The sequence below is a fragment of the Silene latifolia genome, chromosome 9, assembly GCF_048544455.1.
Source record: "Silene latifolia isolate original U9 population chromosome 9, ASM4854445v1, whole genome shotgun sequence".
In the NCBI taxonomy this organism is placed as follows: Eukaryota; Viridiplantae; Streptophyta; class Magnoliopsida; order Caryophyllales; family Caryophyllaceae; genus Silene; species Silene latifolia.
Window position 1 is genome coordinate 59,238,545 of NC_133534.1, and position 58,410 is coordinate 59,296,954.

General features: G+C 37.3%; 3 protein-coding genes and 1 long non-coding RNA gene across 6 annotated transcripts; 1 reads left to right on the plus strand and 3 right to left on the minus strand.

The window, feature by feature from the left end:
• Window positions 1-2,379: 2,379 nt before the first annotated feature.
• LOC141602709 (uncharacterized) lies at window positions 2,380-9,508 on the minus strand. Its single transcript, XM_074422844.1, has 10 exons — window positions 8,904-9,508; window positions 7,827-8,802; window positions 6,048-6,563; window positions 5,768-5,946; window positions 5,547-5,675; window positions 4,978-5,124; window positions 4,202-4,880; window positions 3,515-3,692; window positions 3,002-3,262; window positions 2,380-2,910 (listed from the first exon to the last, which is right to left on the minus strand). Exons 1-2 carry the CDS (start codon window positions 9,078-9,080, stop codon window positions 7,882-7,884), a joined length of 1,098 nt encoding a protein of 365 aa, XP_074278945.1. The 5' UTR covers window positions 9,081-9,508; the 3' UTR covers window positions 2,380-2,910; window positions 3,002-3,262; window positions 3,515-3,692; window positions 4,202-4,880; window positions 4,978-5,124; window positions 5,547-5,675; window positions 5,768-5,946; window positions 6,048-6,563; window positions 7,827-7,881.
• Window positions 9,509-9,858: 350 nt separating this feature from the next.
• LOC141602710 (uncharacterized) lies at window positions 9,859-11,793 on the minus strand. 3 transcript variants are annotated; one of them, XR_012524628.1, is made up of 4 exons: window positions 11,697-11,793; window positions 11,556-11,597; window positions 10,245-10,286; window positions 9,859-9,935 (listed from the first exon to the last, which is right to left on the minus strand). It is a non-coding gene; the product is annotated as an uncharacterized LOC141602710 (long non-coding RNA). The 3 variants fall into 3 exon arrangements; XR_012524627.1 differs by lacking the exon at window positions 9,859-9,935 and having other exon boundaries at window positions 10,089-10,286; XR_012524629.1 differs by lacking the exon at window positions 9,859-9,935 and having other exon boundaries at window positions 10,089-10,292.
• Window positions 11,794-13,800: 2,007 nt separating this feature from the next.
• LOC141601092 (uncharacterized) lies at window positions 13,801-16,326 on the plus strand. The gene is made up of 4 exons (XM_074421357.1): window positions 13,801-13,849; window positions 15,153-15,672; window positions 15,774-15,957; window positions 16,049-16,326. Exons 1-4 carry the CDS (start codon window positions 13,801-13,803, stop codon window positions 16,235-16,237), a joined length of 942 nt encoding a protein of 313 aa, XP_074277458.1. The 3' UTR covers window positions 16,238-16,326.
• Window positions 16,327-51,900: 35,574 nt separating this feature from the next.
• On the minus strand, window positions 51,901-52,329 carry LOC141601093 (protein FAR-RED IMPAIRED RESPONSE 1-like). Its single transcript, XM_074421358.1, has one exon. It carries the CDS (start codon window positions 52,327-52,329, stop codon window positions 51,901-51,903), a length of 429 nt encoding a protein of 142 aa, XP_074277459.1.
• Between the last annotated feature and the right edge of the window lie 6,081 nt (window positions 52,330-58,410).

Below are 58,410 nucleotides of genomic sequence, written 5' to 3' on the forward strand. Positions count from 1 at the left end.
GGAGGATTATAAGGAGTTCATTCAGAAATTGAACAACATTGTATGGGACGACAACATCGAAGCAGACGACTTTGACGCTAGGTGGGCAGAAATAATGGAAGCGCATGGTCTTGTGAACGAAGGCGGTTTCTGAAGCGTACGATAAAAGGAGCCAATGGGTGATGGCACATTGCAGGGACTTGAACATGGGTGGTGTAATGAGGACAACCCGGAGATCGAGAGCACTAATAGTTTTTTTAAGAAGTTCGAAGAAGTCAGGTACGTTAGTGGAGTTTTGGATGCGTTTTGAAAGCGCTATGGACCATCAACGGCATACGCAGAAGAGACTTGACCATGAAAACCGACACTCAACACCGGCAATGGGGACGCATATACCCATAGAGGAATATGCGTCGGATGTTTATACCCGTGAGGTTTTCAAGGATTTCCAACTAGAGGTCATTTGCTCAACCGATACATGTAAGAGTGTCGGCTATCTTTGAAGTCGATGGAGTTGAAGTGGTGTCGTAAAGGATTCAATCGAAGGAAAAGTTTCAACGTAGAGTACAACCAGGTAACAACATTTTGGCATCAACTTTATGTAGTAGTTGGCTGAAGTTGCTAGAAATAGTACCAAAGTTACATTGTACGAACATAGAAGTTATACAATTGTTCGATGAACTGATTATCAATTTGTATAAAATCTGACATGTTGAATAACTTAAGTTTTCTGAATGTATAACTTTTCTTATTATATGCATAACTCTACTTGCAGAATGTATAACTCTTGTTGCCATATGTATAACTCTACCTTCAGAATAACATTAGAAATTCAATTTTTCAATGAACTGTTGTCATTTGTCGTATAACTCTGATTACATTTTGAATAACTTTAGCTTTCAGAATGTATAACTCTTGTTGCCATATGTATAAATCTACTTTCAGAATAACATTAGAACTTATTCAATTTTTCACTGAACTCTGACTATTTGTAGTATAACTCGAATTTAGTTTGAATAATTTGTAGCTTTCAGAACGTATAACTCTTGTTGCCATATGTATAACTCTGCGTGATAATGTTTAACTCTTATTGTTATATGTATAAGACTACTAACTGCATAATTTAATTGGATTACAGGGACACAGGCTACACAGTGCAGCTGTATGATGTTTGAAAGGATGGGATTTTGCCGACATATAGTCCGGATTTTGTCGGCTAACGGCATGAAGACAATTCCAATTGATTACGTTTCTACAAGATGGAAAAAGGATGCATTGCACTTCAGATTATCAGAATGTGATGGTGTACAAATGGAAACAAATAGTAGCGCTGATGCAAAAGAAGTTGCGATGGTGAAGTTGTGGTCGAAGTTCATTCAACCATTGGTTTACTTCGTGGCGCGAGTGAGACTGAAGTTGTGAACTTAAGCTCGTTAATTAGAGAGTTCAAGGAGAAACTTTTACCGTACAAGAAGGATTTAACAAAGCAACAGGAATTTGAGCAAATCCTTGGTTGCCCCCTTGATGACGAGGTAACAATACTTCCACCAAAACAATCGAAAAACAAAGGCGTGGTAAAAGAATGGTGTCGGCTAAGGCTAAAGCCATTGCCTTGGCTTCTAAGCCAAAGCGCATGTGTAATAATTGTAAACAAATGGCACACCACGATAAACGGAACTGCCCTAACCCATTCTCTCAGCATCCACCGTCTTCACCAAAGATCGAAGGAGTAGAAGAAGAAGAAGAAGAAGAGAAGAGAAGAAGAAGAAGAAGAAGAAGAAGAAGAAGAAGACGAAGACGACGAAGAAGAAGGATAGAGAAACTTAACATGTTGTAGTAGTAGGTAGTAGAAAAATACCCCCGTCTCAACAAATTATTTACAATCTTTTTTTCTTTAAAAGGTAAAAAATCTGGTGAGACGGAACGGGTATTTAATAGCTACCTTTTGTCTATTTTGATGGTGATTGCACCTTCCAGATTGTATAACTTCAGTAATATGGTGTGTGAAATTTGAAGCTAATGTTGTACAACTCTATGACATTATTTTGATGACTTCTGTTCATGGCAACATATTCAATATTTAAAAGTGGCTTTAAGAAGGAATTATAATTTCAGTGGCTTTAAGTACAACTCTTACCCATACATGGATAAATGTACTTCACAGAGTGTATAACTCTTGTTCAAAATTTGTATAACTCTTGTTATTTTTTGCAAAACTCATAATTGGCTAATAAAATTTGCCTTTAAATAACTGCAGTCATATGTTGTATAACTCTTGTACACAGTTTGTATAACTCTTGATGTTTTTTGTATAACTCTTGGCTGTCTAATAAATGTTGTATAACTCCTGCACATAATTTGAATAACTTTACTCCACAGAGTGTATAACTCTAACACTTATCTGTAAAACTTGGATTTTATTTATGACTAACCAAGATGATGTAGTAACAATCTATTCCAACAAGTTGTCTAAGTTGTTAAGGAGTTTCTTGACAACATTCTAGAGTTCCAAAAAAAGAGAATACAGAATCAAAGGGATCCATTCTATTTTTTCGCAAGTTTTTTATCTCCTCTCCGCGCTGCTTTCCGTCTGTTTTCTACTACCTTCAGAATCTGTAATTTATCGCCAATGAAACCATTGACCTTGGTCAGAACTCCTTCCCTGATGATGTTCATGTCAGCTAGGAGAAGCGTCGCTGCCAACTGGATCACCAAATATCGACGATTCACCTTCCTCTCGAGATCAACGTGAACAAAACTTTCACCCTCGTACATTAACATGTGCATCATGCAGAACAACCCAGACTCGGTGTCGTTTATCGTTTGCGGATGCCAGGCAAACTGGATCTGTCGGAACTGGAACGACGGTATGTCTTTCGCTCTGCTCTTCGCGTCGTCCCTAGCCTCCAAGTAGTCGCTCATGAAGCTCGCCTGGCAGAGACAAGAACGTCAAAAAGTGAGATTTGTGAAAGCCCCTATAACGCTTTTTAGTTGAACATAATTACAATTTAATTCCACTTACAATGACGTGACATGCTTTGCATATCTCCGATTGCCGCGGACTTGAATAGTACTTTATCGTCCGGAGATCAATCGTCCTAGAATTAAAGTTGATACACACACATGCATAATGCGCTTCAATCTTAATGGGTACAAAGATTAAATCCGCCTTCAAGCTGAAATCTTTGCCACAGTCGGTTCGGAAGACGTCCCACGTATGGTACAACATCTCGGTGTCCGGTGTTTGTTGGACAGGGTTTCGAACAAGGCTCAAGATTATATCCTGTTCAAGTAGCAGTATATGAATGAGGATACCGGTGGAGTTATAGGGGTTGTGCATTGGAGTTTCACAGTAACTCTTACAGCAAAATGAAGAATGCCTAAGTATATATCTTGGTTGTTAATAACTTCTCAAAACAAAATGTTTAACTCCAGGGAGGGTATGTATAACTTTATACTTACTCACCACTGTGAAAGTTTTTAAGAGGGTATGTCCAACTCTTATAACATAGTAAAGGATTGATTAGGACCATACCATATGACGGATACCGAAGAAAGACGAACGAAACATCGCGCAATCCTCTGCCTCCAATCGATTAAGCAACAAGGACCAACACTCAATAACTTTTTCATCCATTGGTGTCTCAGGGAGCATAGACAACATTTCCAACCTATTAATTGTTCCGTGCCGGCCGTAACTCACAAGTGGTTCACTGTAGTGCAGACAGAAGGTGTTAATCCAGGCTATGACGTATACTAAATGGGAAAGTAATCGCTATTAAAATCGCTGCATAAGTTCACCGATGAAACGTATGACTCCAAATTATAAATTGTACAACTCTGAGCATATTATGTATAATAATGTACGCACAAAAATGTATAACTCTAGCAATAGAAAGTATAACTCTGGCCATGTAATGTATAACTCTAGTCATAGAATGTATAACTCTGGCCATAAAATGTATAACTGTAAGCATAGAATGTATAATGAATTACTCCAGGTATAAATTGTATAACTGTGGGCATATATTGTATAACTCTATGTATGGAAACTAATTAGAAGTATAGTTATACGTATAACAATTAGAGTTTGACATCTAGGAACCAGAGTTATACATCTAGGAACCAGAGTTATACAAAAAAAGGTAGAATTCCAGTATGGAAATGTGTCTATATTGATATAGCTTAATATGATAAAACATTAGGATTTTAGACAGCTTACTCATTTGGATATTTGTAGTCATCAAGGAAAACGTAATCAGCCACTTGTTTGCGATACACCGGGATATCCCTAGTTAATGCCTTGTTCATCTTCAGCATTTTGGCGACCACGGCAAGGTTTGCGTCTGGTACCCCGCAATATTTGGTGCAACCAAGGCCATCGCCCTTACCCCGGGAGCGGCTATTAACGGTGAGAGGGCCCGCGGACGGCGTCCGGCCCAGGGCTACTTTGGAAGGTGGAGTCGGAAGGTTGAACCGACCTTAGAGCAAGGTCGTTTCGCAATCCCCATTCTCTCGGCGTTTCCAACACCTCTCTTCCTTCCACTTGTGTTGCCGGCTGTCCTCTGTTTATCACGCATCTCCTCCAATTCACGGTCTTTAAGCTCCTTAAAAGCTGTTACCCTGGATAACACATCTTCCCTGTCCTCGTTAATGTCACTGAGGACAAGGGTTGCAGCAATTTCCGCTCGCATAAGATCATTGCTTTCCTCAGTCCCTAGGGTACAATCGAATGGCTCTCCACGGTACAGCAACATATGAACCATGACGTACAGACCACAGTCATTGGCAGTATGTCCTGCTCCCTGCCAGTTGAATTTGATGTTGACAAAAGGGAACCCTTCAACTTTCTTGCCTTTGTCGAGCCCTTTGTAGGCCATATACTTTCCCATTGCATCAGCCTGGCGGAAGTTAGGCAAGGCGTTTAAAAGGGGAAGACGTATTAACAAATCAAATGGAGCTGATAATTAATCTAGTCACCAGTTTTATAAGTCTTACAGTAATACGCGCAATCCCTCCGTATGGTAATTTCAGAAGATCGTCCTCATAAGAACGGTTATCAAGATACTCGATCTGCTGAGAGCGGAAATTTATGCAAATGCAAGAGTAATGATCTTCATCGCCAGTGCTTACCGGGACGAAAACCTACAAACATGCACCAAAAATCTAAGAGTTTTAAAACATAATTAGCAGATTAGAGGCATACATATTGTGCGTAGTTGGAGTTATACAGTCTGTGCCCAGAGTTGTACATTATATGTGTAGAGTTGTACATTCAATTTCCAGAGTTAAACAGTATATTCTTGCAGTTGTACATTATGTATAATTCTGAAAGCTAAAGTTATATACTGTATAACTCTTGTCATAGGATGTATAACTCTAGCCCTAAAATCTATAACTGTAAGCATATACAGTGTAGTGTATAACTCCAGGTATTACTCTAGGTAAAACTCCATGCCTAACTCTAAAGCATATATTGTACAACTCTAAGCATATACTGTTAAACTCTACGAAAATAAAGCTCCCTTCCAGTATGTAAATGTCTCTATATTGATATCTGAGCTCACCATATCGGAGTCCAGTTGGAATGGACTAGTACACGACTCTTGCCACGTGTCCCACGAGTAACAAAAGCCTTCAGAATGATCAACAACCAAGTTTTTCTTCCTGCCTTGCCAAATTTCAATTGCTAGGGCCTATAAAAATGATAGACGGGGGTTGGCGGCTTGTATCATAAGTTACGTACGAGTTTGTCACAAAATAACTTGCGAAGTTCGAGCACACTTACAGCGTGAGATAGGCCAAAGAAAAACAGCGAAGTGGAAACAATTTGCGGTGTTCGCGTGCGTAAGCTGATTGAGTAGTCTGGACCAGTGATCGATGACATTTTTAATCTTTCCGGGCATCAACGACTGGAGATCAATACGCGTTATGCAGTTTGGACAGGGATATGTGACCAATTGTTCCCTACAAAGGATTAGCAAAATTGAGACACGCAGCAAGGGGATGCATTCATGGCCTGTTTGACTGTCGTATTGAAATATAGGTAAAACTTATATTTTACTTACGATTTTTTGTGGTCGTGGAATTCATCAAAGACATAATCCATTACATCCTTCCTCACCCTGAACACCGTCCTGAAACGTTCCTTGTTAAATCGCAACCACTGTGAGCATACGTCTTTGGTCGGGATCGGGTGCCCGCAATCCCGAGAACAACCTAGGTTCTCGGGTACAATGTCCATACACGGAAGGGGGCGGTTGAATGCGTAAGAACGGATGGTGGATCATGTCACATCGCGGCACATAAATAGGGGGTGGGAGTGGCGCAACAGGCTCAACCCTAGCATCTCTAATTTCAACTACCAAACCTTCTTTGGCAGCACCAATCGTTCGCTCCTCAACCCCGGCAAATGCCTCATTCAAATCTGCCGTGCTCATGAAAGTCAGAGGGATTTCATTTCCAGTACATTCCGTTGAAGGATCCCCCGGGGTGATCTCCGCACGGCCGACAACATCTACATTCCCACCCCCATTGTTAGAATGTTGTTCAACATTCTCAATTACATCCTTTTTAACAGTGGCCTGAATGAAAAATAACAAAATTAAACACCAAACGTATAACTCTGGCCATAAAATGTATAACTGTAAGCATAGAATGTATAACTCTGGCCATAAAATGTATAACTGTATACACTATATTGTATAACTATACTGTATAACTCTAGATATACCTCCAGCTATCTAATGTATAACTCCAAAGCATATATTGTATAACTCTAGTCATATACTGTATAACTGTAGTCATATACCAAAGCATAAATTGTATAACTCTAGTCATATACTGTATAACTGTAGGCATGAATGTATAATAACAAAATGTATAACATACACTATATTGTATAACTATCTTTGTATAACTCTAGATATAATCTAATGTATAACTCCAAAGCATATATTGTATAACTCTAGTCTTTGTATAATCGTATAACTCGCCACCAAACGTATAACGGCCATAAAATGTAAGCATAGAATGTATAACTCGGCCATAAAATGTATAATGTATACACTATATTGTATAACTATCTTGTATAACTCTAGATATACCTCCAGCTATCTAATGTATAACTCCAAAGCATATATTGTATAACTCTAGTCATATACTGTATAACTGTAGTCATATACCAAAGCATAAATTGTATAACTCTAGTCATATACTGTATAACTGTAGGCATGAATGAAAAATAACAAAATTAAACACCAAACGTATAACTCTGGCCATAAAATGTATAACTGTAAGCATAGAATGTATAACTCTGACCATAAAATGTATAACTGTATACACTATAATGTATAACTCTAGTCATATACTGTATATATTGTATAACTCCAAAGCATATATTGTATAACTCCAAAGCATATATTGTATAACTCTAGTCATATACTGTATAACTGTAGGCATGAATGAAAAATAACAAAATTAATCACCAAACGTATAACTCTGGCCATAAAATGTATAACTGTAAGCATAGAATGTATAACTCTGACCATAAAATGTATAACTGTATACACTATAATGTATAAATATACTGTATAACTCTAGATATACCTCCAGCTATCTAATGTATAACTCCAAAGCATATATTGTATAACTCTAGTCATTGTATAATCGTAGTCATATCTTGGTTAAGAGTTGTACCAACCGCCGTTGCAGTGGCACTACATTTACAAGGCTTCAACATAAGTTTCAACAAGGTTATACTTGATCAACATAGAGTTATACACGACCAATAAACAAAAAAAAAAACGATTGTATAAAAAGTATTTGTCGCAAATTAACAAACTTACCTCGCCACCAGAACCACTCCCGTACGCTGGATTTCCACGTGCAGCTTCCTTCATTTCAGCAGTAGAAAACAGACACTCCATCAATTCTTGTGTGTCCAAACCCAATTCTGGGACCGTAGATTTTTCCATCACCATATCGACGGTTGATTGTCGACAATCGTTCAACAATTTTCGGCAATCCCTCCCCATGAACTTGCTCATGCACCGCATCACCTACCACGGGCCGAGATTCAGCATTCTCTGACCGTCCGTCAGCTTGGCCTACAATGTCTGCTGCTCTTTCATGGTCAGTGTCTGCCAATCTTCCAACATTTTCAGCATTTTCATTCAATCCGTCCTCATGAACGTGCTCATGCCCCTCATCACCTGTCCAGAGGCGAGCCTCATCGTCCTTTGACGGTCCGATACATTCGTCAATTTCTTCCTCGGTGTAACTCGACTCCAACAACAGTTGCCTGACACTTGGGACGGGGCTGCACACAACTTGATCCTCTAACCCTGGGCTAGCAGGTGACGACGGCTTAGAAACGGCTGTATCACCTCCCACTTCCTCCATAATCTTTGACCACGAAACTGCAATTGATTTCGTTGGCGTGTCGGCTTTGACGGACTCTCGACGCGGCTCAACACGGGGGTTACCACCCCATCCACCCCCATCATTGCCGAGACTCTCAAGAACTTCACTGATTTGACGCGTAGATGCATCGATTCCGACAGTTTTTTTGGGAGGCTCAGTAACTACCTCTCCAAATTCAGGGGCGTTACCCACAGAAACCTTCAGCCTTTCTGCAATCTGTTCAGCTTCAGCGACGTACTTTTGAATCTTTTCACCCTCAAAGAATTCTTGAGAGGCCTGACTAGCATTTAGGCCCGTCGGATCACTAGTTACAGCTTTGATCCGTGCGGTTGCATCTGCATACCATGAATAGAACACAATAGCGTTCCTTTGCATTTGCAGATAAAGCTCGTGAGTACCCTGCATCCAAGAAGTACAGTAAGTTAGTTATATTATAATATATGGGTACGTTCAGCTGAAACAGAATCCATCTGCAGAAATATATAATAGTTTGCACTTACATCGACAGCCCTAGCTTTCAATTCCTGGTCATCCTCAACCCCTGCTGGTAGTTCTATCTGAATGAACTTCTTCTCAGAAGTTGGGCAGGGTTGAGGGGGTGTGGGGGCTGTTAGCAATGAGTATTTTGGGTTCACGCGGGCGCCGAGGCTGCTACATCGTCCACACTCTCCTTCCATAAGAGGGGTCTTGAAGGCACCTCGGATACCTGGTCTTAGACAAGGTTAAAGTACCCAATCCCCCTTGACCCACCTCAAATTTTACCCTCTCTACAAGCGAAGCTTCATCCCAATGTTTAATCAAAGGAAGATCACTATTACAAGGCTTACCCTTGTAATCATATCGCTGAAAGTAGCTTATCATGAGGAAGGGGATACACCCATTCAACATTGTTACCCCCTTTTACTGATCGACCCCGCTTTCACCGTCATGTCCAAAATATAAGAGCACCAGTCAAAATGCGGGATGGCTTTAGGATCTTCTACGACCCTTAATGACTTCCAATCTATCCCATTGTTTGGGGTGGGTGCGAGGAATGAAGACATACAGAACAACACAAATAGCCAAGCAAAATTGATCGTCCGCCTCCTCGTACTCCACAAGTTGCTTGTGAACTTTCCCTAAGGGTATAGCACTATTCCCTTTGGCCACCCCGTACGCTTCCCGCCATTTGTCCTTCAGCTCCTTATTCTCGGGGTCGGTGGACCCCTTCTGCGTGCTCACAGGCACCAAAGGGAGAGGGTTGGGTCCTAAAGGTAACAAGAAACAGTCATGCACGTCATGCTTACTGATCATAAACTCCTTCTTCCGCGAAGCCCTGAACACATATGAGTTGTCAGAGAAGGATTCCAAGAAACAGCGAACGTGTGCAAGTGGGAAGCTCCTAATCTTGAGCTCCAAAAGGCCACCAAACCCAATTTTCTTAACGGACACCGATCCTCATTAAGCTTTTCAATGAGAGAAACAAGTCTTTGAGGTCGACACGAAACCGTTATTTCATGCACCCTCTTTACCCTTGGCTTGGCCTCAACCATCTGGGGAAAAGCAAAGACAACACACAAAATTATACACACTGTACTTGCAATTATAGATATTTGGAACAAAGAAATAGACATACTGTGAATTAAAGTAATACAATAAATAGTCAGAGTTATACAAAATATAAGTAAAGTTATACATTCTGATAATAGAGTTATACAAAATATAAGTGAAGTTATACATTCTGATAATAGAGTTAATCAGAAAATATCAAGAGTTATACATTCTGACAGCAAAAGTTATTCAAAATGTAATCAGAGTTATACAACAAATGACAACAGTTATAAAAAGCTCAAACTTTGAACCTGGGAATCAGCTCCCTTCTCAGTACTTGGTGCATCATCCATCTGTAGCTGACAAATAAAAAGGGATTCAGATTATATAATGTGTAAAATTATATGTGTAACTTGAGCCATTAATGTATAACTCTATTAATAAAATGTATAACTCTAGTCATAGAATGTATAACTCTAGCCATGTAATAGAATGTATAACTCTAGCAATAGAATGTATAACTCTAGGCATAGAATGTATAACTCTGGCCATAAAATGTATAACTGTAAGCATAGAATGTATAACTCTATTATTAAAATGTATAACTCTAGTATTAAAATGTATAACTCTATTATTAAAATGTATAACTCTAGTCATAGAATGTATAACTCTATTATTAAAATGTATAACTCTAGTCATAGAATGTCTAACTGTAAGCAATAGAATGTATAACTCTAGGCATAGAATGTATAACTCTAGCCATAAAATGTATAACTGTAAGCATAGAATGTATAACTCTATTATTAAAATGTATAACTCTAGTATTAAAATGTATAACTCTATTATTAAAATGTATAACTCTAGTCATAGAATGTATAACTCTATTATTAAAATGTATAACTCTAGTCATAGAATGTCTAACTGTAAGCAATAGAATGTATAACTCTAGGCATAGAATGTATAACTCTGGCCATAAAATGTATAACTGTAAGCATAGAATGTATAACTCTATTATTAAAATGTATAACTCTAGTATTAAAATGTATAACTCTATTATTAAAATGTATAACTCTAGTCATAGAATGTCTAACTCTGGCCATACATTGTATAACTCCAGTTATACATTATGACAGCAGAAGTTATTCAACATGTAATCAGAGTTATACAACAAATGATTGCGATAAAATGTATAACTCTAGCAATAGAAAGTATAACTCTGGCCATGTAATAGAATGTATAACTCTGGCCATAAAATGTATAACTCTAGTCATAGAATGTATAACTCTGGCCATGTAATAGAATGTATAACTCTAGCAATAGAATGTATAACTCTAGTCATAGAATGTATAACTACGGTCATAAAATGTATAATCTGTAAGCATAGAATGTATAATGAATAACTCCAGGTATAAATTGTATAACTGTAGGCATATATTGTATAACTCTATGTATGGAAACTAATTAGAAGTATAGTCATACATATAACAATTAGAGTTTGACATCTAGGAACCAGAGTTATACATCTAGGAACCAGAGTTATACATATTGAGTACTAAAGTTATACATCTAGTAAGCAGAGTTAGACATCTAGTAACGTATAAATCAAAATCAAAACTTTTAACCTGGATATCAACTCCCGTGTCAATACTTTCTACAACATCCATCTGTAGATGACCAACAATTGGGATTAGAGTTATACAGATATTTAATTGAAGTTACAAATCATTCTGTAAGAGTTATACCAACAAGACGAGATTTTTTACCTTCGATTCAGATTTCTTGGAAGATTTCTTGGCATTTTTCTTGGCAAAAACCATTGTTAATTATAAAATGACCTCGAATTTGTTCTGCACAACCATAATTAACAATTGAACAAATAAACATCACCAAACCCATAATTGCAGATTGAAAAATCAAATGAACTCTTTTTATGATAGTTTAACAAAGGCAATAATTAACAAAAAACAAACTACAAATCACTAAATAGGGAATGGAGAAAATACCTTATAAAAATGGAGACAAAGTAGTTTGCACGCGACTTGGTATTAATTTGTATTAATTTGTTCTGATGAAAATGGCGTTTGTTGGGATGGACTTAATTGGTAATGATGAAAATGGAGTTATCAGAATTGTGAAGAAAGAAAAGGAAGACGAAATGACAGGAAATAGAGGGAAAACACAAATACCCGCAAGTTGTTTTGAATTGTCTAGAAAATGAGGAGGAAATGATCATTGGTGATGGATAAACAGTGTTGCATGCATGGGTTAGTGGGTAAGAGGAGAGAGGTAAATCAAAAATATTAGTTTAATGGGGTTTAGTGGGGTTTGACTGCCAAATCGTGGCCATTGCTTTGCTTGATCCAACCGTCCACATTAGGACTTATGGACTTAATATATGTAAGGACCTTAGTTGATCTCTTCTCTATATATATATATATATATATATATATATATATATATATAAAATTGGGTTGAAACGATGTGGATGCGCCACGTGTCAACCGAGCCTTAAATACACGTATTAATTACAGCTGAACATTAAATATAAACATAATAAATGCGGTATAAATCTCAGCAAAATATTAATTGTAGTTTAATAAATTATATTATAACATTATATTAAATAATTACGGTGATTTGATTCTAAATTTACAAAAAAGTTATTTTGATAAAAATTATAAAATGTAAATAATTACGTTCATTGTGAAAAATGCTTTCAATTGAGTATAATTTTCATTATATTTTTTGAAATATTTATTTTGATATGTAGAGATGATTAAAGTGAGTGTCTCACAATGTTTTACATTTACGTAAAAAAACATTTTGAAAAAGTTATAAAACTTAGACTATTATATCCATTAAGAAAAATATATTTGGAAGAGTCATCTATAAAATATAATTAAAAGGCTAATGTGACATGGCAAATTAATTGTGACGTGGCAAATGTGACATGGCAAATTAATTGTGACGTGGCAAATGTGACATGGCAAATTAAATTTGACATGGCAAATTAAATTGTGACGTGGCATGTGACATGGCAAATTAATGTAACATTATTATTATTCTTAAATTATATATGTTTATTAAATACTCCATATGACATTAATATTATTATTATTGTTATTATTGTTGTTATTATTATTATTATTATTATTATTATTATTATTATTATTATTATTATTATTATTATTATTATTATTATTATTATTATTATTATTATTATTATTATTATTATTATTATTATTATTATTATTATTATTATTATTATTATTTTGCAGGAAAAGTATCTCCATTTTATTCTTCCATAGAGGAAATATAAAAAGGAGTAATCTTACAAGATCTATCCCTAATGTGACCTTCAAGAAGGCTAAAACAACTCAACTATTCATGTTCTCTAGTACATCATTTGAGTCTATGCCTTTGCTTTGAGCAATGAGATGGATGCCTACAATATACTTGATGTGCCGAATTAAGAGATCAGCTTGCCTTTCCTGCCCCTTAAAAATTCAAAGATTTCTCTCCTGCCAGATGTGATTAATAGCAACTGTCAGACTGGATAGGAACCATGCATGCTTCCAATGCCTACGATGCTTTCGACTTTGCCCCCATCTTAACTCCCGTATCAAATTCATACTTGGACGATGAATCTTCATCCAACTAAGTAAGCTCTCCCAAATTCAGAGAATGCTGAATCTCGGCCCGTGGTAGGTGATGCGGTGCATGAGCAAGTTCATGGGGAGGGATTGCCAGAAATTGTTGAACGATTGTCAGACAATCAACCGTCAGATATGGTGATGGAAAAATCTACGGTCCCGAGGTGGGTTTGGACACACAAGAATTGATGGAGTGTCTGTTTTCTCTTTTGAAATGAAGGAAGCCGCACGTGGAAATCCAACGGGAGTGGTTCGGTGGCGAGGTAAGTTTGTTAATTTGCGACAAATACTTTTTATACAATCGTTTTTTTTTTTGTTTATTGGTCGTGTATAACTCTATGTTGATCAAGTATAACCTTGTTGAAACTTATGTTGAAGCCTTGTAAATGTAGTGCCACTGCAACGGCCGGTTGGTACAACTCTTAACCAGTATATGACTACAGTTATACAGTGTATGACTAGAGTTATACAATATATGCTTTGGAGTTATACATTAGATAGCTGGAGGTATATCTAGAGTTATACAAAGATATTTATACATTATAGTGTATACAGATTATACATTTTATGGTCGAGTTATACATTCTATGCTTACGAGTTATACATTTTATGGCGAGTTATACGTTTGGTGATTAATTTTGTTATTTTTCATTCATGCCTACAGTTATACAGTATATGACTAGAGTTATACAATATATGCTTTGGAGTTATACAATATATGCTTTGGAGTTATACAATATATACAGTATATGACTAGAGTTATACATTATAGTGTATACAGTTATACATTTTATGGTCAGAGTTATACATTCTATGCTTACAGTTATACATTTTATGGCCAGAGTTATACGTTTGGTGTTTAATTTTGTTATTTTTCATTCATGCCTACAGTTATACAGTATATGACTAGAGTTATACAATTTATGCTTTGGTATATGACTACAGTTATACAGTATATGACTAGAGTTATACAATATATGCTTTGGAGTTATACATTAGATAGCTGGAGGTATATCTAGAGTTATACAGTATAGTTATACAATATAGTGTATACAGTTATACATTTTATGGCCAGAGTTATACATTCTATGCTTACAGTTATACATTTTATGGCCAGAGTTATACGTTTGGTGGCCAGAGTTATACAGTTATACAGTATATGACTAGAGTTATACAATATATGCTTTGGAGTTATACATTAGATAGCTGGAGGTATATCTAGAGTTATACAGTATAGTTATACAATATAGTGTATACAGTTATACATTTTATGGCCAGAGTTATACATTCATGCCTACAGTTATACAGTATATGACTAGAGTTATACAATTTATGCTTTGGTATATGACTACAGTTATACAGTATATGACTAGAGTTATACAATATATGCTTTGGAGTTATACATTAGATAGCTGGAGGTATATCTAGAGTTATACAAAGATATAGTTATACAATATAGTGTATACGATTATACATTTTATGGCCGATATACATTCTATGCTTACAGTTATACATTTTATGGCCGAGTTATACGTTTGGTGTTTAATTTTGTTATTTTTCATTCAGCCACCTTTGTTAAAAAGGATGTAATTGAGAATGTTGAACAACATTCTAACAATGGGGGTGGGAATGTAGATGTTGTCGGCCGTGCGGAGATCACCCCGGGGGATCCTTCAACGGAATGTACTGGAAATGAAATCCCTCTGACTTTCATGAGCACGGCAGATTTGAATGAGGCATTTGCCGGGGTTGAGGAGCGAACGATTGGTGCTGCCAAAGAAGGTTTGGTAGTTGAAATTAGAGATGCTAGGGTTGAGCCTGTTGCGCCACTCCCACCCCCTATTTATGTGCCGCGATGTGACATGATCCACCATCCGTTCTTACTGCATTCAACTGCCCCCCTTCCGTGTATGGACATTGTACCTGAGAACCTAGGTTGTTCTCAGGATTGCGGGGCACCCGATCCTGACCAGCACGTATGCTCACAGTGGTTGCGATTTAACAAGGAACGTTTCAGGACGGTGTTCAGGGTGAGGAAGGATGTAATGGATTATGTCTTTGATGAATTCCACGACCACAAAAAATCGTAAGTAAAATATAAGTTTTACCTATATTTCAATACGACAGTCAAACAGGCCATGAATGCATCCCCTTGCTGCGTGTCTCAATTTTGCTAATCCTTTGTAGGGAACAATTGGTCACATATCCCTGTCCAAACTGCATAACGCGTATTGATCTCCAGTCGTTGATGCCCGGGAAACAGATTCTGGGAAATGTCATCGACTGCTGGTCTGTACTACTCAATCAGCTTACGCACGCGAACACCGCAGCTGTTTCCACTTCGCGCTGTTTCTTTGGCCTATCTCACGCTGTAAGTGTGCTCGAACTTCGCAAGTTATTTTGTGACAAACTGTACGTAACTTATGATACAAGCTGCCAACCCCCGTCTATCATTTTTATAGGCCCTAGCAATTGAAATTTGGCAAGGCAGGAAGAAAAACTTGGTTGTTGATCATTCTGAAGGCTTTTGTTACTCGTGGGACACGTGGCAAGAGTCGTGTACTAGTCCATTCCAACTGGACTCCGATATGGTGAGCTCAGATATCAATATAGAGACATTTACATACTGGAAGGGAGCTTTATTTTCGTAGAGTTTAACAGTATATGCTTAGAGTTGTACAATATATGCTTTAGAGTTAGGCATGGAGTTTTACCTAGAGTAATACTCGGAGTTATACACTACACATGTATATGCTTACAGTTATAGATTTTAGGGCTAGAGTTATACATCCTATGACAAGAGTTATACAGTATATAACTTTAGCTTTCAGAATTATACATAATGTACAACTGCAAGAATATACTGTTTAACTCTGGAAATTGAATGTACAACTCTACACATATAATGTACAACTCTGGGCACAGACTGTATAACTCCAACTACGCACAATATGTATGCCTCTAATCTGCTAATTATGTTTTAAAACTCTTAGATTTTTGGTGCATGTTTGTAGGTTTTCGTCCCGGTAAGCACTGGCGATGAAGATCATTACTCTTGCATTTGCATAAATTTCCGCTCTCGTGCAGATCGAGTATCTTGATAACCGTTCTTATGAGGACGATCTTCTGAAATTACCATACGGAGGGATTGCGCGTATTCATCGTAAGACTTATAAAACTGGTGACTAGATTAATTATCGCTCCATTTGATTTGTTAATACGTCTTCCCCTTTTAAACGCCTTGCCTAACTTCCGCCGGTGATGCAATGGGAAAGTATATGGCCTACAAAGGGCTCGACAAAGGCAAGAAAGTTGAAGGGTTCCCTTTTGTCAACATCAAATTCAAGGCAGGGAGCGGGACATACCGCCAATGATCGTGGTCCGTACGTCATGGTTCATATGTTCTGTACATCGTGGAGAGCCATTCGATTGTACCATAGGGACCGAGGAAAGCAATGATCTTATGCGGCGGAAATTGCTGCAACCCTTGTCCTCGTGACATTAACGAGGACAGGGAAGATGTGTTATCCAGGGTAACAGCTTTTAAGGAGCTTAAAGACCGTGAATTGGAGGAGATGCGTGATAAACAGAGAGGATGTGCAAGCAACACAAGTGGAAGGAAGAGAGGTGTTGGAAACGCCGGAGAGAACGATTCTGCGAAACGACCTTGCTCTAAGGTCGTTCAACCTTCCAGACTCCACCTTCCAAAGTAGCCCGGGGCCGGACGCCGTCCGTCGGGCCCTCTCTTTTGTTAATAGCCGCTCCGGGGTAAGGGCGATGGCCTTGGTTGCACCAAATATTGCGGGGTACAGGACGCAAACCTTGCCGTGGTCGCCAAAATGTGAAGATGAACAAGGCATTAACTAGGGATATCCCGGTGTATCGCAAACAAGTGGCTGATTACGTTTTCCTTGATGACTACAAATATCCAAATGAGTAAGCTGTCTAAAATCCTAATGTTTTATCATATTAAGCTATATCAATATAGACACATTTCCATACTGGAATTCTACCTTTTTTTGTATAACTCTGGTTCCTAGATGTATAACTCTGGTTCCTAGATGTCAAACTCTAATTGTTATACGTATAACTATACTTCTAATTAGTTTCCATACATAGAGTTATACAATATATGCCCACAGTTATACAATTTATACCTGGAGTAATTCATTATACATTCTATGCTTACAGTTATACATTTTATGGCCAGAGTTATACATTCTATGACTAGAGTTATACATTACATGGCCAGAGTTATACTTTCTATTGCTAGAGTTATACATTTTTGTGCGTACAGTTATACATAATATGCTCAGAGTTGTACAATTTATAATTTGGAGTCATACGTTTCATCAGTGAACTTATGCAGCGATTTTAATAGCAGTTACTTTCCCATTTAGTATACGTCATAGCCTGATTAACACCTTCTGTCTGCACTACAGTGAACCACTTGTGAGTTACGGCCGGCACGGAACAATTAATAGGTTGGAAATGTTGTCTATGCTCCCTGAGACACCAATGGATGAAAAAGTTATTGAGTGTTGGTCCTTGTTGCTTAATCGATTGGAGGCAGAGGATTGCGCGATGTTTCGTTCGTCTTTCTTCGGTATCCGTCATATGGTATGGTCCTAATCAATCCTTTACTATGTTATAAGAGTTGGACATACCCTCTTAAAAACTTTCACAGTGGTGAGTAAGTATAAAGTTATACATACCCTTCCTGGAGTTAAACATTTTGTTTTGAGAAGTTATTAACAACCAGTATATACTTAGGCATTCTTCATTTTGCTGTAAGAGTTACTGTGAAACTCCAATGCACAACCCCTATAACTCCACCGGTATCCTCATTCATATACTGCTACTTGAACAGGATATAATCTTGAGCCTTGTTCGAAACCCTGTCCAACAAACACCGGACACCGAGATGTTGTACCATACGTGGGACGTCTTCCGAACCGACTGTGGCAAAGATTTCAGCTTGAAGGCGGATTTAATCTTTGTACCCATTAAGATTGAAGCGCATTATGCATGTGTGTGTATCAACTTTAATTCTAGGACGATTGATCTCCTGGACAGTAAGTACTATTCAAGTCCGCGGCAATCGGAGATATGCAAAGCATGTCACGTCATTGTAAGTGGAATTAAATTGTAATTATGTTCAACTAAAAAGCGTTATAGGGGCTTTCACAAATCTCACTTTTTGACGTTCTTGTCTCGCCAAAGCGAGCTTCATGAGCGACTACTTGGAGGCTAGGGACGACGCGAAGAGAGCGAGAGCGAAAGACATACCGTCGTTCAGTTCCGACAGATCCAGTTTGCCTGGCATCCGCAAACGATAAACGACACCGAGTCCGGGTTGTTCCGCATGATGCACATGTTAATGTACGAGGGTGAAAGTTTTGTTCACGTTGATCTCGAGAGGAAGGTGAATCGTCGATATTTGGTGATCCGGTTAGCGGCGACGCTTCTCCTAGCGACATGAACATCATCGGGAAGGAGTTTCGACCAAGGTCAATGGTTTCATTGGCGATAAATTACTGATTCTCGAAGGTAGTAGAAAAAGACGGAAAGCGGCGCGGAGAGGAGATAAAAAACTTGCGAAAAATAGAATGGATCCCTTTGATTCTCGTATTCTCTTTTTTGGAACTCTAGAATGTTGTCAAGAAACTCCTTAACAACTTAGACAACTTGTTGGAATAGATTGTTACTACATCATCTTGGTTAGTCATAAATAAAATCCAAGTTTTACAGATAAGTGTTAGAGTTATACACTCTGTGGAGTAAAGTTATTCAAATTATGTGCAGGAGTTATACAACATTTATTAGACAGCCAAGAGTTATACAAAAAACATCAAGAGTTATACAAACTGTGTACAAGAGTTATACAACATATGACTGCAGTTATTTAAAGGCAAATTTTATTAGCCAATTATGAGTTTTGCAAAAAATAACAAGAGTTATACAAATTTTGAACAAGAGTTATACACTCTGTGAAGTACATTTATCCATGTATGGGTAAGAGTTGTACTTAAAGCCACTGAAATTATAATTCCTTCTTAAAGCCACTTTTAAATATTGAATATGTTGCCATGAACAGAAGTCATCAAAATAATGTCATAGAGTTGTACAACATTAGCTTCAAATTTCACACACCATATTCGAAGTTATACAACTGGAAGGTGCAATCACCATCAAAATAGACAAAAGGTAGCTATTAAATACCCGTTCCGTCTCACTCACAGATTTTTACCTTTTAAAGAAAAAAAGATTGTAAATAATTTGTTGAGACGGGGGTATTTTTCTACTACCTACTACTACAACATGTTAAGTTTCTCTATCCTTCTTCTTCGTCGTCTTCGTCTTCTTCTTCTTCTTCTTCTTCTTCTTCTTCCTCTTCCTCTTCTTCTTCTTCTACTCCTTCAGATGCTGGTGAAGACGGTGGATGCTCAGAGAATGGGTTAGGACAGTTCCGTTTATCGTGGTGTGCCATTTGTTTACAGTTATTACACATGCGCTTTGGCTTAGAAGCCAAGGCAATGGCTTTAGCCTTAGCTGACACCATTCTTTTACCACTGCCTTTGTTTTTCGATTGTTTTGGTGGAAGTATTGTTACCTCGTCACTGGCGGGGCAACCAAGGATTTGCTCAAATTCCTGTTGCTTTGTTAAATCCTTCTTGTACGGTAAAAGTTTCTCCTTGAACTCTCTAATTAACGAGCTTAAGTTCACAACTTCAGTCTCACTCGCGCCACGAAGTAAACCAATGGTTGAATGAACTTCTGACCACAACTTCACCATCGCAACTTCTTTTGCATCAGCGCTACTATTTGTTTCCATTTGTACACCATCACATTCTGATAATCTGAAGTGCAATGCATCCTTTTTCCATCTTGTAGAAACGTAATCAACTGGAATTGTCTTCATGCCGTTAGCCGACAAAATCCCGGACTATATGTAAACACGTAAATCCCATCCTTTCAAACATCATACAGCTGCACTGTGTAGCCTGTGTCCCTGTAATCCAATTAAATTATGCAGTTAGTAGTCTTATACATATAACAATAAGAGTTAAACATTATCACGCAGAGTTATACATATGGCAACAAGAGTTATACGTTAAAGCTACGATTATTCAAACTAAATTCGAGTTATACTACAAATAGTGCATAGATTCGGTGAAAAATTGAATAAGTTCTAATGTTATTCGAAAGTAGATTTATACATATGGCAACAAGAGTTATACATTCTGAAAGCTAAAGTTATTCAAAATGTAATCAGAGTTATACGACAAATGACAACAGTTCATTGAAAAATTGAATTTCTAATGTTATTCTGAAGGTAGAGTTATACATATGGCAACAAGAGTTATACATTCTGCAAGTAGAGTTATGCATATAATAAGAAAAGTTATACATTCAGAAAACTTAAGTTATTCAACATGTCGATTTTTATACGGTGATAATCTGCAGTTCATCGAACAATTGTATAACTTCTATGTTCAGACAATGTAACTTTGGTACTATTTCTAGCAACTTCAGCCAACTACTACATAAAGTTGATGCCAAAATGTTGTTACCTGGGTTGTACTCTACGTTGAAACTTTTCCTTCTGATTGAATCCTTTACGACAGTCACTTCAACTCCATCGACTTCAGCATAGCCGACACTCTTACATGTATCGGTTGAGCAAATGACCTCTAGTTGGAAATCCTTGAAAACCTCACGGGTATAAACATCCGACGCATATTCCTCTATGGGTATATGCGTCCCCATTGCCGGTGTTGAGTGTCGGTTTTCATGGTCAAGTCTCTTCTGCGTATGCCGTTGATGGTCCATAGCGCTTTCAAAACGCATCCAAAACTCCACTAACGTACCTGACTTCTGTTCGAACTTCTTAAAAAAACTATTAGTGCTCTCTGATCTCTGGGTTGTCCTCATTACACCACCTATGTTCAAGTCCCTGCAATGTGCCATCACCCATTGGCTCCTTTTATCGTACGCTTCAGAAACCGGTCTTCGTTCACAAGACCATGCGCTTCCATTATTTCTCGCCCACCTAGCGTCAAAGTCGTGCGCTTCGATGTTGTCGTCCCATACAATGTTGTTCAATTTCTGAATGAACTCCTTATAATCCTCCCTTGTCACCCCGACCTTTGATGGCACCTTGTTCATTATATGCCACATGCAAAATCGGTGGCGTGCGATCTTGAAAGCAAGGGGTACGGCCTTAATAATGCCCGGACAACGATCCGTGATAATGTACTTGGGTTCCTTTCCTCCCATGGCATTCGAAACCCGTTGAAAACCCACTGGAAGGATTCATGGTCTTCATGGGCAATCAATGCCCCACAGAATGTCACTGACCGCTTATGGTGATCTATGCCAGTGAATGGCGTGAAAATCATATCGTACTTGTTTGTTGAGTACGTTGGGTCGTACGACACTGCATCTCCAAAAACGGAGTAGTTTCTTCTAGCGGTTCTGTCAGCCCATATTGCGCTTCAAGGTCGTTATCCTTATCAACTTCATAATCAAAATAAAACCCCCGCCTATTTTGTGCCATATTCTTGAACCGGTCAATGAACAATTGACCGTCCCGTTTATGGATGAAGCACTTCACATCTCGGTGGAAGTTCTTAAAATCAGTTAAGGATGCACCAATGTTCTCGAACCCGTTTACGAACTCCTTACACATGTTGTACGTCCTTGTTGCTCCTATCCTCAACTGCAGTGGACAACAAATCCTTATCGGTCTTTGATTAATAACCAAGAATTCCTCAACTATAACCCTTTCAGCTATTCTTATAACTTCTTATTATTTATAACTTTTAGGTTTACATAACTTTATCATCTCCGTGAATAACTTCAGAAGTTTGCCATTTAATTAGTGGATGTTTGTTTAATAGTAAACTAACCCTGGAGTTGTACATTATCAAGTACTTGTGAAAATCTTCTATGTTCCGCGACATCTTTCAAATCGACGATCCTCACTCGATACAAGCTCGTGATTATGCCCCATGTGGAATCGGTCAATTACTAGTAATCCATTCTTCATAAATAGCCTCACATGTGCTTTACACCCTACCCTCTTGATGTATATTTCCTGCGGTTCGCAGTTCTTTTTCCCATTGCATTCCTTCTTCCGTAATCCCGATCTCATTTTTTTTAATTACTGCCTCTCCTTTTGGGACATATGTGAATCCCTCTCTGCTGCAAACCAGCAACTTTGACCTGATTTCACCGTCACGCCATTTTTTCGTCGAGTACTTCCGAACATCAAACCCGGTTGCCAATGCATAAACTTTATAGAATGTCACTGCCTCGTCGATTTCAAAAATTGTCGCCCTACACACGGTGTAAACTCCGCCGCCAAATGCTTACAATACTCGTTTCATTTGCCTTGCGACCATCGACCAGAATCAATAAACCATGAAATGATTAAGAAATACATAATTCAACGCATATCTTTGTATAACTCTATGCACATACGGTATAACTCGGCCAGCATCGTATAACTATGGGTGTATAATGTATAACTTTAGTCATACAATTTATAACTCGGGCACGTAACGTATAACTGTAGTCAGATAACGTATAACTCTAGTCATACAATGTATAACTCTAGTCATACAATGTATAACTCTAGTCATACAATGTATAACTCTAGTCATACAATGTATAACTCTAGTCATACAATGTATAACTCTAGTCATACAATGTATAACTCTAGTCATACAATGTATAACTCTAGTCACAGTTTGTATAACTCTAGTCATACAATGTATAACTCTAGTCACAGTTTGTATAACTCTAGTCATACAATGTATAACTCTAGTCACAGTTTGTATAACTCTAGTCATTTAATGTATAACCCTAGTCACTGTGTATAACTCTGGTCACAGAATGTAAAACTCTAGTCAAATAATGTATAACTCTAGTCACAGTATTTATAATTCTAGTCATTCAATGTATAACTGTACTCACAATGTATAACTCTAGTTATACGATGTATAACTCTAGCTACAAAATGTATAACTCTAGGCAGAGACAATGTATAACTCATTCCACACAATGTATAACTCTAGTCATACAATGTATAACTCTAGGTATATAATGCATAACTCTAGGCATAACTCTACATTCTAAGAGTTATACATTTAATGAAACAGCACAGTATATGGAATGCGAAGGGTTATAAGATTTCAAGGAGGGATATGGCACAACTTCCTAAACAAAATTCGTATGAATTTAAGCATCAAACCCCAAACATATTAATTACAAAACAACTCAAAGGACACATTACTAATTATAAATTCATTCTACTATCTAAAAAACCAGTTCATTATATCCCTACCTCCACCCTAAACTCAAAACCCTAAATCGTTAAAACCCATCAAATTCCTTCAACAACAATGAATGATGCCATTCGTAATACATGCATTATGACCGAGTACAACAAGAGTTTCATACGCCGGTTGCTTGACATTGAGAGGAGGTACAAGACCTACCTTGAGGACGCTCAGATCGCACTCAAGGACGCCAAAGAAAATGGCTTGTCAGAGCAGCAGATAATGCAGCTATTAGAAGATATTGGAAATGCGGAACGAAACCTCCAAATAGCAAAGGAGGAGAGGATGAATATCATAGAAGAGAATTCATCCCTATATGAACACCTAAGAACTGTATTTTTAGCAATGCATTAAGTTTATGCATCTATATCTATTAATTAAGATGTGGGTTTGTTTTACTCTCCTCTCCATCATCTTCTTTGTTTTATTTTATTTATTTTGTTTCACTAACAAACACAGAAAAACCAAGCGAATAATTAATAAATAAGGATTTGTTGTATAACTCATGCAAATAACATGCAGAAAAAACAATGACGGAGAAAAACACATGCAAATAACATGTATAACTCTGGGCACAGAATGTATAACTGCAGGCATTTAATGTATAACTCTGATCATAAAATGTATAACTCTAGACACAGCTCGTATAACTACAGGCATTTAATGTATAACTCTGATCATAAAATGTATAACTCTAGACACAGCTCGTATAACTATGCATTTACTGTATGACTCTATGAACAGTTTGTATAACTCTAGTCATGCGATGTATAACTCTAGCTAAGAGTTATACAATGTGTATCTAGAGTTATACAATGTTTATCTAGAGTTATACATCGCATGACTAGAGTTATACATTATCTATATCTATTAATTTAAGTCACAATGACTGTTCATTGAGTTATACATTGTGTATAACTCTAGGTTTTTAATGCATAACTCTAGGCATACTTTACTAATTATATTAATTAAAAAATAAATATATTAATTAAAAACATGTATAACTCTGGGCAAAGCCTGTATAACTTTTAGCATATAATGTATAACTCTACTCATTCAATGTGTAACTGTAGGTAGATAATGTATAACCCTAGTCATACATTGTATAACTCCAGTCATACAATGTATAACTCTACTCATACATTGTATAACTCCAGACATACATTGTATAACTCTAGTCATACATTGTATAACTCTCTCCTCATAAATCAAAGGACACATTACTAAACAAATATATTAATTAAAAAATAAATCAAAGGACACATACATTGTATAACTCTAGACATACATTGTATAACTCTAGTCATACAATGTATAACTCTAGTCATACATTGTATAACTCCAGACATACATTGTATAACTCTAGACATACAATGTATAACTCTAGTCATACATTGTATAACTCTAGTCATACTGTGTATAACTCTAGTTATACGATGTATAACTCTTCTCATAAAATGTATAACTGTAGGCATATAATGTATAACTCTATGGATATAATGTATAACTCCAAACACAGTCTGTATATGCTAAGAGTTATACATTATATGCCTAGAGTTATACATTGTAGAGTGTATTACTGTAGTTCCAGAATGTATAACTCTAGTCATACAATGTATAATTCTTACCTATATATGGATAACTGTACTTCACAGAATGTATAACTCTAGGCATATAATGTATAACTCTATACACTGTCTGTATAACTCTAATCATACAATGTATAACTCTTGACACAGCCTGTATAACTCTAGGCATATAATGTACAACTGTCCACATCCTATAACTTCACTTAATGAATGTATAAACTTCAGCTATAACATGAATAACTATATCAAAATTGCTTGTTTAGTAAAAGTTTTTACGCACAATTTAGGGTTTGAGTTACTCTGTTACTTGAATCTGCAGGAAATTGTCAAAGAGTTTTACAAAAACCCACGATGAATATAGAACTGCATGTTGACACTGTATTACTGAAGTTATACATATTTGGGTCAGAGTTATACTAAAACCCACTGAAGTTATAATTCGTACTTTATCAAGCTTTTAAATTTCCATCATTTTTTGCCATCAACAACAAGCTACCAAAATAAAAATAAGAACCTGTCATTTTTTGCCATTAACATCAAGCTACACTAATAACCTAGACACAAATAAGAAAGTAAACAACTCACCATTGACGGCAACTTCAATCTGCATATGATCCATTTCACAAACACTGACTGTCATTTCCTGCTTGTTTCTCTGATGAACACTGAGAATTTAATTTCTCTTCAACAAAGTTATTTGATGATGATCACTGATGTAGTTTTACATGTGCGCTGAAATTTCTCTTATTTTTTTGATGATTGATATTGTATTTTACAGTATTTAGGATCGTTTTTTTGAGGATTTTTTAGGGTTTTCGCTTGTTCAGATGTTTTGAATGGTGAAAAGAGGAGGGAAGCATGCAAAATGATATAGGAGGCTTTGTTTATTGCTATTATCCGCGGGATTTCATATGCAAGCAGTACATAAACAGTGAAAGTGGTCCCTCTCTCACACAATCACCATTTCCCTTTTTTTTTTTGCTCCAAAAACCACGCCCTCTCTCCTCATCTCATCCCTTCAATCCCTTCATCCAAGGGCTCTTATAAAGACTTAGGGCCTTATAAGGTATGAAGGCCTTATAAGAACCCTTCTCTCTCTCTCTATATATATATATATATATATATATATAGAGAGAGAGAGAGAGAGAGAGAAAGAGAGAAGAGATCAACTAAGTCCCCTATATCATATTAAGTCCACAAGTTTTAATATGGGCTGTTGGATCAAGCAAATCAATGGCCAAGATTGCACAGAAAAGGCGCAGTAAAACCCCACTCAACTTATATTTTAGATTTACCTCTCTCCTCTTAGCCACTAACATATGCATGCTACTGTTATGTCCATCAGTCTGTCATCATTTCCCTCCTCATTTTCCACATAATTCAAAACAACTTGCGGTTTTTTTCCCTCTATTTCCTGTCATTTCGTCTTCCTTTTTCTTTCTTCACATTGCTGATAACTCCATTTTCATCACTACCAATTAATTCCAACTCAACAGACGTCATTTTCATCACTACCAGTTAATTCCAACTCGCCTGCAAACTCGCTTGTCTCCATTTTTTTATAAGGTATTTTTTCCATTCCTTATTTATTGATTTGTACTTTGTTTTTTGTTAATTATTGCCTTTGTTAAACTATCATAAAAAGAGTTCATTTGATTTTTCAATTTTCAATTATGGGTTTGCTGATGTTGATTTGTTCAATTGTTAATTATGGTTATGCAGATCAAATACGAGTTCATTTGATAATTAACAATGGTTTTTGCCAAGAAAAATGCCAAGAAAACTTCCAAGAAATCTGAATCAAAGGTAAAAAATCTCGTCTTGTTGGTATAACTCTTATAGAATAATGTATAACTTCAATTAAATATATGCATAATTTTAATCCCAATTGTTTGTCATCTACAGATGGATGTTGTAGAAAGTATTGACAAGGGACTTGATATCCAGGTTAAAAGTTTTGACTTTTATTTATCTGCAGTCAGTCGTTGTATAACTCTTTCTACGTTTTGAATAACTTTAGTACTCAATATGTATAACTCTGGTTACTAGATGTATAACTCTGGTTACTAGATGTATAGCTCTTCTGATTCTGTGACCAACTCTTCTTTCATAATGTAAAACTCTAATTGTTATATGTATAACTCTACTTCTATTTAGTTTCTATGCCTAGAGTTATACAATATATGCCTAGAGTTATACATTTTATACCCGGAATTATACAATATATGCCTAGAGTTATACAGTATATGTCTAGAGTTATACAATATATACTTTGGAGTTATACATTAGATGCCTGGAGTTATACCTAGAGTTATACCTAGAGTTATACCTAGAGTTATTCCTAGAGTTATACATTATACTGTATATGCTTACAGTTATACATTTTAAGGCTAGAGTTATACATTCTATGGCTAGAGTTATTCATTATATAACTTTAGTTTTCAGAATGTCTAACTTTTGTTATTATATGTATAACTATACTGTTATTCTGTATAGCTAACTTTCCTGATTATCTCTTCTTTTGAATGGTGAAAAGAATTTTGGTTTTTACAGAATTTTGGTTGAAAAGAAAAGATGACAAACCATTCAAAATTCTTTTTTATATAACTCTTATAGAATTATGTATAACTTCAACTAAATATATGCATAATCTGAATCCCTATTGTTTGTCACCTACAGATGGATGGTGTACCAAGTACTGACAAGGGAGCTGATTTCAAGGTTAAAAGTTTGACTTTTGTTATAACTGCAGTCATTTGTTGTATAACTCTGATTACATGTTGAATAACTTCTACTTTCATAATGTATTAACTCTTGTTGTTATATGTATAACTTTACTTCTATTTAGTTTCTATGCCTAGTGTTCTACAATATATGCCTAGAGTTGTACATTTTATACCTGGAGTTATACAATATATGCCTAGAGTTATACAGTATATGACTAGAGTTATACAATATATATACTTGGAGTTATACATTTTATTAATAGAGTTATACATTCTATGGCTAGAGTTACACATTATATAACTTTAGTTTCAGATTGTCTAACTTTTGTTATTATATGTATAACTCTACTGTTATTCTGTATAACTCTCCTGATTATCTCTTCTTTTGAATGGTGAAAAGAATTTTGGATTTTACAGAAATTTGATTTTACAGAATTTTGGTTCTACATAATCTGAATCTCTATTGTTTGTCGCCTACAGATGGATGATGTACTAAGTACTGAGAAGGAACCTGATTCCAAGGTTCAAAGTTTGACTTTTTTTATAACTGCAGTCATTTGTTGTATAACTCTGATTACATTTTGAATAACTTCTGTTGTCAGAATGTATAACTCTTGATATTCTCTGACTAACTCTACTATCAGAATGTATAATTTTACTTATATTTTGTATAACTCTAACTATTTATTGTATAACGTTAATTCACAGTATGTCTATTTTTTTCTTGCAAATATCTCTAATTGCAACTACAGTATGTCTAATTTTGTGTGTTGTCCTTGTTTTTCCCCAGATGGTTGAGGCCAAGCCAAGGGTAAAGAAGGTGCATGAAATCATGGTTTCGTGTCGACCTCAAAGGCTTGTCTCTCTCATTGAAAAGCTTAATGAGGATCAGGTGTCCGCTGTTAAGAAATTTGGGTTTGGTGGCCTTTTGGAGCTTAAGATTAGCAGCTTCTCACTTGCACACGTTCGCCTATTCTTGGAGTCCTTCTCTGATGGGTCATATGTGTCCAAGGCTTCTCGGAAGAAGGAGTTTATGATCAGTAAGCATGACGTGCATGACTGTTTTTTGATACCTTTTGGACCCAACCGTCTCCCGTTGGTACCTACTGGTTCGCGGAAGGGGCCCAACGATCCTGAAAATAAGGAGCTGAAGGACAAATGGCGGCAAGCTTACGGGGTGGAGAAAGCAAATAGTTCAATAAGTTTAGGGAAAGTTCACAAGGAACTTATGGAGTACGAGGAGGCGGACGATCATTTTTGCCGGCTATTTGTTTTGTTCTCTATGTCTTCATTCCTCGCACCTACCCCAAACAACGGGATAGATTTGAAGCTTTTAAGGGCTGTAGAAGACCCTAAAGCCATTCCGCATTTTGACTGGTGCTCTTATATTTTGGAAATGATCGTGAAAGCGGGGACAGACTGTAAAAAGGGGTTAACGATGTTGGGTGGCTGTATCCCCTTCCTCATGATAAGCTACTTTCAGCGATATGATTACAAGGGTAGGTCGTGCCTCCACGATCTACCTTTGATTAAGCATTGGGATGAAACTTCGCTTGTAGAAAGGGTAAAATTTGAGGTGGCTCAAGGGGATTGGGTACTTTAACTTTGTCTAAGACCAGGTATCCGAGGTGCCTTCAAGATCCCTCTTATATTAAGAGTTTGGACAGTATCAGCCTCAGCGACCCTCGTGAACCCAAACTACTGTTTGCTATCGCCCCCCCCCCCCTCTCTCTCTGCTCAACTTCGAGAAGAAGTTCATTCAGATCGAACTACCAAAGCAGTGTCGAGGATGACCGGGAATTGAAAGCTAGGGCTGTCGATGTAAGTTCAAACTATTATATATTTTGCAGATTGATTATGTTTCAGCTGAACGAACCCATCTATTATAATATAACTAACTTACTGTACTTCTTCAATGCAGCGTACTCACGAGCTTATCTACAGATGCAAAGGAACGCTATTGTGTTCTATTCATGGTACGCAGATGTAACCGCAAGAATGAAAGTTGTAACTAGTGATCCGACGGGCCTAAATCCTAGTCAGGCCTCTCAAGAATTCTTTGAGGGTGAAAAGATTCAAAAGTGCGTCGCTGAAGCAGAACAGATTGCAGAAAGGCTGAAGGTTTCTGTTGGTAACGCTCCTGCATTTGGAGAGGTAGTTAGTGAGTCCCCAAAAAAAAATGACGGAATCGATGCATCTATGCGTCAAATAAGTGAAGTTCTGTCTAGTCTCGCCAATGATGGGGGTGGTAACCCTTGTGTTGAGCCGCGTGGAGAGTCGGACAAAGCTGACGCGCCAACGAAATCAGTTGCAGTTTCATGGTCAAAGATTATGGAGGAAGTGGGAGGTGATACAGTAGTTTTTAATCCGTTGTCAGATGCTAGCCCAGGGTTAGAGGATCAAGTTATGGGCACCCCCGTCCAAACTGTCAGAGAGCTGTTGTTGGAGGCGAAGTACACCGTGGAGGAAATTGACCAAGCTTACGGACGGTCAGAGGATGCTGAAATCGGCCCAGGTTAGGTGATGAGGTGCATGAGCAAGTTCATGGGGAGGGATTGAAAGATTGTCAGACAATCAACCGTCAGATAAGGAGATGGAAAAATCTACGGTCCCATTATTGCCAATGGATACACAAGAATTGATGGAGTGTATGTTTTCTACTGCTGAAATCAAGGAAGCTTTATGTGGACTTCCAGCAGACGGGAGTGGTCCTAGTGGCGAGGTAAGTTTGTTAATTTGCGCTAAATACTTGTTATACATTCGTTTTTTTTTTAATTGGTCGTGTATAACTCTAAGTGTATTATGTATAACTTTGTTGAAACTTATGATGAGGCCTTGTAACTGTAGTGCCTCTTTGTATAACTTTATTTTTCAACTGCATAACCGCAACGGCCGTTTGGTACAACTCTTAACCATATGTGTATAACTCTAACTCAAATATGTATAACTCTTATAGCATATTTGTAATACTTCACACATGTGTATAACTCTTGCCCTTCTATGTATAACTGTAATTCATTGTTTCTGTAACTCTGTGATCTCTTTGTATCACTTGTAGAGTTATACCTGTAACTTTTTTGATACAAAAGCATGGTGTTTAATTTTATTATTTTTCATTCAGGCCACTATACTAAAGGATGTAATTGAAAATGTTGAACAACATTCTAACAACGGGGGTGAAAACGTAGTTGTTGTCGATGGTGCGGAGGTCACCCCAGGGGATCCTTCAACGGAATGAAGTGGAAATGAAATCCCTCTGAGTCTTTGACTTTCATGAGCACGGCAGATGTGAATGAGGCATTTGCCGGGGTTGATGAGCGAACGATTAGTGCGGCCAAAGAAGGTGCGGTAGTTGAAATCGCTGGTGCTAGGGTTGAGCCGGTTGCACCCCCCCCCCCCCCCCTCCTCCCCCTCCCCCTCTATTTATGTGCCGCAATGTGACATGATCCACCATCCTTTCTTACTGCATTCAACTGTCCCCCTTCCGTGTATGGACATTGTACCTGAGAACCTAGGTTGTTCTGAGGATTGTGGGGCACCTGAACCTGACCAGCACGTATGCTCACAGTTGCTGCGATTTAATAAGGAACGTTTCAGGACGGTGTTCAGGGTGAGGAAGGATGTAATGGATTACGTCTTTGATCAATTCCACGATCATAATAAAGAGTAAGTAAAAGATACGTTTTACCCATATTTTAATACGATAGTAAAACAGATCATGAACAACACTTGCTGCGTGTCTCATTTTGCTAATCCTTTGTAGGGAACAATTGGTCACATATAACACCCCAAATTGCATAATACGTATTGATCTCTAGACTTTGATGCCCGGGTCTCAGATTATGTCTAATGTCATCGACTGCTGGTCTCTACTACTCAATCAGCTTACGCACGCGAACACCACAGCTGTTGCAAGTTCGCGCTGTTTCTTTGGCCTAGGTCACGCTGTAAGTGTGCTCGAACTCCGCAAGTTATTTTGTGACAAAATGTACGTAACTTGTGATATAAGCTGCCAACCCTCGTCTATCAATTTTATAAGACCTAGCAATTGCAATTTGTCAAGGCAGGAAAAAAAACTTGGTTGTTGATCATTCTGAAGGCTTTTGTGCCTCGTGGGACATGTGACAAGAGTCGTGTTCTAGTCCATTCCAACTGGACTCTGATATGGTGAGCTCAAATATCAATATAGAGACATTTCCATAATGAAGTTATACATTATTTGCCTAGAGTTATACAGTATATGCTTAGAGTTTTGATGAGTGACTAACTTCACTTCATAACTCTAGGCATAGAATGTATAACTCTAACCATAGAATGTATAACTCACTGTACATAATGTGCAACTCTAAGCATATGCCTAGAGTTATACATTATATGCTTACAGTTGTACATTATGTGCAGTGAGTTATACATTCTATGGTTAGAGTTATACATTTTATGCCTAGAGTTATGGATTGAAGTTAGCCACTCATCAAAACCCTGAGCATATGCTGTAGAACTCTAGGCATATAATGTATAACTCTAGAAATATAATGTACAACTCTAGACATATAATGTATAACTCTAACCATAGAATGTATAATTCCAATTATGCACAATATGTATACCTCTAAGCTTTTAATTATGTTTTATAACTCTTAGACTTTTGGTGCATGTTTGTAGGTTTTCGTCCCAGTAAACACTGGCGATCAAGATCACTACTCTTGCATTTGCATAAATTTCCTCTCTGAGCAGATCGAGTACCTTGATAATCGTTCTTACGAGGACGATCTTCTGAAATTACCATATGGAGGGATTGCGTGTATTACTGTAAGACTTATAAAACTGGTGACTAGATTAATTTTCAGCTCCATTGTTTTGTTAATTGGTCTTCCCCTTTTAAACGCCTTGCCTAACTTCTGCCAGGCTGATGCGATGGGAAAGTATATGGTCTCCAAAGGGCTCGACAAAGGGAAGAAAGTTGAAGGGTTTCCTTTTGTAAACATTAAATTCAACTGGCAGGGAGCAGGGTATACTGACAATGACTGTGGTCTTTACGTCATGGTTCATATGTTGCTATACCGTGGAGAGCCATTCGAGTGTACCATAGGGACAAAGGATAGAAATGACCTCATGCGAGCGGAAATTGCTGTCACCCTTGTCCTCAGTGACATTAACGTGGATAGGAAAGCTGTGTTATCTAGGGTAACAGCTTTTAAGGAGGTTAAAGACCGTGAAATGGAGTCGCTGCGTGAGGCACAGAGGTTAGACGGCAACACAAGTGGAAAGAAGAGAGGTGCCGGAATTACCGGAGAGAACAGTTCTGCTAAACGCCCTTGCTCGAAGGTCAGTTCAACCTATAGGACTCCACCTTTCCAAGTAGCCCTGGGCCAGACGCCGTCTAGTCGGGCCCTCCCAGCGGTCAATAGCCGCTCCCGGGGTAAGGGCGATGGTCTTGGTTACACCACATATTGCGGGGAACTAGACGCCGACCTTACAGTGGTCACCAAGATGCTGAAGTTAAACAAGGCATTAATTAGGGATATCCCGGTGTATTGCAAACAAGTGGCTGATTACGTTTTCCTTGATGGCTACAAATTTCCAAATGAGTAAGCTGTCTAAAATCAACAAAACCACTTGAGTACTGTTTTATGCTTTGTATAACTTCAACTATGAAATGTATAACTTTACCAACTAAAGTTATACATATCGTTAATGGAGTTACACATTCCTAATCTGCAGTTATATGTTTCATCACTGAAGTTATGCAGTCATTTTAATAGCAGTTACCCTCCCATTTAGTAGACGTTATAGCCTGACTAAAACCTGTTGTCTAAACTACAGTGAACTACTTGTGAACTATTCCTGGCATGCAACAATTAATAGGTTGAAAATGTTGTCCATGATCCCTGAGACACCAATGGATGATTCAGTGATTGAGTGTTGGTCCTTGTTGCTTAATCGTTTGGAGGCAGATGAGTGCACGTTTTTTCGTTCGTCTTTCTTCGGTATCCATCATATGGTATGGTTGTAATCAATCTTTTAATATGCTATAAGAGTTTCACATACCCTCTTTAGAGTTATATATTAAGGGTATGATATTTAAAACTTTCACAGCGGAAAATAAGACTAAAGTTATACATACCCTCTATGGAGTTGCACATTTTGTTTTGAGAAGTTATTAACAGCCAGTATGAACTTAGTCATACTTCAATATGCTATAAGAGTTACTGTGCAACTCCATTGCACAACCCCTATAACTCCTCTGGTATTTTCATACATATACTTCTACTTGAGCAGGAAATAATCTTGAACTTTGTACGAAACCTTGTCCAACAAACACAGAACACCAAAAGGTTGTACAATGTGTGGGACGTCTTTAGAATCGACAGTGGAAAAGATTTCAGCTTGAAGGCTGATTTAATCTTCGTACCCATTAAGATTGAAGCCCATTATGCATGTGCGTGTATCAACTTTAATTTACGTACGATTGATCTTCTTGACAATAAGTACTACTCAAATCCGGGCCAGTCGGAGATATGCAAAGCGTGTCACGTAATTGTAAGTGGAATTAAATTGTAATTACGTTCCACTCAAAAGTGTTGTCACCGCTTTACAATTTCACTTTTTGACGTTTCTTATTTATGCCAGGCGAGCCTCATGAGCGACTATCTGGAGTCTAGGGACGAGGACATAGGGAAATTCCTACCGAAGTACTAGTTTCGTCAGGTCCAGTTTGCTTGGCATAAGCAAACGATCAACGACACCGAGTCTGGCTTGTTCACAATGATGCACATGTTAATGTACGAGGGTGATAGTTTTGGTCATGTTGATCTTGAGAGGAAGGTGAACCGTCGATATTTGGTAATCCAGCTGGCAGCGACGCTTGTCCTAGCTGACATGAACATCATCGGGCAAGGAGTTCTGACCAAGGTCAACGGTTTCATTGGCGAGAAAGACCAGATCCTGAAGCAACTAGAAGCCAGACGAAAAATGGCGCGGAAAGCAGATAAAAAACCTGGGAAAAAATAGAATGTATTTCCATTTATTTTGTAGTCTCTGTTTTTGCAGCTCTAGTATGTTGTCAAGAAATTCCTTAACAACTTAGACAACTTTTTTGGAATAGATTGTTATTATATCATCTTGGTCTGTTATAATTAAAATCCAAGTTATACAAATAAGTATAAGAGTTATACACTCTGTGAAGTAAAGTTATACAAATTATGTACAAGAGTTATACAACACATGACTGCAGTTATGAAAAAGGCAAAATTTATTAGACAGTTATGAGTTATACAAAAAATAACAAGAGTTATACAAATTGTGTACAAGAGTCATACAACGCATAACTTTAGTCAAATATATCGACAATTATAGAAACAAGGGCAAAAGATACACATAATTAGAAGTGTTATACAGATAACTATAAGAGTTATACACTCTGTGAAATACAGTTATCCATATATGGGTAAGAGTTTTACTTAAACCCACTGAAGTTATAATTCGTTCTTTATCAAACTTTTAAATATTGGATTTTTTGCCATGAACAACAAGCTACCAAAATGGGTTTTGTACAAAGTCATCCAAATTGTGTAAAAGAGTTATACAACATTAGCTTGAAATTTCACACTCATATTACTGAAGTTATACAATCTGGAAGGTGAAGTTACCAAATTACATAATTTAAGTGCAAACTCCATTCAAAATAGACAAAAGCTAGCTACTGAATACCCCTTCCGTCTCACCGGATTTTTTACCTTTTAAAGAAAAAAATTGTAAATAATTTGTTGAGACGGAGGTATTTTTCTACTGCCTACTACTACAGCCTGTTAAGTTTCTCTATTCTTCTTCGTCGTCTTCTTCTTCTTCCTCTTTTTCTTCTTCTTCTTCTTCTTCTTCTTCTTCTTCTTCTTCTTCTTCTACTCCTTCAGATGCTGGTGAAGACGGTGGATGCTCAGAAAATGGGTTAGGGCAGTTCCGTTTATCGTGGTATGCCATTTGTTGCAGTTATTACACATGCGCTTTGGCTTACAAGCCAAGGCAATGGCTTTAGCCTTAGCTGACACCATTCTTTTACCGTTGCCTTTGTTTTTGGATTGTTTTGGTGGAAGTATTGTTACCTCGTCACTGGCGGGGGAACCAAGAATTTGCTCGAATTCCTGCTGCTTAGTTAAATCTTTCTTGTACGGTAAAAGTTTCTCCATGAACTCTCTAATTAAGGAGCTTAAGTTCACAATTTCAGTCACACTCATGCCACGAAGTAAACCAATGGTCGCATGAACTTCTGACCACAACTTCACCATCTCAACTTCTTTTCCATCAGCGCTACTATTTGAATCCGTTTGTTCACCATCACATTCTGATAATCTGAATTGAAATGCATCTTTTCTCCATCTTATAGAAACGTAATCATCTGGAATTGTCTTCTTGCCGTTAGCCGACAAAATCCATACTATATGTCGGCACAGAATTCCCATCCTTTCAAACATCATACAGCTGTACTGTGTAGCCAGTGTCCCTGTAATCAAATTAAATTATGAAGTTACTGTCATCTAAATAACGTCTCCATCTATATAGTAGTCTTATACATATAATAATAAGAGTTAAACATTATCAAGGTAGAGTTATACATATGGCAACAAGAGTTATACATTCTGCAAGTAGAGATATACATATAATAACAAGAGTTATACATTCTGAACGCTAAAGTTATTCAAAATGTAATCAGATTTATAGTACAAATAACTACAGTTCAGTGAACAATTGTATAACTTCTAAAGTTATTCTGAAAGTAGAGTTATACATATGGCAACAAGAGTCATACATTCTGCAGGTAGAGTTATACATATGGCAACAAGAGTTATACATTCTGCAAGTAGAGTTATACATATAATAACAAGAGTTATACATTCTGAAAACTAAAGTAATTCAAAATGTAGTCAGATTTATACAACAGAGATAACTCATTCGGTGAACAATTGTATAACTTCTATGTTCAGACAATGTAACTTTGGCACTATATCTAGCAACTTCAGTGAACTACCACATAGATCAAGTTTATGCCAAAATGTTGTTACCTGGGTTGTACTCTACATTGAAACTTTTCTCTCTGATTGAATCCTTAACGACAGTCACTTCAACTCCATCGACTTCAGCATGGCCCCCGGTCTTACATGTATCGATTGAGCAAATGACCTCTAGTTGGAATTCCTTGAAAACCTCACGGGTATAAACATTTGACGCATATTCCTCTATTGGTAAATGCGTCCCCCTTGCTGGTATTGAATGTCGGTTTTCATGGTCAAGTCTCTTCTGCGTATGTTGTTGATGGTCCATAGCGCTTTCAAAACGCATCCAAAACTCCACTAACGTACCTGACTTCTGCTCAAACTTCTTAAAAAAACTATTAATCCTCTCTGATTTCTGGGTTGTCCTCATTACACCACCCATGTTCAAGTCCCTGCAATGCGCCATCATCCATTGGCTCCTTTTATCGTACGCTTATGTAAACCACTCTTCGTTCACAAGACCATGCGCTTCCATTATTTCAGCCCACCTAGCGTCAAAGTCGTCTGCTTCTAGGTTGTCGTCCCATATAATGTTGTTCAATTTCTGAAGGAACTCCTTATAATCCTCCCTTGTCACCACGAACTTCGATGGCACCTTGTTCATTATATGCCACATGCAAAATCGGTGGCGTGCAGTCTTGAAGGCAAGGGATACGGCCTTAATAATTCCCGCATCCTGATCTGTGATAATGTACTTAGGCTCCTTTCCACCCATAGCATTCAAAAACCTGTTGAAAACCCACTGGAAGGATTCATGGTCTTCATGGGCAATCAATGCCCCACAGAATGTTACTGATCGCTTATGGTGATCTATGCCAGTGAATGGCGTGAAAATCATATCGTACTTGTTTGTTGAGTATGTTGGGTCGTACGACACTGCATCTCCAAAAACGAAGTAGTTCCTTCTAGCGGTTTCGTCATTGATTGCCCTTCAAGGCTATTATCCTTGTCAACTTCATAATCAAAATAAAACCCCTGCCTATTTTGTGCCATATTCTTGAACCGGTATATGAACAATTGACCGTCCCGTTTATGGATGAAGCATTTCACATCTCGGTGGAAGTTCTTAAAATCAGTTAAGGATGCACCAATGTTCTCGAACCCGTTTACGAGTTCCTTACACATGTTGTACGTCCTAGTTGCTCCTATCCTCAACTGCAGTGGACAAAAAATCCTGATCAGTGCTGAGTAATAATCAAGAATTCCTCAGCTATAACTCTTACACCTTTTCATATAACTTCAAGAAACATATGCATAACTCCATTGATTGATTGTGCAACTTCTTATTATGTATAACTCTTACATCTGAAAGTATAACCTTTACTGCGAATATGTATAACTCTAACAACTTTCTATATAACTCTAAGGCTGTTATAAATTATTCTAGAATTTTAAAAAATATTTAGAAGTTTCACAATTAATTACTCGAGATTTACATAACTCTAAGATCTCGGTGTATAACTTTAGAAGTTTGCCATTCAATTAGTGGAGGTTTGATTAATAGTAAACTAACCCTTGAGTTGTACATTATCAAGTACTTGTGAAAATCTTCTATGTTCCGCGACATCTTTTGAAACTGACGATCCTCACTAGATACAAGCTCGTGATTATGCCCCATGTGGAATCGGTCAATTACTAATACTCAATTCTTCATAAATAGCCTGACATGTGCTTTACACCCTACCCTCTTGACTGTACATTTCCTCTGTTTTGCAGTTGTTAATGCCCATTGCATTTCTTCTTCCCTAATCCCGATCTCATTTTTTATAATTACTGCCTCGCCTTTTGGGACATATGTGAATCCCTCTCTGTTGCAAACCAGCAACTTTGACTTGATTTCACCGTCGCGCCATTTTTTCGTCGTATACTTCCGAACATCAAACCCGAACGCCAATGCATAAATTTTATAGAATGTCACTGCCTCGTCGATTTCAAAAAATTGTTGTCCTACACAAGGTGTAAACTCCGTTGCCAAATGCTTACAATACTCAGTTTTCGCTTCCTTACGACCATCTGAGTAGAATCAAACATCCATGAAATGATTAAGAAATATATAAATTCAAGCATAGAATGTATAACCCCTTAGCATTTACCTTGTAACTCCAAGTATAGAATGTATAACTCTAGGCACAAACTGTATAATTCTAGGCATATACTGAATAACTCTAGACGCAGACTGTATAAATCTAGGCATATAATGTATAACTCTAAACATATAATGTGTAACTCTAGACATATACTGTATAACTCTAGAAACAGACTGTATAACTCTAGGCATATAATGTATAACTCTAGACACAGTCTGTATAACTCTAAACACAGACTGTATAACTCTAGGCATATAATGTATAACTCTTGACACAATCTGTATAACTCTAGACACAGACTGTATAACTCTAGGCATATAATGTATAACTCTGTGTCTAGAGTTATACATTATATGTTTATATATTTTCATTATATCCTAAGAGTTATACATTGTATGCCTAGAGTTATACATTGTAGACTGTATTACTTTAGTTTTCAAAATGTATAACTCTAGTCATACAATGTATAACTCTATGCACAGACTATATAACTCTAGACATATAATGTATAACTCTTAGCATATAATGTATAACTCTAGACATAGTCTGTATAACTCTAGATACAAACTGTATAACTCTAGGCATATAATGTATAACTCTAACTCTAGACACAGTCTGTATAACTCTAGATACAGACTGTATAACTCTAAGCATATAATGTATAACTCTGTGTCTAGAGTTATACATTATATGCTTATATATTTCCATTATATGCTAAGAGTTATACATTATATGCCTAGAGTTATACATTGTAGACTGTATTACTTTAGTTTTCAGAATGTATAACTCTAGTCATACAATGTATAACTCTTAGCATATAATGAAGAACTCTACAACATATAATGTACAACTCTAAACACAGACTGTATAACTCTAATCATATAATTTACAATTCTAAGTAGAGAATGTATAACCCTCCACATCCTATAACTTCACTTAATGAATGTATAACTTAAACTATAACATGAATAACTATATCAAAATTGGTTGTTTAGTAATATTTTTTATGCAAAATTTACGGTTAGAATTACAGGAATTATGTACTCTGTTACTTGAAGCTGTAGGAAATTGTCAAAGAGTTATGAAAAAACCCGTGGAGTTATAACACGATGAATATAAGAACTGCATGAGTACACAAACTGTATTATTGAAGTTATACATATACGGGCAAGAGTTTTACTTAAACCCACTGAAGTTATAATTCGTTCTTTATCAAGCTTTTAAATTTCCATCATTTTTTGCCATGAACAATAAGCTACAAAAATGAAAGAACAAATCTGATGAACACCATGAAAGTACAACACCATTAAGAATAATGAACACAAATGAAATAACAACAAGTTACAACAAGCTACAATAATGAACATCAATCTAAAATTACATATAGCACTTTATTCTTGAACATCAAGCTACAACAATAACCAAGACACAAATAAGAAAGCAAATAACTCACCATCGACGGCAACTTCAATCTGCATATGATCCATTTCACAAACACTGACTGTCATTTTGAGCGTCTTTCTCTGATGAACAATGACAATTTATTTATTTTCAACAAAGCGAATGAAATTTAACGACAACATGAAGTAGTTATACAGTTGGAATGAATTTTCTCTTATTTTTTTGATGATTTATAATGCATTTTACAGGATTTAGGATGGTTTGAATGGTGATTTTTATGGGTTTTGCTTGTTGAGAGGTTTTGAATGGTGAATGAAGAGGGAAAGCATGCAAAATGAATTATTAGTGTTTGTTTATTCCTTTTGTCCGCGGGATTGTACTGGAAGAAGTACACAAACAGTGATATGTGGACCCTCTCTCATACAACCAGCATTTCTTTTTTTTTTTTTTGCTCTAAAAAAGGCGCCCTATCTCCTTATCTCATCCATTCAATCCCTTCATCCAAGGGTTCTTATAAAGACTTAGGACCTTATATGATATAATGGACTTATAAGAACTCTTCTCTCTCTCTCTCTCTCTCTCTCTCTCTCTCTCTCTCTCTCTCTCTATATATATATATATATATATATATATATATATATATATATATATATATATATATATATATATATATATATAGTAATAAGATCATCTAAGTCCATGTCTTACACTTGAGTCCATGAGTTCCATTGTCTACCCTTAGATCATGTTATTGAATGGCTTAGATTAAAAGTAAAAAGCAACTAATAATAATATTCTAATGGCTAAAATAATTACCTCTCTCCTCCTACCACTCATAGGGTGGGTATTAGCATGCATACGCAAAGGTTGTCAATCAAAACATCACACACACACGTCCTAAAAACTTCCCCCACTTACCATCTCTCAATTATTCAAAATTAATTTTCCCCCAAAACATTTCCCCCAAATTAAACCACATTCATTTCAAGATTTAAATCGCTCTAAAAATCCCCCAAATTTATCGCTTTTTTGCTACCTTATTATCGTTTTTTTCTCCATTTTCTTTGCTCACTTGCAAACCGCCATTGTCGTCCTTTCAATCACTTCAGAAGGTAATTTTTTTTGGGGTTTTTATAGTTTTATGATTTTTTTCTGGGTTTTTAGAGTTTTATTATTTGTTCTCTTCATTTATTTAGACGTTTTTTTTAATTTATTGGACATTGTTATGCTATTGATGTATTTGATCACAAGTACTTTGTCACCATTGTTGATGTCTTGTTCTATTTGATCACTGTTTTTGGTTTCTTCATTTTGATTAGCCAGTTATTTTTAGCACATTTAGGACATGTAGGACAGTTATTTTTTATCACTGTATTTTGTCAACTAACGTTTTGAGCATATATGTTCATATTCATTAAGATTAGTCATATTTTTTGGAAAAATCCTACTTTTGTTGCTTACAATTACTCTTTCTTTGTTAAAATTACAGTTTATCCATTTTTTGTTGGAGAAATCCCACTTTTGATTACCCTTTTGTTAGAATTACACTTTTGATGCTAAAATAACACTTTATCTTCTCCGCAATCACACTTTTCTTTGCTAAAATTACAATGTAGTCTGTTAAAATAACACTTTATCTTGTTAGAATTACACTTTTCTCGGCTAAAATCACACTCTTTTCTCGTAAAAATGTCACTTTGTTGCCTGTTAAAATAACACTGTATTTTGTTAGAATTACACTTTTGTAAGCTAAAATAACACTTTATTCTGCTACAAATCCCACTTTTGACCCTTTTGTTAGAATCACACTTTTGTTGCTAAAATAACACTTTATGCTGCTACAATTAGACTTTTGTCAGCTAAAATCACACTTTTTCTCGTTAAAATGTCATCATTGCTGTTAAAATAACACTTTATTTTGTTAGAATTACACTTTCCTCTGCTACAATTACACTTTTGTTTATTAAAATAACACTTTGTCTTTGCTACAATCACACTTTTCTTTTTTTGATAGTTTTTTCATTTGCTGTTAAAATAACCATTTATTTTATTAGAATTACACTTGTGGTCGCTATAATTACACTTTATGCTGCTACAATTTTAAATTTTCTTTTTGTCTTATTTTTTTTTGTATGTAACAATTAATTTTGAGTAATGTTAACAGATGTCAGGTGGAAATGAGGGTAAATCAGGCAAGTCCAAAAAAGCAAAGGTGTCTGTTAAGTTGAGTAAGGAGCTTGTTGTTGCCAAACCAGCCAAACCAAATAAACCAGGACACGAAGAAAATAGCAAAGGTGGTGTCAAGTGCCTACCAAGCAAAACTGGTTGAGCTCGTTGAAAAGCTTAATGATGCACAACGAGATGCGGTACGGAGGATCGGTTTTGGTGGTATTCTGGAGCTTAAGCTCAAAACATATCCGATGGGTTATGTTAAAGATTTTTCAAAGCATTCAAAGTGATGAATCGTATATTTTTCGGGCCAAGGATAAGGAGTTCATGGTCACCAAGCATGACGTGTATGATTGTTTTATGTTACCACTTGGTCCTAAAACTCTTGATCTAGTACCTACGGGCCGCCAAAAGGATTCTCAAGCGCCGGAGAACAAGCAATTGAAAGATAAATGGCGAAAAGCGTACAACATAAAAGGGGTTAATGAAGGCATTAATTTAGGAATTGTCTTCCAAGATATTTTAAAAAAAAAATACAAAAAAGGAGGTCCGCATTCGCAGTCGTTTGTTCCGCTCGCAATGTCATCATTCCTAACTCCAACATCATACGGTGGGGTTGACTTCAAGCTTTTGAGAGCTGTTGAAGATGTGGACTCGATTACGCAGTATGATTGGTGTACTTATGTCTTTGGAAAATTTGGTGAAGGTGTGGCAGAATCGGTGAAAATAAACAGACGCCGGGGTGTATCCTTCTTAATGATTACGTACTTTCAACGTTTCGATTTCCGTGGTGAGAGTTGTCGCCACACCCTGCCCCTCATTAAGCATTGGGACCGCAGACGCTTTCGACGGACTACATACATGGTGAGCTTGACAAGAACCGTTTGGGTCGGCTAACTTGGTCCGTGGTCAAGTATCCTCGGTGCCTTCAAAAGAACGTTAAGCATTGGTGGGGTGCCTAATGACGCCAAGTGTTGGCCATTGGAAATGTGGTTAGTGATGCGGCATTACAAGTGACTTCAACTTCAGGACGGAAGAAGTTCATCGAGATTGAACTCCCTTCTGGTGTTGATGATGACGAGGAGTTGAAAGCTCGGGCTGTAGATGTAAGTGCTATTTTAATGTTTTAAAGTTACTTTTTCTTTCACTACAATTACACTACAATTGTAATTGCGATATTAATCAGTAATTATTTAAATTACAAGGTTGTCAGTTAAAATTATACTTTTTAAAGTTAAAATTATACTTTTGTATGTTACAATTACACTTTTGTCCGTTAAAATAATACTTTTTAAAGTTAATATTTTACTGTTGTAGCTTACAATTACACTTTCGTCCCTTAGAATTATACTTTTTGACCTTAGAATTACAGTTGCTAAGGTTAAAATTATACTTTTGAATGAACACTTTTGACTGAACAATTGTCCAATTATCTGTATTTTAATGTAGGATGTGCATGAGCTTTACTTGAAGATGCAAAGGAATGCTACTGTCTTCTATTCATGGTATGCAGATGCAGCCATGACGCTCAAAAGGTTAACAGGAGGGATGAACCACCCTAGTGACCCTATCGCTACACAATGCACGCAATCATTCTTTCAAAGCCAAAGGATGAAGGATTATCTTTGTGGAAATGCGGGAGATAGTGACGAATAAATCGTTCGTGAAATCAGCACTGTTCGCAACAAAGGCGGGTGATCGATGATCAGAATGATGAGGTAGATGACGACGGGTACGAGCAGCATGTTGGTGACGATGATGAAGAGGAGGACAATGGTGATGAGGACGAGGGAGATGACGAGGATGTTGATAATGTCGACGATGAGGAGGATGGTGATGATATGGAGGATGATGGATCCGATAATGAGAAAGAGGTGACTGTAGATGTTGGTACAGACCGTGAAGGCACGGTGGCCGCCTCAATTGTTTCGGATGAAGCAGCTAGTGAGAAAGCACTGGAGGTGTCTACACAACAGATAATGGAGGCCGTGCAATTTTACGGCTCGGCTGAATTTACGGACTCGCTCACGAGACGAGTACGAGAAGGACACCGACGTGGATGTTGGTAGTACTCGTGAGATTTCCGTTATTTACAGAAGGAGGAAGGTAGATAGAAAGCAGGTGGTTGTTAAAGAACCACCAAAATTTGACCGGGAAAGTCTGGAAGATATATATTCAAAAGAGGAGCTTGATGAGGCTGAGAAGAAGTTCTATGCGAATGCTGCAGCTGCAAAGGAAGAAGAGCAGACGATGGATCTGGACGTGCATGTGGCCGGGGATAGTGAGATAGCTGACAATAAGAATGAGGCCGAAGAAGAGCAGACGATGGATCTGGACGTGCATGTGGCCGGGGATAGTGAGATAGCTGACAATAAGAATGAGGCCGAAGAAGAGCAGACGATGGATCTGGACGTGCATGTGGCCGGGGATAGTGAGATAGCTGACAATAAAAATGAGGACGATGGGCCCACCGATGCTGATCCACCCGTCACTCAACTGCTGATTTCGTCTACGGAGATTATTGAAGCAGACCGCCGAGCAGAAATGTCGGCCAGAGAAGACCATGGAATTGGAGAGGTAAGAGAATTGGTGAATGTGGCCTCCGACGCTACGGGAGCGGTTGTGCATGTGAGTGAAGTTCTGAATGCCGAGGCGGACAAGGATGATGACAAGATTGGGAAGGGTAATGCTGAACCTGGTCTCCAATGTTCAAGTTCAATAGTGGTTTCTGCAACACTAGACGATGCTGTACAAGTGGACTCTAAATCTTTGGAATTTAGTGGGCCTGATGCCGGGAGACTGAGAAGGCGGATAATGCTTTGGCGGAAGTTCAGAACACAGAAGTTCCCCCCCCCCGCCACTCAGTTCCTGTTCTCTACTGCTGAGATATGTGATGCAGAGCGCGCAGCCGAACAACATTATCAAGAGGGTGCAGGAAACGGCGGAGGTGCAACCACTAACGAGCGGTTGTTAAAGGAAAACGAGCAGCCGGAATATGTATATGCGTTGTAGGCAAAGGAATTTATGGACGTAGAATGGACAAGTACTGTATATTCTACTGCGGACATAAACGCGCTATTCGAGGAGCACCCAATATCTGTGCCGACTGTAAATGAGGAGGGTTGGAATAATGATGAGCCAAATTTGGATATAAGTTCTCAGACAGTGGTAGAGAAGGTGGTGGATGGGGGCTGATGAAGGATCACGGAGGTAATGCCGTGGATGAAGTTATTTAGTTAGAATTACATTTTTCTCTTTTAAAGTTACACTTTTGTTATTTACAGTAACACTTTTTTGGCTTAGAATGACACTTTTTTCTGCTGCAATTAGACAATTGTTAGTTAAAATCACACTTTATTCAGTTAGAATTACAATTTTCTCTACTAAAACTACACTTTTTAAAGTTAAAATTATACTTTTGTAGCTTACAATTACACTTTTGTCTTCTAGAATTAGACTATTTTTAGTTAAAATTACACTTATTTGTGATAAAATAACACTCTATTTTGTTTGAATTATAATTTTGTCTACTAAATTATACTTTCTTCTCTCGCTACGATTACACTTACTTACCGATGATGAAATAACACTATTTTTATTACAGATGCGGCGATTGAGGATGTTCGGGAAGTCTTCGGAAGGGACTATCGAGAGAAGAGAGGTAACAAACGGTGACGTAGTACCGAGGCGAGAACGCCGACATTCCTATCCCGGTCCCGTACGTCCCCTCACGGTGATCCGAGCTACCATCCTTTTTTACTTCACTCGAGTGAGCCCTTACCATGCATGGATCATGTCATTGAGAACCTTGGGTGTTCTCTTGATTGTGGGGCACCTAATCCTGATTTGTGCTTTGCGACGAGAAACCTAGCATTCAGTCAGGAGCTCCTAGTGCCAATGTTCAGTGACAGGAAATATGTGATTGACTATGCGTTCAATCAGTCGGACGCGTTTAACGAGTTGTAAGTGTATTATTCTTTACAAGAGTCTCTTAACATTGCTAATTATATATATATTTGTTGGCTAATTACATTTTTTTGTTGTAGGGAACGATTGGTCCAATTCAGCGAGTTTTATTTCATTACCCGGGAAGATATTGCAACTTTGAACCCTCAGGAGCAAATCATGACAAGTGTTATTGATGGTTGAAAAGTGCTACTCAACCACATCATGAAACCTTCCGACATATCCCGTTCTTTCTTTGGACTAAGTCACACTTTAAGTTAAAATGTTACCTTTGTGTGTTAAAATTACACATTTGTCCGTTAGAATTATACTTTTTAAAGTTAAAAAGTTTGTTTTGTATGTTAGAATTGCACATTTGTCCGTTACAATGATACTTTTTACCGTTAGAATTACACTTTTGATTGTTTAAATTATACTTTTAACATCTCCTTCGAGTTTATTCTAACACTTTTTTTGGTTAAAGTTTCACTTTTTTTTTTATAAAATAGCTCTTTTAATTATCTGTTCACGCATTCAACACTTTTCAAATTAAAGGACCCCGCAAGGTATATTTGGAACGCTCAAAAGCTTGGGAAAGTGTTGAACAAAGACGAAGACATTTATGGTGGGTTTGGGATACGGGTGAAACACGTCGTGCACCATTCCACTTGATACGGACATGGTAGGTAACAAAACATGTAACCCTGTCACATGGTTTTTAAGTTTTCCTTTTTCTGATCTTAGCAACACACGGTGCGATCTTTCGCCCGTGTTATCTGGCGCGACGGTGATCACTACAGCTGCGTGTGCATCAACTTTCTCACCGAGCAGATTGACTACCTCGACAACCGCAAGTACGATGACCCAATAGAAACGCTCCCTTACGGAGGGATAGCGCGTATTTCGGTAAGTGTCCGATATCCAAAAGTCAGCCAATTTATATGGGTCGTACTACATTAACACACTGACGTTTTTTCATGTCCAGGCAAATATAATGGGGAAGTATTTGGTGTCTAAAGGGCTGTCTAAGGGGGCAAAGGTCAGCGGGTTCAAGATTGTCAACATTGAGTTCAGCTGGCAAGGTCAAGGATATTCGAGAAATGACTGTGGTGTTTTCATGATGCTACATATGATGTTCTACCGCGGAAGCCCTTTTCAATGCGACCTCGGGAAAGAGGATGCTATGAGTTTGTACCGTGCTGAGATTGCTGCAACACTCGTCCTCTCGTGACATTAACGATGATCGAGAAGATATCCCGACGAGGGTTGGTTTTTTCAAAACGATGCTGGACATCCGTTGACAAGAAAGTTGAATCTTTGTTAAGAGGAAAACATATGGTGACATAGGGCCGGAGTCCACAAAACGTGCCCGCGAATCGATTTTGAAGAGCCCGTTATGGAGGTGACGCTTTGTTGCCATGCGCATTCCATCCGGTAAAGCGCTATCCTCTCGTTAAGAGTCATCCCCGTGGAAAGGGGGACGGGTTGGGCTGCTTCTCTCTCCTGTGGTAGAGGTGGTCTCAACACAAATGTGGTGTCGAAGCTGCTCCGGGGCAATCAAGCGTTAATCAAGGATATTAAAAACAGGAGGAAGCATGTTGCCGACTATTGCTTGTTAGATGACCACACTTATGATGAACGGTCTGTCAAGCTGGCTTAATTAACTACTTCTTTATTCAAGGATACTCAGATTATTTTTGACATTTATTTTACTTTAATTAACGACTTCTTTAATATTACGGAGTGCGGTGAAGCAATTTGGTCGGTACACCGTCACGCAACGCCGGAGAAAAGACATTATGTCCTTGATGCCTGAAAACCTTATGTCGTTAAATGTGATTGAGTGCTGGTCGATTTTGATGAACCATTTGGAGAAGGAGGAATATGGCGACCAAATGAGGATGTCATTCTTTGGTATACGTCACATGGTAATTCCATGCATCATTGCATAATATTTATGTCCACTTCTATTACACACATTTGTGACTTAGAATGACACTTTTCTTAATTACAGTGTTTTAATGTGAATGTTTCACTTTAGTTCTTTTAATCCACAAAAGTGTCATTCTAACCGTGTGAAGTGTAATTTTAAGGGACAATAGTGTAATTTTGGGTGACAATTTAAACACATTAATCATGTTCACTATTGCCTTTTCAAGGAGTTACTGTTGCGTATGCTCGGGACGTTTGAGCAACCAGGCACACAATCAGACAGCAACTATGACGACTTGTACCAGATCTGGGACACCTTCATCGTCGACAGTGACCGCACCGTTAACTTGAAAACCGACTTGCTATTTGTCCCGTTCTGCATTGACGACCATTTTGCATGCGTATGTATCAATCACAAATCAAATACAGTCGACTTGCTGGACGGGCAAAGGCATTCTGACTTGAAGAAGTCGCTGTTTGGCAAAGCAGCGCGTTTAATTGTAAGTTATTGTCGATCGCTTTCTTCCGAATGCTATCTTTTTTGTTCAATCAGTTTTTTTAAGGTAATTACGTACATTTGCAGTCTAGCGCAGTGAGTGATTATTTAGAATCACGGGATAAGGAAAAGAAGAACACTAGGGCACGGGAAATTCCTAATTATGTGTTGCGCCAGATACCTTTCAGCGGGATGTCACCAACTCTCAACCAACCGTAGTCGGGTCTGTTTCACCATGATGGTGATGCTCTTATACGAGGGTCTTCCTTTTCAGCATGAAGATCTCGAGAAGAAGAAATCACGGCGCTATTTGGTGATCCATTTGGTAGCAACCCTCGCTCGGAGACATGAACATTTTGCGCGAAGGTGTGCTCGAGAAGGTCAAAGCTTTTGTTAGCACGAAGGACAAACTGTGGAAGGTATTACAACGAAGCGTAGACGACCCCGTGCCAATGTGAAAAAATAACAACCTTAATTTAGTAGTTCTGTTTTTGTGGGAATATTCCCTTGGCTATGTAAACACTTATTTCATACTTTGCATTATTTGCATATGTTAGCAAACTTAATGTAGACAGTTAGTTTTTGTGTAAATAATCTTACGACATTCTATAAAAGAATGCCTTTTCCTCTCAAGCAAGATGCAGCCTCAACTGTCTTTCAATGTATCTACTTCAACAATATAGAGTAATATGTTAGTTAAATCAATCAGAAGAAAGTGTGACTGTAATACACAAAAGTGTAATTCTAACCGTCAGAAGTGTAATTCTAACAGGCCATATCAGTGACAGATTTACCTTACATTACATAAAATATAAATGTAATTTTAAAAGGCAAAAGTGTCATTTTAGTAGTTTTATTTATGAAAAGATAGTAATGTTGTTTTACCTATCTGAAAGATGTTGCAATAATAACTATGTGTACTTTGAAGAACATAATTTGTCATAATAGTCAAGAGTGAAAATTTCAACGTTCTGAATTTGCACATTATAACTGTGTCGTCTAATAAAAAATACTTCATCAAAATACATTGTAATACCAACGGCGACCACTTGTCTTCTCGCGGTTTGATGTCTAAACACAATACGAAACATCATGTTGTACCTCGTATTTTGTGTAGACATCCCAAAAAATTGTACTACTTATTACGTCTTAAATTGATTATTCTAAGATGCCTTCTTCTTCTTCTTCTTCGTCTTCTTCTCCTTCTTCTTCGTCTTCTCCATCTTCTTCTTCTTCCGACGAGGTTTCTGACGATTGCGAGACTGGCGGGTGCTCTGCGAATGGGTTAGGGCAGTTCCTTTTGTCATGGTTAGCTAATCGCTTGCAATTTTTACACATGCGGTTTGGCTTCCTTGCCAAAGCAACTGCTTTTTCCTTCTTCGACAACATTCTCTTTCCGCTCCCTTTGTTCTTGGATTTCTTGGGCGGTAAAATGGTTATCTCCTCACTAGGAGAACATCCAAGAATTTTCTCCAACTGTTGTCGTTTATTCAATGATGATCCTAATGGTGAGAGTTTCTCCTTAAACTGTCTAATTAGACAAGAGAAGTTATCGACATCATTCTTCAATTTGCCCATGAGCAACCCAACTGTATCGATGAATCTCCGACCACACATTCGACATCGCAATCTGTTTTCCATCTATTATATCAACGTCCTCAGTTGCTTCACCATTACAATCGAACATTTTAGACAACCTTGCATCTTTACACCATCTTTTAACAATACATTGTTCTGGAATAATCTTCACTCTGTTTGATGAGTAAATCCATATGACATGCCGGCAAATAATGCCAATCCTCTCAAGCATTCTGCAGCTACAAGTGGCTTTCAGTGTATCTAGTTCAACATTATAAAGTAATATGTTAGTTAAATCAGTCAGATGAAAGTGTTCTTTGTAATACACAAAAGTAGCATTTTAATCAATAAAAGTGTGATTGTAACGGATAAAAGTATAACTTTAATCAATTTGTAATTTTAACTACCCAAAGTGTAATACTAATCAATAAAAGTGTAATTTTAACGGATTAAAGTATAACTTTAGCAACCCAACGTATTATTTTAACAACCCAACGTATAATTCTAACAACCCTAGGTGTAAATCTAATCAACAAAAGTATAATTTTAACGGATAAAAGTATAATTTTAGTAAACAAATGCTACTGAGAATGATACCAGGCGTATGTGACCTCATAATTTCTCTCCCCTGCTTGCATCTCTTACGGTGGTCACTTCTAAAGAGCCACACTCGGTGAATCCTATACTTTTACAAGTACCAATTGAGCACTTGGCCTCTTCTTTAAATTCCTCGAATACTTTATGACTGTACACTTCCGCCCCGTGCACTTCAATAGCTAGATGCGTTGATATTTCAGGGAAATTGTGTCTCATTACGGTTGTCAATCTGTTTTCGTGTGTGTCTTTCTTTGGTCCATCGCGCTGTCAAAACGCATCGTAAACTCAACTAATGTGCCTGACTTACTCTCAAATCTCTTAAAAAAACTATTTTCGCTCTCTGATCTTTGGGTTGTCCTCATAACACCTCCCATATCTAGGTCCCTACAATGAGCCATAACCTAGTGCCTCCTTTTAGCGTACATTTCTTGGAACCAGTCAATGTTATTAACATTGTGTTCCCTGCCAATTTCCTCCCATTTTGCATCGAACTCTGCCGGTTCAATGTCTTCATCCCATATTATGGCATTCAATTTCTTTAGAAACACTGAATAATCATCTCTCGCCATTCCATACTTGCTTGGAACCTTGTTCATGATATGCCACATACAATAGCGGTGGCGCGCTATCTTGAACACCAACGGCACCGCTTTAAGAATACCAGCATCCTGATCGGTGATAATATACTTAGGATCTTTGCCACCCATCGCACCCAGAAAACGGGTGAACACCCATTTAAACAAGTCTGCATCTTCATGAGCAACAAGCGCTCCACAGAAAGTGACTGACCGTTTATGATTATCAACCCTCGTGAAAGGTGTGAATGACATGTCATACTTATTGGTGGAATACGTCGGATCGAATGACACTGCATCCCCAAAAACTGAGTAGTTCCTTCTAGCGATCCCGTCGGCCCAAATAGCTTTACTAAGGCTACCGTCATAATCAACATCATAGTCAAAGAAGAACCCCGGTCTAGTAACAGCCAATTCCTTAAAGTGGTCCACGAACATCTGACCGTCCCGTTCATGAATGTAGCATTTCACATCCCTGTGAAAGTTCTTAAAAGAATTCAAACTAGCACCGATGTTTTCAAACCCATTAACATGTTCCTTCAGAATCTTGTAAGTCTTCGTAGCTCCTATCTTCAGCTGTTGATTAATGACAATCTTTTAGATGTACAGATTTTAATCATCAAAAACATAATTAAAACATATACAAATAGATCAGTTCAAAAAAAGAAAAGTGTTGTTTTAACAATAGAAAATGTAATTGTAGACTCAAAAAGTGTCATTTTAGATGACAAAAGTGTAATTCTAACAAAATAAAGTGAAATTATAACATAAACAAGTGTAATTTTAATCAAGAAAAGTGTAATTCCAATCAACTCAGCCTTGAATTATAAAGGATTATCATTTTGTGATAGTCTGTTATGTTGCATTACAACTTTTGAAACTCTCTATCTCTTGCTGATAGAGAAAACAGATACAAATGTATAAGTTCAAAAAAACAAAAGTGTTCTTTTAACAAGAAAAAATGTAATTGTAGACGCAAGAAGTGTCATTTTAGTTGACAAAAGTGTAATTCTAACAAATTAAAGTGAAATTAAAACATAACCAAGTGTAATTTCAATCAAGACAAGTGTAATTTTAATTAACTCACCCTTGAATTATAAAGGATTATCATTTTGTGATAGTCTGTTATGTTGCATGCCAACTTTTGGAACTCTCTATCTCTGGCTGATACGAGTTCATGGTTGTGCCCACTGTGGAATCTGTCAATTCGTAATTCCCCCTTCATCAAGAACAGCCTAATCCTCGCTTTGCAACCAACACGCCTGACTTTGTGTCTCCTACCTGAGTCCTGCCCGCCACTACACTCCAATTGTCCCTTCTGTTTGAACCCCTCTCGGTTGCAAACCAACAGTTTAGATTTGATCTCCCCTCCACGCCATCTCTTAGTCGTGTACTTACGCACATCAAAACCACAAGCAACAGCATAAATTCTATAAAATGTCACTGCTTCCTCTATTTCCAGGAATTCCTGACCAACATAGGGGGTGAACTTAGCTTCAACATCTTTGCAAAATTCTTCTTCGTTCGGCTTTTGTTTTCCATTGTGCTCAATATTATCTGACAATAGCGTAAGAATTATCAATTGTTTTGCATATATTTGTTCAAATTATATATTTCTTAAAATTACACTTTTCGTAGTTATAATTACACTTTTGCCTGTTAGAATTACACTTTCTACTATTACAATTATAGTTTATAAACTTGCAGCTTTTCTGTTACAATCAACCCTTTGGTTGTTAAAATTACAGTTTTCTGTGTTACAATTATACTTGTTTCTATTAGAATTACAGTTTGAAAACTTACAGAAATTGTCTTTTGCAATCACACTTTTGCCTGTTAAAATTACAGTCCAATCTGTTAGAATTATGCTTTTTATTATTACAATTACAGTTTCAAAACTTGCTTTTCTGTTACAATAAACCATTTGGTTGTTATAATTACACTTTTGTATGTTACAATTATACTTGTAATTATTACAATTACAGTTTGAAAACTGACATATTTTGTCTCTTACAATAACACTTTTACCTGTTAAAATTATACTTTTATCAGATATAATTACAGTTTTATAAGTTATACTTACGATATTGACAATTTCAATTTAAGATACAAATATTACACTTTTGAAATTCAATTCTACCATAATAATTACAATAATACTTTGGTGGCTTACATTCACACCTTTTGCAGTTAAAATTACAATTTTCATCGAATTCACTGTTATAAATTTCAAGCCTGACCCTATGATGTTGAACTTATTATTCACAGAGTTCAACTTCCATCATGGAGCAGTTTAACTTATTATTCACAGAGTTGATATTTAACTCCATAATGATGGAGTTCATGATAAAACAGTGGATTTACAGATTTTACATAATAAAAAACAAGCTTCAAAAATAACCTAAAATACACTTCCTCATCATATTTAAAGAACTGTTAATATCTAACCTAATATTTTCATAACAATATGATATATAAACTAACATGAAGAAAATAAAAAAAAAAAAACAATCCAATAATTACCATGGCCAAATGGAACCATTTGCAAATCCGTCATTTTTTACGTTGGACGTTGGTCTTGTTGTTTGTTTCTCAGCTTCGAGGGTAATAATGGAAGATGCTCAAGGATAATAATGGAAGATGAACAAGGAAGCTGATAAAGGAAGATGGAAAATGAAGAAAGTAGGATTTGCTCTCAATTTTCGCCAGTCTGATGAGTTTTTTTTTTTCAAATTGTGTTTTGGTGGAGTATGTCTAAGAAATGTGTTGAGGAAGGTTGATGAGTGATTATGCATGTGTTTGTGTGTGCACAGTGGGTAATAGCAAATTGTCGACATGACCCTTTCTCTCTCCCGCTCACCCTATTTTTTTTTCACGCCTATAATGGGCTTAAAGTAGGCAAATCTCCACTCTCCATTCTTCTAATCCAAGGGCCCTAAAAAAGACTTAGGGACTCAAAAGATATTAAGGACTTAGAAGAACTTATCACTATATATATACAAGATACTAAACTAACTTAATTGACTTTTAAAAAGACAAATACTTCATCTTTTTTCATTTCTAGTGCATATATGGTTGATGATTACTGGTCTATTGACCATGATGAACCCATTGACATTCTTAATTTCATCCATCTGCCTTTGCGTCTGAGTCATCTTTTAGTTCAGGAAGAAAAGTCCTTGGCGAATAGAGGTCAAGATTGGCTCCCAACATCGTGAAAAATGTGTTTGTGTGTGTAAGAAAGGTTGTGATCATGCAAAACTCAGACATCAAATAGCTAGAGAAATAAAGGACAAAAGTGAAGAAGATAAGTGCCATCGGGATCCTCCGCCGCACCCACCTCACTTGAATGCGGAAGTATTGAAGAAGGAGGAGGAGACGAACAACAAGAAGAGGATGACGACTTCACTTACAAATCCAAATTTCTGACAACCCGTATTCAAAAGGTATTGTAAGTAAAGAACTGTGTGAACTTTAACTCTTTCGAGATACGTAAGTAACCTAATTATTATAAATTTAAAAAAAAATCAAATTTAATTATTGGTATTATTATATTAAAAAGTTAAAATAATTTCGTTCAAACATTTTTCTAATTAGTACTTCAATTTCTCAAAATTCAAAAAACTAGTTCAGACCAACTTTTCCCACCCAAACACAGTCTGCCTCAACTCCGTCGTGTTAGGTTAGGCCTCTAAAACATAGCACAACTTAAGCACGACCTGACACTGCCTAGTGCCTACCTTTAGTGTCATGCTTGGCTCCTCCACCCCATCTCCACTCGCTGTTGCATTAGCCTGTCCTAGTGGCCAGCCGTGTTCTTAACAAAGATGTTGGATAAATTTTTTTATAAAGGAAAAAAAATCATTGAAATTCACCTTTCATCAAAACAAAGTTGCGTTGAAATAATTATCACAAATTGGTACATGTCGCCTATTTCTCTTCGAGTTTCGATTCACAATTTTCGGAAGTGTACCAATTTGTGATAATTATTTCAACGCAACTTTGTGATAATTATTTCAACATGTATTTGCACCAATTTGGTACAAAGTTACGTTGAAATAATTATCACAAATAATTTACCAAATTCGTGCAAATCCATTCTACCTATTATTTTCATTCATTTATTTTGGTAAATTCTTTATTTTTTGCACTATTTTAGAAAAAACCTTGGTCAGAAGTGTTTTATACTTTCAACAACAACAACATCAGAGCCTTAATCCCAAAATGATTTGGGGTCGGCTGACATGAATCATCCTTTCGAACCGTCCATGGGCGAACGCACGCCTCAAAATGCGAATAAAAAAAGGGAAAATGAAAAACAAAAAGGAAGAACGAAAATGTAATTGAAAGTCAAGGTAAACTTAGGGGTTTTAAAATCGAATTTCGGATTTCTTTTATAAAAACTTAAAATTTAAATCGAGAGAAAAGATTAAAACGATTTTTAAAAACCGAAATAGAATTAAGGATCCGGAATGAACCAAGTAAAATCTATAAGAAAGTGGTTGGTAAAAAAGTGTAATAAAGGAGACAAGAATAAATAATTTAATTTCTTTAAATTAAATAAAAAAACACTAAATATGTCGAAAAAAACATCAAATATTAAAAATCCACATGTATCCTTTCCCTCCATTGTGCCCTCTCCGTCACCATATATACTCTCCTCAAGCCCCATAAATCTCATATCGTGCTCTATCACTCTCAACCATGTCTGTCTCGGTCTTCCTCTACCTCTAGGGACCTTTTCTCTTCTCCGAGTCTCCAGCCTCCTAACTGGTGCGTCCATAGGTCTCCTTCTCACATGGCCAAACCATCTTAGTCGATTTTCCATCATCTTGTCCTCTATTGGCGCCTCTTTTACCTTTTCCCTAATCACCTCATTCCTTAACCGATCTTTCCTTGTATGTCTGCACATCCACCTCAACATGCGCATCTCCGCCACACTCATCTTTTGAATGTGACAATGTTTCACGGCCCAACACTCGGAACCGTAAAGTAAGGCAAACCTAATTGTCGTGCGATAAAATTTTCCCTTTAATCTTTGGGGCATATCTTTATCGCATAGAAACCCTGAAGCACTCTTTCATTTCAACCATCCCGCTTTAATTCTGTTAGCCACATCTCCGTCTAACTCCCCATCTTTTTGAATAATAGATCCTAGATATCTGAAGAAATCAGACCCCTCAACAACATTCCCATCGAAAATAATACTCCCCGCCTCTGACGATCTCAACCCCGCCACCTTAGTGAACTGACACCACAAATGCTCAGTCTTACTCCTGCTCAGCCTAAACCCACGAGTCTTTAAAGTCTACCTCCACAATTCCAACTTTCTCTCCACCCCCTCTTTTGTCTCATCAATCAACACAATATCATCAGCAAACATCATACACCATGGGATGTCGTCCTGAATATCCCTTGTCAACTCATCCATAACTATAGCAAAGAGAAAAGGACTAAGTGCGGAACCTTGATGCACCCCGATGGTAATGGGAAATTCTTCCGTTCTCCCAACATTAGTGCGAACACTTGTACTAGCCCCCTCATACATGTCCTTTATGAGGTCAATATATTTTCGCGACACACCCTTTCTCGCCAAAGCCCACCAAAGTACTTCTCTTGGTACCCTATCATATGCCTTTTCCAAGTCAATAAAAACCATATGCAAGTCCTTCTTCTTGTCCCGATGGTGTTCCATCAACTGTCTCATGATAAAAATCACAACCATAGTCGATCTTTCGGGCATAAATCCAAATTGGTTATCCAAGATGTCTACACATCTCCTAGCCTTTGCTCGATTACCCGCTCCCATAACTTCATCGTATGACTCATAAGTTTAATTCCCCGATAATTGGAACACTCTTGAACATCACCTTTGTTCTTGTACAAAAGGACAAGCTTCTCTTCCAAGTCGATGACATCTTGTTGCTCCTCCAAATCTTGTTGAAGAGCATTGTTACCCATTCGATCCCTTTCTCCCCAAAGCACCTCCAAACTTCTATGGGTATACCATCCGGTCCCTCTGCTTTCTTTGACCCCATCTTTCTTAACGCCTTTCTAACTTCACTCTTTTGTATTCTACGCACAAATTACCGATTAACCATGCTTGGTGTTACCTCTACATCCCCAAAACCTTGTTCCTGATGTCCATTGAATAAAGTATCAAAGTAAGAACTCCATCTAGCCTTTATTTCGTTATCCTGAACCAGAACCTTGTCGTCCATATCTTTCACACACCTAACTCTCCCAATATCTCTCGTATTTCGGTCTCTTATGTGAGCCAGTTTATAGATATCCTTCTCTCCTTCTCTCGTGTCCAACCTGGCATACACTTCTTGG

What these genes read in the sequence shown, in the direction of transcription:
- LOC141602709 (XM_074422844.1), bottom strand. Translation starts at nt 9,080, where the DNA reads ATGGAAGGAGAGTGTGGACGATGTAGCAGCCTCGGCGCCCGCGTGAAC. An exon ending in TGAAAGCTAGGGCTGTCGAT is followed by an intron (nt 8,803 to 8,903) that starts GTAAGTGCAAAC and finishes TCTTGGATGCAG; the next exon opens with GGTACTCACGAGCTTTATCT.
- LOC141601092 (XM_074421357.1), top strand. Translation starts at nt 13,801, where the DNA reads ATGAAGGAAGCCGCACGTGGAAATCCAACGGGAGTGGTTCGGTGGCGA. An exon ending in GGGAGTGGTTCGGTGGCGAG is followed by an intron (nt 13,850 to 15,152) that starts GTAAGTTTGTTA and finishes TTTTTCATTCAG; the next exon opens with CCACCTTTGTTAAAAAGGAT. An exon ending in TTCCACGACCACAAAAAATC is followed by an intron (nt 15,673 to 15,773) that starts GTAAGTAAAATA and finishes AATCCTTTGTAG; the next exon opens with GGAACAATTGGTCACATATC.
- LOC141601093 (XM_074421358.1), bottom strand. Translation starts at nt 52,329, where the DNA reads ATGTCATTCACACCTTTCACGAGGGTTGATAATCATAAACGGTCAGTC.